Source organism: Papaver somniferum, chromosome 1, assembly GCF_003573695.1.
Source record: "Papaver somniferum cultivar HN1 chromosome 1, ASM357369v1, whole genome shotgun sequence".
In the NCBI taxonomy this organism is placed as follows: domain Eukaryota; kingdom Viridiplantae; phylum Streptophyta; class Magnoliopsida; order Ranunculales; family Papaveraceae; genus Papaver; species Papaver somniferum.
Window position 1 is genome coordinate 112,019,681 of NC_039358.1, and position 72,089 is coordinate 112,091,769.

Genomic DNA, 72,089 nt, shown 5'->3' on the forward strand with positions numbered 1-72,089 from the left:
GTTCTTTTGAACTTGCGCTTAATTTCCATATCTTTGTGGGGAGTGCGGTTGTGGAATTATTTAGGGGTTATCTTGTATCTTTATAAACTCCTTGATGAATGCATTTAGCCTCGGCTTTATGATTGCATCTAAACAAGTTGATATGCACTTTTCTTTGGTCTTGAAGCGTCTTCGTGGAAATTTCATTAGGATCCCGTTTCCGTACCTTTGCCAATTTTATTGACAAAAATGGGGAGAATTAATGTGTAGTTCACACTACAAATACACATGATTTACGTGCTTTACGGATCATTATGTAAGGGGGAGTGGTTTTCATGTTGAGACGAAAGTATTGACTAAGGGGGAGCGATACATATCACCATAGTATTGTTGTCGAAGTTGTGATATGAGAACTTTGATGCTGTGTAATAATACTATGACACTGTATAACAATGATCGAGAGCTTTTGTTTTCTCATTGTTATGGCTACGGAACTTCAACAACTATGATGCTGAATTGAACATCTATGGAATCATGGGAGTACTTGGAAAAGACGAAGTTTTCAAGTAACGTTGAAGTACCAAGGAGATCAAGCATGTGGACGAGAATCTACAAAGTTTTATTTATTTTGTAATCCATATGTATTGATAGTTTTGTCATTAAAATTGACAAAGGGGGAGATTGTTAGAGCATTGCTCGGTCGAACTCGCATGCGTTGCTATCTCAAGCATGTTTGACAATATTAGTGATCAAAACTATATGTCTTGATTTCTAGTATACTTATGACTAAGTCTCGGTCTAGGATAGTTAGGAATAGTTGAGCTCCATACTCCATGGCGATTATCTTGCAAAGACGAAGAACTACTCAAGGAACCAGTGGAACTTCATCCGACCAAAAGGTATGTGGATACTTGAACTCATCTTGTCACTCAAAAGTCTATCTACTCTATCTCCTACTGTTGAGACAAAAGTCGTATAAGTATGATAGTTTTCATACATACACATTTGATATTTCGAGCCGAGTTTACTCGCCTATCTTTTTCTCGAAATATGTGTTGGTAAGCTGTTGCTTTAACCATCTTCATCTTTACCCGTGAAGAAAGTCATGATGACGTTTCAATCATGAAAATAGATTTGATGACGATAGTCGATTCTTTATGCCTAACGACTGTTATAACATTATAGAAGAATGTTTCAACGATTGAAACGTAGAGTTGAGAATATGTAACCACCTATGGATGTAAGCATATAGTGTGTTCGCACATTAGTGTATAAATCCATGTGTCGGAAACCAAGTGCGTGCATATGTGTGCATGTGGTATTGATGAAGGAGACAGGTTGGGTACGCGTACGGGCGGAAATTCACGTCCGTGAAATTCTGCTGAGTTTTTACGAACTTAAAAACCAATCACCTTAGGTACGTGTACCCGTACGCGTACTGGCAGAACTTTTTCACCCGAAAAAGTCTGCTGAGTTTGGAAATTAAAACCAACTCAAAATCCGGTAGCTAAGATACGCATACCCGTACGCGTACCCAAGCTAGTTATTTCTCAAATCGGTAGTTCATGGACTTAAAATAATAAATTATAAGGAATCCAATCTTTGCAAACCGTGAATATATTGTTCATGAATTGATTCAAATGAATCGAACCGATTTTGTTTCAATTGTGTCTATGTATAGAGACCTAAGAAATTGAACAACTCTTGAACTAGTTCTTATGAGTCATTTGAACTAGTTATGAGAAAGATGAATACGGTTAATATGAAAGCACTCATATGGCTAACCATTGGTCAACCATTTGTGAATCAACCAATGTACACGTTTAGGTACGGTTACTCAAACCTAAATGAATACATTTCATTTATGTGTGACAAGCTAAGTTTCGATCTAACGGTTGAAAGATATTATCTTGGATAAATCAGGTTTTTCATCTAACGGTGATTATTGAATGTTTTGTTACCAAGGTAACTTAGATTGCAAACCCTGATTTGAAAACTATACAAGGAGACGTCTAGCAACTGTGGAAAACTAATCCCCACACCTCTTGTGTGATACTAGTTGGTTTGATAGATTTGATTCTCCTTTAATCGTAGGTTTCTTCTCGAGACCCTGTCGATTAAAGACTGAAAGACTTCATTGGGATTGTGAAGCCAGACGAAACTACTTCTCTTGTAGTTGAGCGATCTGATCTTGCCATTTTCTATCGTACGAGTTCAATTGAATAATTCACTTAAGATTATATCTCCGATAGGGCAAGATAAAAATAAATCACAAACATCTTCGTATCGTCGTTTGTGATTCCACAATATCTAGTTTCGCTACCATACAATTTAGATTATTGTGAGGTGATTGATAATACTAGGTTGTTCTTCGGGAATATAAGTCCGGTTTATCATTGGTTCTTGTTCACCTTGATTTTTATCAAAAGACAGAACAAAAAATTTATGTCTATCTGTGAGAGACAGATTTATCTATCCTTGTATATTTTTCTGTGTGGTACAGATTTTTTTACTAAAGTCTTCGACTTTGTGTCGTAGCAACTCTTGGTTGTGGGTGAGATCAGCTAAGGGAATCAAGTGTGTAGTATCCTGTTGGGATCAGAGACGTAAGGAGCGCAACTGTATCTTGAATCAATGTGAGTGATTAGGGTTCAACTACAGTCCAGACCGAAGTTAGTTTGTAGTAGGCTAGTATCTGTAGCGGCTTAATACAGTGTGGTGTTCGATCTCGACTAGGTCCCGGGGTTTTTCTGCATTTGCGGTTTCCTCGTTAACAAAATTTCTGGTGTCTTTGTTATTTCTATTCCGCATTACATTTTGTTATATAATTGAAATATCACAGTTTGTGCATTTGTATCGATCAATTGTGAAATCCAACCTTTGGTTGTTGATTGGAAATTGACTGATCCTTGGATATTGTCTTTGGTACCATCCAAGTTTATTATCCTTGTATTTGATAAAGACTCACAGATTTCTATTTGCTTGAGTAAAATCAAATCAAGAGAGAGATATTAACTCCTCGATATACTTTTCTCTAGATTGAGTCTGACAGTCTAGTTGATTCTCTATAAAGTATATTGGAGTTAGTCCATACAGATTGCTAATCGAAATATTGGGTGAGGTTGTTAGACCCCCGCATTTTCATAATGGTCAGCCATTGTTTGGATAATAGATACCCTTTCCGTCCTGCTAGTCTCTGGTCATTTTTCTAGGAGAAATGAATTCTACCCACTTATTGAATGAAGTAGATATACGCTTAGATAAAGTTGTGTTGATCTTTAACGATATGAACTCCTCAAGTGTAGTGAAGCCATGAAGCATTTGTGTAGTCAGAGAGACACATGTTGAATGAGGTTCATGACATTCATGGATGAATGATGTTGCATCTTCTTTAGAAGTCTGGTTCAAGGCTCTTAGGGCTCCGTACTCCCCTAGGAATTGCACAACAAACCAGTCCCCAACCTCTATTTTCCCAAAAGAAATAAGACTTTATTACGGAGAATGTGAAGACTATAGTACGTTCCAACTAACAGACATTTATATTTTGCTTGAGATTTTTTTGTTTGTTTTCTAGATATATTCTACACGTCCACCTAAAAAATAAAAATAAATCTAACTTACAATTTTTCTTAAGCAAACAACCAGCTTAGGTAAAGAAAGGCAAAACAGAAAATGGAAAAACCTAATTTCTCCTAGAAAATTTGACTTATCGCACTTAAATCAAACTTATTACGTCCCAGGCAAAAATTATTAAATTATTAGATAGTAGGATCATAATATTTTTTCAATCCAGTCATGTATGTCCCCAATATATTAGGTATAAAATCGTATATGAACCAAATACCTTCGAGTCAGATATACATAATGAGTCAGATCTCGAGTCATATCTCAACAAAATGGAAAATAAATGACCTAACAATTTACTTGGTCGAGTCAGATTTAAACCCCAAATGAAAATTCAAACTAACAAGGTATTAGAATCAGTTTTCTACTTTACTTACATACATATCAATATAATACTAGTAATTAGATGTTAGAATGTTGCAACAACAAACAACAACATTAAATATATCAAAGTAATATATAAAGAACTGAATCAAACCAACTCTACCACAAACAACTTGACGAGTGCAGAATAACAGGTTCAACAAGTTGTCCTTAACACATTCGTTCATGGGTATACTCAAGAATGAGCAATGCTAAACCCCTAACGTGCGAAGATGTGTCCAGGACAAGACTGCCCAATATATAGCTCGTGCTAGCATAATGCGAGCTACCCATTCTTGAACTTAACAACGGGGATTGGAAGTAAATAAACACGCAGTGTGCAAAACAAAGCAAGAAGATGTGAAAAGAAGACGGGATAGTATCCGCTTCTAGATGCAAGTTTTCTGCAAAACTCGAGTTCTTATTTATATGAGAGAAGTAAATCTAGGTTTCAAATTTCTTGTAAAACAAGTTTTAGGTTTCTTGTAAACAAATAAACATAAATGCGGAAATGAATTTTCTAATAATTAAACACTTAAAGAAAATATTTTTGGAATTTCCTAAAGAGAAACTTGAAAAATAATTTCGAGTAGACACAAAACTTGGTTCATGGTATACACGCATATATGTGAGTTGATAGAACCGATCTTAACTCAGGTTATGTATCTTAGTATAACTGATCACAATGCCTAGACTCATGATTTCGTATGACCGGTCTTGGTAATTGGTGTAACCGATCCTAAGTAATCACCATGAGATGGTATGATCGATCCTTGTAATTAGTGTGACCGATCCTAGTAATTGGTGTGACGACCATAAGAGTTGTGTGACCGTTCCTAGTAATTGGTGTAACCAGTCCTGGTAACTGGTGTGACCGATCACAAGTAGATACCATGTGTAGATGAAACCGATCCTTGTAATTGGTGTAACCGATCCTAGTGACTGGTGTTAGAGCACTGCTCGGTCGAACTCGTAAGCGTTGCTATCTCAAGCTTGTTTGTCAAGTTTAGTTGTCAAAACTATAAGTCTTGATTTCTAGTCTACTTATAGCTATGTCTCGGATTAGGATAAAATGTGTAGTTGAGCTTTAGACTTCACGGCGTTCATCGATTGAAGACGACGAACTACTAAGGGGAGCTCGTGGAACTTCATCAATAAAAGGTATGTGAAGACTTGAACTCATCTATCACTCAGAAGTCTATTCTATTCTATCTCCTATTGAGACAAAAGTCGTATAGCTATATAGACATTACATTATACACATTTGATATTTCGAGCTGAGTTTAAATCGCTTACATATTTCTCGAAATATGTGTTGGTAAGCTTTCGCTTTAACCAAGTTCATCTTTTATTCTTGAAGGAAGTCAAAATATGATCATGTGAAAATCGCCTTGTAACATATTACATGATTTGTGTGAGGCGGTCATTTGATGTAGACTCAGAATGTTTCGTATTGATCATTTGAACAATGAAAATTTCTTTGAAGCTAATAGTTTGTTTGAGACAGCTATTCTCATCTTCTAAGAATTTTTCCATGATTAAAATTGGAGTTTAAAACAATTAACCTTTGATTGCATATAGCACAGTATGCGTACTTGTATGCTAACTGTTGCAAGTGTATTCAAGTCCGGGAATTTAGTATGCATACCCGTATGCGTACTGATTCAACAGTTGAAGTCCGGGAACTATAATATGCATACCCGTATGCATACTATTTCAACCGAGTTTGGTCATGAACGACAGTATGCGTACCCGTTTGCATACTGGCGAACAAGACCAAGTCCGGGAACTTAGGTATGTGTACCCGTTTGCATACATGAGTGGGTTAAGTTCTAAAATCGGTTATGTATGTTTACATACTCATGAACAAATACATTTATACAATAAGGAACGCAATCTTTGCAAACCGTGGCTATAATGTTCATGAATTGATTCGAGTGAATCAAAACCGATTTTGCTTCAATTGTGTCTTGTATACTTCTATGAGAATATAAACAATTGAACAACTCTATAGCTAGTTTCATTTGAGTCATTTGAACTAATTGTGATTAAGATGAACAAGGTTGATATGAGAGTGTTCATACGGATAACTTTGGTTAACTATTGTTGAGCCAACTACGTGTACACGTTTAGGTACGGTTACCCATATCTAAATGAAGGTACATTTCATTTGTGTGTAACAAGCTAAGACAATCTAACGGTTCAAAAATATTAGCTTGATTCCAATCAGGTTTTCATATAATAGTGAATATTGAGTGCTTTGTTACCAAGGTAGCATTGATTGCAAACCCTGATTTGAAGACTATATAAGGGAGAACTCTAGAAACTGGGAAACCTAATCCCCACACCTCATGTGTGATACTAGTTGTGAATAGAGACGATTCTCCTTTAACCTAGGTTTTTCTAAAACCATATAGGTTAACGACTTAAAGACTTTATTGGGATTATGAAGCCAGACTCAACTATTTTCTCCGTAGTTGTGTGTTCTGATCTTACTTTGTTCTATCGTATTGAGTATTATCTTCTCTAAGATTTGCTCTTGGTTAACTATTGTTGAGCCAACTATGTGTACACGTTTAGGTACGGTTACCCATATCTAAATGAAGGTATATTGCATTTGTGTGTAACAAGCTAAGAGAATCTAACGGTTCAAAGATATTAGCTTGACTCCAATCAGGTTTTCATCTAATAGTGAATATTGAATGCTTTGTTACCAAGGTAGCATTGATTGCAAACCCTGATTTGAAGACTATATAAGGGAGAAATCTAGAAACCTAATCCCCACACCTCATGTGTGATACTAGTTGTGAATAGAGTCGATTCTCCTTTAACCTAGGTTTTTCTAAAACCATTATAGGTTAACGACTAAAGACTTTATTGGGATTATGAAGCCATACCCAACTATTTTCTCTGTAGTTGTGTGTTCTGATCTTACTCTATTCTATCGTATTGAGTATTATCTTCTCTAAGATTTGCTCGAGATTTAATCTCTGATATGTAAGATAAAAAAAATAATCACAAAGCTTTTCGTCTCATTCTTTTTGATTCCACAATATCTTGTTCCGCTACCATACAATTAAGATTATTGTGAGGTGATTTATATTACTAGGTTGTTCTTCGGTAATATAAGTCCGGCGTATCAATTGGTTCTTGTTCACCTTGATTTATCAAAAGACGGAACAAAAACTCGTAGGTATTTCTGTGGGAGACAGATTTATCTATTCAATAGACTTTTCTGTGTGAGACAGATTTGTTTATCAAGTCTTCGACTTTGGGTCGTTGCAACTCTTAGTTGTGGGTGAGATCGACTAAGGGAATCAAGTGCATAGAGTCTGCTGGGATTCAGAGGCGTAAGGAACGCGAATATACCTTAATCAGTGTGATATTGGTTAGGTCTCAACTACATTCCAGTCCGAAGTTAACTTGTAGTAGGCTAGAGTCTCTAGCGACTTAATACAGTGTGGTGTTCAAATCTAGACTAGGTCCCGGAGGTTTTCTGCATTTGCGGTTTCCTCGTTAACAAAATTTCTGGTGTTTGTGTTATTTCTTTTCCACATTATATTTTATATGTAATTGAAATATCACAGGTTGTGCGTAGTTCAATCAATTGGTGAATCCAACCTTCGGTTGTTGATTGAAATTGATTGACGCTTGGATATTGGTCTTTGGTACCATCCAAGTTATTTCTCATATTAATTCGGCTCACAGATTTCTATCTGTTTGATTGCAGATTGATTTGAGAAATTGAGATATAACTCTTGGATGTATTTTCCTTGATCGAGTTTGACTGTCTAGTTGATTCTCTTGGAATTATATTGGAGTTAGTCCATACAGATTGCCTAAACGAAACATTGGGTGTGGTTGTTAGACCCCCGCTTTTTTAACTGGTGTGATTGATCACATGTAGGTACCATATTTAGGTATAACTGATCCTAGTGATTGGTATAACTAATCCGAACCCATGTGTGTGATTTGGAAGGACCAATCACAACTAAACATTGTGTCACATAGTAGTCTTGGAATACTGGAAAACCAATTCTAAACTTGTTTGGAAGTGTGGTGTAACCGATTCCAAGAAAGTAAATCCATGTACATATGAAATAAGGATTTGCAGTGAAAAGATGTCAACATACTTTGAACACGAGCCATAACTCTTATCATTTATTGTTCAAAGATATTCCGTGGTACTCAAGGTGATCCTGTGCCGAAATAAATTAATAATCTTTAAATTAAGGTTTTTGATTTTATGTGCTTTAATTACCAGCAATTGATGCATACCTTTAGAGAATAAAAATCAGTAATGTGTATTTACTAATTGGAAATTTTCTATTGTGATATTTCATAAATATTGGACCATTATTTATTGGAATTATGAAAACCGAATTTTTCCATTCATTGCATATCTCGAGAATATTTTTCGATACTGGAAATTCCTTGGTGTCCAAACATCCTTGGTCTATAAATACCTAAGTTTGCATTTCTAGCAAACTATTCATGTTTATTGTTTCTGGTGGAGCCATCTATTCGGAGAGAAAAGTATCCTAATTAGGTGAAATCTCTTACGACCGCTCGTTTAAAGACTTCTATGGGATCAAGAAGCTCTACGAGTACCGTTGGTGGGAAACTATATAATTGCAGTGTTATTAGTTTTCGATTTGATTTGATTGACTAACGGTTGTAGAAACTTTGATTGCACCTAGTTTGTTTATGCTTGATATAAGATTCACTCAAACTAGATCGAAGTATCGACGGGATCTTTAGAACTATTGTTATATCTAAATACATCTTGTGATAATCAATTGTTAACAGACTCCGTCTGTACGTGATTGATCACAAGAGATTCAAGTGGTGTTGTGCAGGTTTTGAAGATAAAAGAAGATTTGAAGAAGAAAAAGATTTCTTATTAGTTTCGTATCTTGTGAATTGTGTGCACAAACCTTGATCAGTTGGGATCCAACTAGAATCAGTTTATCTGATTTATTAGTTGCGTGAGATCGACATTCTCTGTATTTCTCTTTGAGATCTATATCTATTGAGTGCGAATCTAAACTTGACTACTTTAGTAGTTATTGGATAGATTGACCTAACCAGACAAAGGAGTTTATTAGATTAAACGAAAGAGCCTTTGTCAACAACTCATCTATATCTTGTAGCAATATTGATTAGAGTGGTTACCAAACAGATTCTTCCTTTGTTGTTTGGAATACGATCCAAATGACTTGTTATTCACGTGCGTGACTCTAGAAGTCGAAGGTGCAGGGATACTGAGGGAACTAAGTAGCTAGAGGTAGTCTGCTTGGTCTCAACTATACGAAGTTGGTATTAGATTTTGTATAGCGGCTTAATTTTGAGAGTATTCAAAACTGGACTAGGTCCGGGGGGTTTTCTGCAATTATAATTGTTTTTATTATAATTAAAAGTAAATTACACTTGTACGTTAAATCTGCAATACTTGATAGTGATCCTATAGAGTTTGGTGATTTTCGAACCTATTATCAGGTATAGTCAATCACACAAGTTATCTTGTTGTCGTATTGTCTCGATCTCGTATCCATAAAAGATCACACGAAGTGTGAACCGAATTGTCGTATTGTCTCGACTTTGTCCATAGACGATCACATTCGGTTGAGGACTTATAGGTTGAAACAAAAAGATTATGGTGTATTTGGTGAAAAAGCGGGGGTCTAACAACCACACCCAATATTTCACTTAGCAATCTGTATGGACTAACTCCAATATACTTTCAAGAGAATCAACTAGACAGTCAGACTCAATCTTAAGAAAAATATATCAAAGAGTTATATCTCAATTTCTCAATTCAATCCTCAATCAAACAAATAGGAATTTGCGAGCCTGATTGAATATAAGAAATAACTTGGACGGTATCAAAAACCAATATCCAAGTGTCAATCCATTTAATCAACAACCAAAGGTTGGATTCACAATTGATTGAACTTAACGAACAACCTGTGATACTTAAATTATATAAACAATGAGGAAAAGAAATAACACAAACACCAGAAATTTTGTTAACGAGGAAACCGCAAATGAAAAAAAAAAACGGGACCTAGTCCAGATTTGAACACCACGCTGTATTAAGCTGCTACAGACACTATCCTACTACCAGTTAACTTCAGACTGGAATGTAGTTGATCTCTAACCAATCTCACACTAATCACGGTACAGTCACGTTCCTTACGCCTCTTGAACCACGCCGGATTCTGCGCACTTGATTCCCTTAGCTGATCTCATCCACAACTAAGAGTTGCTACGACCCAAAGTCGAAGACTTGATAAACAAATCTGTATCACACAGAAAAGTCTTTTGAACAGATAAATCTGTCTCCCACAGATATACCTACGAGTTTTGTTCCGTCTTTTGATAAATCAAGGTGAACAGGAACCAATTGATAAACCAGACTTATATTCCCGAAGAACAGCCTAGTATTATCAAACACCTAACAATAATCTTAATCGATTAATGAAACAAGATATTGTGGAATCACAGACGATGAGACGAAGATGTTTGTGACTACTTTTCAATCTTGCCTATCGGAGAATAAATCTCGAGCAAATCTTAAAGAAGATAATATTCAATCACAATAGAAAACAGCAAGATCAGAACACGCAACTACAGAGAAAATAGTTGGGTCTAGCCTCACAATCCCAATGAAGTCTTCAAGTCGTTAACCTACAGGGTTTCGTGAAAAACCTAAGGTTAAAGGAGAATCGACTCTAGTCGCAACTAGTATCACACAGGAGGTGTGGGGATTAGGTTTACCAGTTGCTAGAGTTCTCCTTTATATAGTCTCCAAATCAGGGTTTGCAATAAATGTTACCTTGGTAACAAAGCATTCAATACTCATCGTTAGATGAAAATCTGATTAAATTCAAGGTAATATCATTCAACCGTTAGATCGAACTTAGCTTGTTATACACAAATGAAATGTACCATCATTTAGATAAAGGTGACCGTACCTAAACGTGTACACTTAGTTGGTTCAACATTATATCCAAGGTTTTCAAAAGATTGCATTCCTTATTATATAAATGTATTAGTTCATGAACAAACTGATTTTAGAACATAACCTACGTAATCATGCAAACGGGTACGCATACCTAAGTAGCCGGACTGAGTTTGGTTACGCCAATACACTTCCAAACTCCAGCAGAAATTCACGGAATTTGAACTTCCGCCAGTATGCGTACGGGTACGCATACTTAGTTCTCGGACTTCCAACAACCAACCAGTACGCGTACGGGTACGCATACCATGGTTCCCGGTTTTGGGCTTTACACAAATGTGAATATACACTATGTTTATATCCAATCATGGTTACATGTTCTAAACCCTCATTTCAATCATTGAAACATTCTTGGAAGACGACAATAGCTGTCTAACACAAACTATTAGCTTCAAAGCAATTTTCAAGTGATCGAATGATCAATACGAAACATTCCGAGTCTACATCAAATGACTATCTCACACAAATCATGTAAGATGTTACAAGGCGATTTTCACATGATCATCTTTTGACTTTCGTCAAGAATGAAAGATGAACTTGATTAAAGAGAAAGCTTACCAACACATATTTCGAGAAATAGATAAGCGAGATAAACTCGGCTCGAAATATCAAATGTGTATAATTGAAGTTTATATAGCAATACGACTTTTGTCTCAAATAGGAGATAAAGTATATAGACTTTTGAGTGATAGATGAGTTCAAGTCTCCATATACCTTTTGTTGATGAAGTTCCACAAGTTCCCTTGAGTAGTTCTTCGTCTTCATTCGATGAACGCCGTGAAGTCTAAAGCTCAACTACACTTTCTATCCTAATCCGTGACTTAGCTATAAGTAGAATAGAAATCAAGACTTATAGTTTTGGAAACTAAACTTGACAAACAAGCTTGAGATAGCAATGCTTGCGAGTTCGACCGAGCAGTGCTCTAACAATCTCCCCCTTTGTCAATTTTAGTGACAAACCTATCAATACATATGGATTACAAAATAAATAAACTTTGTAGCTTCTCATCCATATGCTTTATCTCCTTGGTTCTTCAACATTACTTGAAATCTTTGTCACTTCCAAGTACTCCAATGATTCTAAATGTGTTCAACTCAGCATCATAGTTGTTGAAGATCCGTAGCTATAACAATGAGAAAACAATAGCTCTCAGTCATTGTTATACAGTGTCATAGTATTATTACACAACATCAAAGTTCAATTGTATCACAAATTTCACAACAATACTATGATGATATGTATCACTCCCCCTTAGTCAATACTTCATTTCCATGAAAACTACTCCTCCTTACATAATGATCTGTAAACCATATGTATTTGTAGTATGAACTACACATTGATTCTCCCCCTTTTTGTCAATATAAATTGGCAAAGGTACGAAAACTAGTGGGATCCTAATGAAATTTCCATAGAGATATTTCATGACCAAAAGAGAACCACATATCAACTTTGTTTAGATGCAATCATATAGCCGAAACTAAATGCATTCATCAAGGAGTTTATAAAGATACAAGATAACCCCTATAATATTCCACAGCCACACTCCCCACAAAGATTTGACAATTAAGCACAAGTTCAATTAAGAACTCTACACCATAAAATGTCATCCCCAAAGGAACAACAAGAGCGATCTTACTTTTACAAGAAAAGAAGGATTTCTTTGGACATTAACAAATCACATGAAACATGAATTTGTATCCAACATTCTCAATTAAATTAACCACAAGAGAACCCGTGATTAATTTAATTGTAAATGCTCCATAAGAAAACTTACGGAGCCACACAGTATTTACACAAAGATGTGGATCATGACAACCAATACTGCGGAATATTCAAAGATTCATTCTATTTTTTATCAATATTTGCATAGAGACGTATAATAGACTTAATCTTTGTAAACAAAAGTTCATCCTATCTTCCATTAATATTTGCATAATAACATAATAGGCTTAACTTTTGTTTGTCAAAAGTTCATTCAATCTTTTATCAATATTTGCATATGAAAGACTTAACTTTTGACCACGTATGGGATAATCATAGTTCACGGACGCAAACATACATATCCCATAACAAGTTGCAATATATAGAACCATAAAGATTAATACTACAAAATCATCTTATTTTGCAATATAATCATTGGGAAAAGCAAAGAGGCAAGGAAGAGAAGGATTTCTATTGATTAGAGATCTTAGGTTACATGGATATATTACATGTATATACATGGAGATGGGAAAACTAAAAGACATCTGTTTTGGGCCGCACACCTATGGGATCTAAGCCCTACAACACTCCCTCTTGTGCGGTCCAATAAAACTCGGTATACAGTGCTTCATATAAAGTGCTTCGAATATAATTCTTCAAATATTTTCCTCTCCTTGATGACTTGTGCTGAAATAAATCGCCTCATTAAGACTTTGACAAGGAAAAAAACCAGTGGGATAAAACCTTGGTAAAACTCTTCACATATAGTACTTCACATGTTATCTCGTACTTTACATGTAGTTCATCACATGCAATACGATTTTCAAAGACCGACAAGTCTAAGTTAATGGCCTCATTAAAACTTCGTCAGGAAAAACCCAGAGGGACATAACCTGAACTAAAGAAAAAGAGTACAATATTAAGTAAACTTATAACATAGTTGGATGTGTATACGTTGCCTCATTAAAACCTTGACAAGGAAAACCCAGTGGGACAAAACCTTTGACGAAAGGAAAAGAATGCAACGTGACAGATGCAAGTAAAGGTGATCTGTTGCAGATGATAATTTTGCTCCGTTGAAGTTGACTAGTTGCTTCACAACTCCCAAGGCAGAAAATCCTCGTGGGAAAGATAATAGCCTTAGCTGGGAAATTACATTCCCGGTGTTTGTTGTTATCTCATTAAAAACGTTGTCGAGTAACAAAACCCTGAAGGAAAAAGCAACCTCGGTGAAGGAAAATAGTTCAACACACTATTAGATGCTCCCCCTGATGTCAGACAATTTTCATTAGTCTAATGCAGTGAGAAGAAGTTTATCACACTTTACTTTGGTGACTCGAATGTTTAGACCTTGTTGTTGATTCTGGAAGTTACGTTGCTTAACAGACTATCGCGTTTCATTTATTTGATTCAGATATTTTAGTAATATCAACGTGATCTTTATGTCTTCAACGTTCAACATACTTGATGCTTTTAGTGTTGTCTCGCTAACAACCTTGTCGAGTAACAAAACCCTTTGGGAAAAACTATTCTCGATCGAAGGGAAAAAGAGTACAACACAAATTTCGAAGTGAAATATGTCAACATCATATCCTTGGATCCTCCCCCTGATGTCGGCATCTCCCCTTGATTACTTTCAGAGTTTTTCCAGACAATTCCTTTAGTCATGTACTTTTCGAAACTGAATATCAGTAATGACTTACAAAATAGTATACCGTATCTCCCCCTGATTACTTTCGTTGGAGAAGAGATTATTGTTCCTTCATAATCAACAATTTTTGGATTGGACTTTCGTTAGCGTTCCTTTTTTATGTATTTGCATGGATAAAACAAAATTATGTCAATGGTTACTTTTAAGCATTTCAATGACGTTGCGTTGGCGCTGAGCTATATCTAGCTAACAAGTTCATTGAGGATGTAACATTTGGTCGAGTACATTATGCTAAGTATAATAATGCGTATATTATACTTAGATAAAGAAATTTCATCTCCTGACCCAACTTCGTCATCTTCCTTTAGACGAATTGGTTATTTACGTACATTTGAAACTCGACTAATCATGGGAGTGCTAGAAGCATTCACGTCCTTGTTAAATTTCCTGAAAATGGACATATGCAAACTGGTGGAATAATATACCACAATCTCGGTCTTCTAGTTTGAAACATAGATAAGATCGAGATTTCCCAGGATTTTCATCAAAATTCATATTTTAAATAGCTTGTAAGATCTCTTATTCCATTAAGAGTACTTATCATGTCTATACCGTCGACATAGATAGCTATAATTATGAATCAGGAACTTATTTAATATGCATGGCACGAAACCTTACTTGTTTATCCCTTCCCAATCAAATAGTCACTTAGACGGGTATACCAGATCCGCCTGATTGCTTCAATCTATAAGTGAACGTTCCATCTAATTGTAAACGCACTCTGTGGTTTAGAGTTACTTGATTCGGGAAACAAAAGTCTAACAAGTACTTTTGTAAATATCTTCTATCTCTTGATTCTTTCAGAGATACGAAACAACCACATACATATGCTGCATTTCAAGTCCTTTTGAAATTACCAAGCTAATTAAGTAGCGAAACTCTATAACGTTCATTACAAGTGAACAATTCCAGGGCTTTGTGAGAAACCTCGCACCACAAGGCAAGTCTTTGTACTTGACTACTTTCTTCTCATTATGCTTTATGACAAATTAATTATGTATGTCCAATAGGATTTACACTTGGTTGGTTAGCACTACCACACTAAGTACTGTATATTTGCCAAAGAACTAAGTTCTACCTGGATTGTGTAGGACAAATATGTTATTTATTTGAAATTAATCAAAATAAAGCATCGTTCGATCTCATTGTGCTCTACTTCTGGAGCAACTATTTATGGATTATATCATCATTGTGCACGCATGATCCTTCCATTGACTCATGTGCATTCTCATAATCTGTCGGGATTTCATTGTTCTCTAGAATCATTTAAAACTTCGGAGCATCCTCCAGTTTGATTCATGGATATATTCAGAGACAATCAAATGAGATGATTTCATTAATGATACAAACTAGGTTGTGCCTTACTCATATACTTCCATTCTAGGTGAGCATTGATCGAACCTGATGGTCTCTTCATCTTCCTTTATGGAGCCATGGCCTCAACCACACTTCCACTATGTGTAGTTGCAACACCTTAGTCTATGGTGTATATCCCTTATTGGAGATTCGTAACCTTGCAGGTAGGTTTGCAACTGGTATGTGTGATCTCATCAGTTTATCGACATAAGTGTATATTTTGAAATTTGATTATTCTTTGTCACTTCACATTTACATTTGTGGAGTACAAGAATCAATATGAGACACAGTGGGAACACACCACGACAATTCTTGTCGTTCCCTAAGAAAATACTTTTTCTTATCTCCCCCTAACGACGGGAAGACTGTCTCATTAAAATGACAACCGACAAATCTAGTGGTAAGAGATCTCCTGCCAAAGGTTTTAAAATGCGGATAATTGTTGGAAATTCTTGTCCAACATAATCACTTAATCATTTTGATGACCCATCATAGTACGATGTGGAGTCGTAAGGGCACATATATAGTGCAACCAAAAACACAAAATGTCAGGCTTATATCCAGTTACTAACTGGTACGCATAAAAGGTTGACTAATATTGGGTTCTAAAATGAATTAAGTAAAGAAGCGTTAATATTGCATATTCCCCAAGCAATTAAAGGTAGGTTTGTTCGCATAACCATGCCTTAGGCACCATCCGTAACCTTTGATGATAGCCTTTGAGAGACCATGGGGTATAAAATGCTCTGCATTGATCCTATTAAACATGCAATAACCATCAAATCCTTTTGATGTACATTCACTCGCATTTACAAGGGGTGGTGAGCCCTTACATGTAAAATATGTGCTAGTAGTTTTCCAAACGCGAATTTCTTGGGAACTGTAACTAGTCCAAAATGTCAAAACATTCACCAGAGCCATAAGTCACTTTTATGGTCTGCATTTTGCATGAATATTTTTCTAAATTTCACCTTGTTTTCTTTGTAATATGAAATTTTTACCATTTGCATCTTAGGATAGTCTCGATCCTGTTTTACTGAAGACTTTGTAAAAATGAGTGATATGCTTTCTTACCTAAAATCATAATGGGAAGGGGGGTTGTGCATCTAGTAATTTAGAAAACACTTATTGAGAGATATGTCGTCACTTTGCATTCTGTCAATCTTTTTCCCATTTTCGTTCACTCAAATAAAGTGAAATTTGTATGAGTTCTTTCAAAACAATCATCATGTCACAACCAAAGTTTCTTTATGGTTATACCCAAAGCCTGTATGAGTCAGTTTCCAACATTTCATCGTCGGAGTCAATATGGATTCAATAATCCAAATATTATAGTGAATTATATTGCACTAGATTGACTCATTCATTTCTCTAAAATATATTTCCTTCCAAATATATTAGAGACTATAAAAGATGCAATCAATTACATTCTCAACATGTTGATGTTCCACATGATATCAATTTTCACGGATTACTTGGAAATTAAACAAGGTGTGATTATCTCTTGGTACATCTAGAGATTTTGTGACGTCTTTGTTCTATCTTGAAAAAAATGAGCAGTGCTGCGCTCGATAAGATAGTCAATTGGCCAGGCAAAATTCTTGTTGCCATTAAAGTTGATGTGAAAATTGGTTGCTACTATGATACATGTACATATTACATTGTATATACCAACAGCTATGACCAGGTGCATTTCCAACTCTTTTATTTATGATGGGAGCTAGCATTACATTTTAGTTGATCCCATATTTAATTGATACCTATACTTTGGTGTCATTACTGCTGGAAAAAAAAATACATTTTTGTCTCATGATATATAAGTCCCTTTTCACACGCTTTATATGAGTCATTACGTCTAACCCTTATTACTTCGGGGTACTTTTCATTTTCAATTTTGCTACATTTAGCTTTATTTGAGAAATTTCTTTATCTCAATAGGCCAAGAGAATCTCACTACAAATGTCAACCGCTTACTTTAGGTTGAATATATTACTAAAAATAATTAATTCTATTGTTGTCATACTTCAACATATACCGGTTTGTTAGTATTATAGATGAAGTAGATAATTGAATTTTTTTTGACTCGTATCATCTTTTGTGAGTTCTTCCACAAAATTTGGAATACATTTGATTTTATTTGCAACGTATCTTTTGAAAATAGCGACTCTTAATAGTCGAGCCAGTGGATTGTATCCCACATAATATTTCAAATTTGGGAAGAAAATATCAAGTACCCAATAATGGTGCTCAAGTACTTTTAAACCCCAAATAAATACATTGGAATTGGGTTGGTACAACCAATTAAACAAAATACACCATTCAACATAGCAAATATCATATTCAAGAGAACAGATACCATTAAGACCAAAATTCTTAATGATTGAGATCAATAAAAATAATTTAAATTGACCGTTTATATGTTGTTGACTTATTTTAAGACAAAAATAAACAAAACTACGCATATTCTAGAAACAAATAAATAAGCCTAGCATATAAAAACTCGCGCTATAGTTACATACCTCAAAATTTTGGTTCCCACCGTATATAGACAAGACCGGAACAATCTTATTAGTCACGCACATCCCAGAAAAACCAGAACTGAACAAACAGGACAGGACAGACCGGGTTGACTGGCTGGAGGACCGGGTTGACTGGCTGGATTGAACCGGACTAGGTTGAGCTGGACCGAGTTGGACTTCACTTCCAAGTATCAGATCAGAACACGATCAGTTTTTCCTTCTCCTCGGATTCTCAGAAGGATTCAAAGCCGCGGATTAATATCGCCCAATTCGACCACAATACAAACATACACATAATCAATAATAAATTCATTAAAAAATGAATACACTGAATTGATTGGTTATAAAATATAGGTTTTTAATGATTATTAAAGATTGAACAGTAAAAGGACATTAATGATTTAAAAAAACGTATGACAAAAAAAAACGGACATTCTATTTTAATAGGACGGAGACCTATTGGGAACATAGAAAATTAATGACAATCACAATCACCTCACTTACCAAAAGAAAATTTTTGATTAAATATTGAAAGAAAACAAATAATCGCGTGATAGTAAGAACCACTACAGACATTGTGAGAATAATTATCAATGCTAATGGAAGACAAGCACATATTTGATACTGGTAGCGACAGTGATAGGTGATGGACAATTCATGTATGTGCAATCCCCTAAATATAATCATGCATAAGCATTATAAAGTCTGGTATACATCCTATTAGTGGTTAATCAATTATATACAAAGAAACCTAGAACAACTACCAAAACAGACAAAATCAAGAGCCACATGGATACAAAACTCATAGGATAAAGATGGCATACGAAGGGCATCACGTCTACATCGAAGATTTAATAAAAAATTTAAACATGGCAGACAAAATAAAAAGCAACATACCGTAGTTTGATCAATATCATACTCAATCGAATACGGTGGAGATCTAACCTTGAGATACCGTAAAAAAAGTGAAGAATGAGGCGGAACCCGGCACAATCAAAACTCCCATCATGTTGCACTTCTGATGTATTGATTGGTGTTTTTGATTCGCAAGGGATTGCAAAAACAAATCAAATCCAATTTTTAGCTTTGTGGTACAACATCGTGCTGATAACGTTTTGCAGTATAATCATTGGGAAAAGCAAAGAGGCAAGGAAGAGAAGGATTTCTATTGATTAGAGATCTTAGGTTACATGGATATATTACATGTATACACATGGAGATGGAAAAACCAAAAGACATATGTTTTGGGCCGCACACCTATGGGCTCTAAGCCCTACAACATCTTCCAAATGAACTTTATAATTTAAATAAATCTAAAAACATTGCAAGATGAAAATCGTTGGAATTAGCTATGTATACTCAAAATAATGGCTATTCCAAACCCTAGTTGTTCTTCTTAAAACACAAAAATAAATTCTCATAAGAAGTTTCCTAGACAAATAAAAATTAGATTTCTTTGATAACTTCATACCTTTGAAAAGGTCCATCATAGAAGGTATCACTGATATCCTTGATTCTTTTGACAGTAGAAACTCCATGTTCATGAGTTAGAACATTGACTTTTTGATCAACAACGAGCAAGATGTCTAGTTTTGACACAGTCCATGGTGAGTTTCTCCTGATTCTGAATCAAGATATTTTGATTTTCAAGGATTTTGGTCTGACCATCAATGAGATGATTTATTTGCAGTTGAAGATTCGCAAATTCAACCTTTGAGTCATTATGAAAAAGAACTAACTCCTTAACAGATTCACCAATCCAGGAGTTGTACTCCTTCCTTTCAATCATCTTTTTCAAGACACGTTCTTGAACAAAATCGCATCCTTTAACGTCTTCTTCCATCTCAAGATTTACCACTTCCTGAGGTCTTAAAGAGTTCTCCACCCCACCCCCCTTTTATACATATAGGGAAGGAACAACAATATATATATATATATATATATATATGTTCACAAACCGGAGTGGACAACCCTTGTTATGGAAACCCTGAAACCTCCCAAGCAAGGACAAGGGCGTTCGTGGACCGGTCAAGGAAGGTTAATGGATCAAAGGGATCCAATAAAAAGGAAACATACTTTTTGGCATCTCTTTCCTTTTTGCGCCCCCATGTCGCCTGCTTACATAGCTCAATAATCAAAAGAATCAATTAGAGCACAAAAAGGAGATACATTAAAAACCGGGAGTCAAGAATTGGCTCTTCACAAAAAAGACAGATCAAACGCGAGACTAATAATAATTTACAGTATACTTGAGCAACTCTCATAAATCATCCTTGCAACTCTCAAGTTAGATACAAGGATGAAGTTACCTAGAGTTAAATAACATAGTGAGATGTAATTCCACCAATGAGAGATGAATTGTAAATACCCATCAGAAGGTTTGATCCTTGTATTCCTTACCTTCCTTCTGTTATTTCTTATTCCAAAAGAATTCGAAATAACATATTCAGAAAATTTATTAGAAGGAATTTTCTGAGGATTAAGTCTAGGACCTCTAGAAACTAGTTCCAGAGGATTAGAGAAGAGAGGTCTCCACTTTCTAGACTTAGATCTACCAGACTTATTCTCATAAACACTATGAATGCGTATTTTTGTGGTGTAAGAGTTGGCACCATGAGGGTAACCACGATCCCTGTAGAGATTTCGAAATGAGTGACCATTGAAGTCTCTTTTATGATAGTTGTGGCTTTCTATAGGTATGAAATCCATTATAGATGTCGTCAGACAATTTACTCTGTCGACAGTAAAAAGAAGTAGACTTTGAAGATCAGAAATATGTTTCTTTCTAGCAAAACAATGTAGAATATAGTGATTCTTTTTCCCACATAAAGAACAGGTTCGTGGAAGATAAACATTGGACGGAACCTGCTTTAAATTCATAGCACTAATAGAAGACTGCAAATTATGTAAACACTTCTTGGCAGGAACTTCCTTTGGAGAACTTTTCTTCATGTACTGTAATTTTGTCTGAGAATCAGTGAATATCACAGAATAATTTCTCATTAAAACAAAGTTTTCCTCTTTCAAGGATTTGCACTGTTTTTGGGTTAGAAGAAGGGACGCAACCAGTTTCTCTTTTTCAAAACGAAGGTTGTGTCAGATCAGATGAATGCGTCTCGATCAAACGTTTTTCTATAATTGAATCTTCTTTAACAATATCCTCAAGGACACTAATCCTTTCACGTTGTAGGGTAGTTTCTTGAAAAAGTTTTTCGATATTGTTAGAGAAGGACTCAATGATACTATAGAGTTCCGGTTCTCGACTAAGAGACTTTTCAAGTTCATCAATGAGTTGAGCATGATTTTGAAAATCAATAGTCTCACTGTATTTTTTTGAAATCCTGGTGAGTTCCATTTCAGCTTCTGACATGGTGTCAATTGTCTTATTTGAGGGAATGTTATCAAAATTTGATATCACAAACTTTCTACTTCGGGATTCGGAAGAATCAGCTAAGGAGTTATCCTTTGAGGTAAGCCCAAGACATTTGGCATAATTAAAAGCTTTGGAAGACATTTTAGTATGCGTAGAAACAAGAGATATAATTTTGTCCATAGATTCAGATTGTTACAAACACAGACTTTTAAGGTCTTAAGCGTGTTTTCCTGCTCTGATACCAATTGAAAAAGCGGGGGTCTAACAACCAAACCCAATATTTCGCTTAGGAATTTGTATGGACTAACTCCAATATACTTTCAAGAGAATCAACTAGACAGTCAGACTCAATCTTAAGAAAAGTATATCAAAGAGTTATATCTCAATTTCTTAATTCAATCTGCAATCAAACAAATAAAAATTTGCGAGTCTAATTGAATATAAGAAATACCTTGGACGGTATCAAAAACCAACATCCAAGTATCAATCAATTTAATCAACAACCAAAGGTTGGATTCACAATTGATTGAACTTAACGCACAACCTGTGATATTTCAATTATATAAACAAATACAATGCGGAAAAAAAATAACACAAACACCAGAAATTTTGTTGACGAGGAAACCGCAAATACAGAAAACCCCCGGGACCTAGTCCAGATTTGAACACCACATTGTATTAAGCCGCTACAGACACTAGCCTACTACCAGTTAACTTCGAAATGGAATGTAGTTGAGCCCTAACCAATCTCACACTGATCAAGGTACAGTCGCGTTCCTGACGCCTCTTGAACCGCGCCAGATTTTGCGCACTTGATTCCCTTAGGTGATCTCACCCACAACTAAGAGTTTCTACGACCCAAAGTCGAAGACTTGATAAACAAATCTGTATCACAGAGAAAAGTCTACTGAATAGATAAATCTGTCTCCCACATAAATACCTACGAGTTTTGTTCCGTCTTTTGATAAATCAAGGTGAACATGAACCAATTGATAAACCGGACTTATATTCCCGAAGAACAGCCTAGTATTATCAATCACCTCATAATAATCTTAATCGATTAACGAAACAAGATATTGTGGAATCACAAACGATGAGACGAAGATGTTTGTGACCACTTTTCAATCTTGCCTATTGGAGAATAAATCTCGAGCAAATCTTAAAGAAGATAGTACTAAATCACAATAGAAAACAACAAGATCAGAATAATTGGGTTTGGCTTCACAATTCCAATGAATTCTTCAAGTCGTTAACCTACAGGGTTTCGTGAAAAATCTAAGGTTAAATGAGAATCGACTCTAGTTGCAACTAGTATCACACAGGAGGTGTGGGGATTGGGTTTCTCAGTTGCTAGAGTTCTCCTTTATATAGTCTCCAAATCAGGATTTGCAATCAATGTTACCTTGGTAACAAAGCATTAAATATTCATCGTTAGATGAAAACCTGATTAGATTCAAGCTAATATCTTTCAACCGTTAGATCGAACTTAGCTTGTTATACACAAATGAAATGTACCATCATTTAGATAAAGGCGACCGTACCTAAACGTGTACACTTAGTTGGTTCAACAATAGTTAACCAATGGTTAGCCATATGAGCACTTTCATATCAACCTTATTCATCTTCATCACAACTAGTTCAAATGACTCAAATGAAACTAGTTAGAGAGTTGTTTAATTGTTTGTATTCTCATAGAAGTATACAAGACGCAATTGAAGCAAAATCAATTTTGATTCATTCGAATCATTTCATGAACATTATAGCCATGGTTTACAAAAGATTGCATTCCTTATTATATAAATGTTTAGTTCATGAAAAAACCGGTTTTAGAACATAACCTACTTAAGTGTGCAAACGGGTACGCATAACTAAGTAGCCGAACTGAGTTTGGTTACGCTAGTACGCGTACAGATACACATACCATACTATACTTCCAAACTCCAGCAGAAATTCACGGAACTTGAACTTCCGCCAGTATGTGTACGGGTACGCATACTTAGTTCCCGAACTTCCAACAACCAACCAGTACGCTTACGGGTACGCATACCATGGTTTCCGGTTTTGGACTTTACACAAATGTGAATACACACTATGTTTATATCCAATCATGGTTACATGTTCTAAACCCTCATTTTAATCATTGAAATATTCTTGGAAGACGACAATAACTGTCTCACACAAACTATTAGCTTCAAAGCAATTTTCAAGTGATCGAATGATCAATACGAAACACTCTGAGTCTACATCAAATGACTGTCTCACACAAATCATGTAAGATGTTACGAGGCGATTTTCACATGATCATCTTTTGACTTTCGTCAAGAATAAAAGATGAACTTGGTTAAAACGAAAGCTCACCAACACATATTTCGAGAAATAGATAAGCGAGATAAACTCGGCTCGAAATATCAAATGTGTATAATTGAAGGCTATATAGCAATATGACTTTTGTCTCAAATAGGAGATAAAATAGATAGACTTTTGAGTGATACATGAGTTCAAGTCTCCATGTACCTTTTGTTGATGAAGTTCCACAAGTTCCCTTGAGTACTTCTTCGTCTTCATTCGATGAACGCCGTGAAGTCTAAATTTCAACTACACTTACTATCCTAATCCGAGACTTAGCTATAAGTAGACTAGAAGTCAAGACTTATAGTTTTGGAAACTAAACTTGACAAACAAGCTTGAGATAGCAATGCTTGCGAGTTCGACCGAGCAGTGCTCTAACAAGACAAGTACTAGGTTAGTTAACTAGCATTTCTTGTTAAGGCATTCGATTAGACTTGAATAACCGAAACTTCCACTTTGATAAGTCTAATTAAGAACAAAATTAACTTAGTTTCTCTTATCCGGAATCGAATTGGACTAAACAATTCATCCCAAAAACCTTTTCTTTTGTTAAGCCATAAACAATTCATACAAACTGAATAAATCAACTTGCATAATTATTTACCTCAACCGGAAGCAATTGAAACAACATAGACATTAAAGCACCGCAATTGCACCGAAATTTTGTAAGCTTAAACGATTGATACCAAACAATAAAGCAAGATAACAATAGTTTTTCTTAACCGGAAATAATTGAATCACACACACATCCATACACAAATATTGGAATAAAACATCAATTGTACCGAAATTTTGTTAAGCAAAAGCAATATATATACGCAATAAAATCAGGTTTTTCTTAAACAGGAAAACGATTAACTAACAAAGTCGTTACCTCAAATTTCGCATCCTCTTCTCCAATAATGTTCACATCTTCTTTCCAGAGAGAATTGATACCGAAATATCATTATGTTGTCATCCTTATGCAAGACAAAAAGAATAACAACAACCAACCTTTACCAGAGAAAAGATGAAAACCGATTTTTAACTATTGCAAGCAAAAGTTGAAAACCCTGAAACACATATGCTTATATGCTAAACCAAACGATTCAACATATTGTGACTTTTTCACATATTGTTTCAATCAGAACCCCTCATGATCCTTTGATAAAGCCTACCAACATGGGCTAGAACTTAATCCTGCTAAACCAAAAAGTCACCCAAACCATAAGGGTTCACAACATATGAGATCGAATAATAAGGTTATGAAAACTGAAATCAAACATCCCATACAGATACATAGCAATAAGATAAAGCATTCAAACACATGCTATGTACTCACATCGTTCCACTTACGGCTATACAGAATGGCAAGCGCGAGCTTACTTCCCTGTAATTCTGTTGTTGCCTGGTGGCATAATGCCTTGAGCAGCCAGTTCATTTAGACAATGCGAGGACAAACAAGCTATACTAACGATAAAGTTAGATTCAATTGCAGCCGTGGGATCGAATTAATACACATCTCTATAACTTCGAAGGTTAAAAAATAAAAAAGTAAAAAAAATAAAAGTAACAGCAACAAAATCTCTGGCAAAACTCCCATCATTTTTCATCTCAATTTCTAAGCTAATTTAATTTTGCCATCATCATTATTAAAAATCAGTTCCATTCTTTTTTCCCCACTCGACTTTACCCAATTTCTTGTATAGTATCATCTTCAGATCTCTCATCGGTTCCTCACTTTCATGCCCTAATTACACAGGTGAAGATGATTTCCTTATTAAAATCGTTGTTCGATCTTTCAATCTCTCTCTATACATCTCGTTTTGATCTGATTTAGGGTTTTATAATACCAATTGTGGATTGCAGATTTGTAGGGCAAGTTCTCAAAGGGGGAGTAGTAATGGAGTGGGGAACGGTACAGCATTTAGATCTTCGTCATGTTGATCGTGGACTCACACCTTTACAACCTCATGCTGCTGCATTTCATCCTACTCAAGCACTTATTGCTGCTGCCATTGGAAAATATTTAATTGGTTAGTAATTCACCCTACGAACTTCAAAAGAATTAAGTGAAGTTTGATTTCTGAAAACTAGATTCGTCACTGGATCATAAACTTCAGATCTCCTCAATGTTTAGGTTACGCATATAAATTGTTTCCACAATTAAGTTTGACGATATGAGGATCTTCAATTCAGATTAAATTGAACTGTATTGTATTCATTCTAGTAAAGTTAGTGTAGTTCTATTGTTGGAGGTTCAGAATGATTTAAATATAGAAGATGAAGTTTGAAGATTTGTACTATGTCATGTTAGCTTGTTACTATGCAAGTAACAAGTTGCACTTGCTGGAGTAATTTTCTGATGTAACCTTTGCTTTTCTCAGAATTTGATGCACTTACTGGAAGTAAGATTTCCACAATTGACATTGGTGCGCCTGTTGTACGTATGCTATATAGTCCTACAACTGGGCATTCTGTAATTGCTATACTCGAGGTTGGCTAACTTTCTCTCTTTTTTACATAAGCAACTCCGACTTAGACATCACATTACATTTTTGCAAGGCAAGAATTTGATATTAGTTGGGCAATCAGGATATAGGTCTGCCCATCTTGACCTCAAAATGTAGGTTCCAGCTCCCATTTGCCCTGCAATTTGGTGGGCTGTCCTATCCAGAGTCCCAACATCAGATAACGACAAGGGATGCTGAGCAATCTCTTGATATATAGTTTTTGCTTTTGAACTGTGCATTTCTCAGATAGTCTATGTTTCTTTTTTTGGTTCTAGGACTGTACAATTCGGTCATGTGACTTTGACACTGAGCAGACTTGTGTTTTACATTCACCTGAAAAGAAATCAGAACGCATTTCTTCTGATACAGAAGTCCATCTTGCCTTAACACCTCTCCAACCCGTTGTATTCTTTGGTTTCCACAAAAGGATGAGTGTAACAGGTTCTTCTTCTGTAATATCCTTTTCCTTTTATTCTTATTTCTATTTCTATTATAAGATTAGTAGTGGATGTTTCTAAATGTTTTATTGCTTCTTTTGCATGAAGTTGTTGGAACTGTTGAAGGAGGAAGACCACCAACCAAAATTAAGACAGACTTAAAAAAACCAGTTGTCAATCTTGCTTGTCATCCCCGACTTCCGGTTCTGGTAATATGCACCATATCACTTGAGTTAGTGCAGTCTACTCTTCAGTGAATCAGTACAGCCGAGTTCTTCTATTTGTGAAAAACATTTAACAGGCGTTTTGCTTTTTGCTTCCAGTACGTCGCTTATGCAGATGGTTTGATACGAGCTTACAACATACATACATATGCTGTTCATTACACCCTGCAACGTAAGATGTTTAACATTTATTTAGTGGTTGATGACACGTCAGTTGAAAGACTCTACCCCGTTTCTTTCTCTCTTTTTTCTTCCTTGCAAGTGATCTCGTAATTGTAATATTTCCATTTGCTCCCTAAACAGTTGATAATACTATTAAGCTTATCGGTGCTGGCGCATTTGCTTTTCACCCAACCTTGGAGTGGATTTTTGTTGGTGATAGACGTGGTACCCTTTTGGCATGGGATGTTTCAACAGAGAGACCAAATATGATAGGAATGTAAGTTTCTTGCGGTTAAGTTGGTAATTGATAGTTTTGTTGATAGTAAGAGTGCATGCAGTTGGTGCTACTGTTTGTATAATTTTTGTGATTGCTTTGACATTTCACTGCACTGACAATTGCTACTTCAGTACACAGGTGGGTTCACAGCCAATCTCATCAGTTGCATGGCTTCCTATGTGCCGGCTGTTAGTCACACTTTCCAAGGATGGAACACTTCAAGTTTGGAAAACACGAGTTATAATTAATCCGAATAGGCCACCTGTGCAAGCAGGCTTTTTCGAGCCTGCTGGTTAGTCACTTCTTTCCACCAAATTACTCCTCACTGTAACATTGTCCTGAAACTTGATATCTTGTGCTGACTGAGGTTGGTCAAGCTAGTTATTATGTGTCTGCATCATCATGGAAATGTTTATCTGATTTCAAGTCTTTTAGTAGGCAGAAGTCTCTTGAGTACATGCTGAAGTAATGAATATTATTTTTTTGCTTTGCGTTATTTCTGTTGCATATAGTTACTGGTGTATGTATGGAAGTGTAAGATGATATTTCTTTTCTATTTTGCAGTCATTGAGTCGATTGACATCACTAAGATACTGTCTCAGCATGGGGGAGAAGCTGTATATCCATTACCACGAATCAGAAATATAGTAGTTCATCCCAAATTGAATTTAGCAGCATTACTGTTTGCAGTTAAGTCCATAACGATATTTCATATACTCATTATCAAGATTAATAAAATAACATGACCAGTTGATATTTAAGGAATGGCTTTTGCTTTCTTTTTTCTTTACAGCATGTAGGTTCAGACACGCCAAAAAATAGGGCAGCATACACTAGAGAAGGCCGTAAGCAGCTTTTCGCAGTTCTTCAGAACGCGAGGGGATCATCAGGTGCTTGTTTGGATATTATTGCATTATTTCTACAATGAATCCAGCCAACTACAAATCTATTTGAGATGTGAAATATCTGCTTATTGCTAGATGTTCTGTGCAGCTTCTGCTTTGAAGGAAAAGCTTTCATTATTAGGTTCTTCTGGAGTTTTAGCTGACCATCAGCTTCAGGTTCAGCTTCAGGAGCATCATTCAAAAGGGTGCGCTGATATTTGACAAGGATCATTTTATCGCATCTTATTGTTTTCTTTAAAAGAAGGTGACCTTGGATTACCTTCCTGCAAAATATGTATTGCATATGGTAACAGCGAGTTCTTTTTTCTGCCAGCCAAAGTCAGCTTACCATATCAGATATTGCACGGAAGGCGTTTCTTCACAGTGTATGTTTCCTTCTTTTACATACCATTGTTTTTGTTCGATAACTTAATTGCAGTTGTTGTGACGTGGATATGGACCATATTGACATGGGTTCTAAATCCGTTATAAAACTAAACAGGGTATTCAAAATGAAAATTTCTAGGTTCCTGCATGAATACATCCAAATGAACAACCGCAGAGGAGAACTTTAATGACTTTGATATTCCTAGTCAGTAAGCTGTGCAAGTACTATTACATATTGGTAGTGGCTAGTGCTCTATTTAGTACAACATACTGGAAATAGACAAATTATTACACTTGAATTTGTACTTAGGTCAGAGATTTTCGTGGCAGCACAATCATAGATACTCTCACTCTTGGCAGTGGATCATACCCATTCCTTGTCTGGATTCAAGCAACTTTTTTCCATTGTTTGTTCTTTTCACTAAAATAGTTCTCTTGTGTTTTGTGTTCTTTCCTTATATAGCATTTCATGGAAGGTCACTCCAAAAGTGCTCCAATATCTCGGTTGCCTCTCATCACAGTAGTGGATGCTAACCATCATCTCAAGAACATCCCTGTCTGTCAGGTACTTTTTGTAGTAGGTTTATAACCTAATTGTTGTGTAGGTTGCTTTCGTATCTTAACTCATTCCACCAAATCATGCAGCCATTTCAGTTGGAGCTCAATTTTTTTAATAAAGAGAACAGGGTTCTTCACTACCCAGTAAGGGCGTTTTATGTAGATGGAGTCAACCTTATGGCACATAACCTTTCCACTGGAGCTGATAACATATACAAGAAGCTCTACCCCTCGGTACTGGTGACACTTTATTTCCCTTATAGAACTCAATGTCATATCTATCATCATTAGTAACAATACTCAATTGCCTTTTGGTTTCAGATTCCAGGGCATATAGAGTGCTACTCAAAGTCCATTCACTACAGTATCAAACAGCATCTATTTCTTGTTGTCTTTGAGTTCAGTGGTGGTACTAAGGATGTCGTAGTTTATTGGGAAAAGACTAATTTCCATTCAGCTACTAGTAAAGAAAGCACCATTAAAGGTTTGTTACCCCAGTGAACTTTCTTATTTTTTATCTTTTGGTTTAAGTTTTTGCCTTAATCTTTTCTGTTTGTAATGTAGGTCGAGATGCAGCATTTATTGGCCCTAATGAAAACCAGTTTGCCATCCTGGACGATGAGAAAACTGGTCTGAATTTGTATATCCTGCCAGGGGCTCAAAAGGAAGCTGTTGGCAAAAATGAAGTTCCTAATGTTGATGCTTCTGCGGATGTTAACGCTTCTGCTGATGTTGATGGTGGTTCAATCCGGGGACCGGTTCAATTTACCTTTGAAACCGAAGTTGATCGCATCTTTTCAGCACCAATAGGTTTTCTATGGAAAAAAACCCACGCATTTTACAGTCTATTTATTGACAAACATTATATAATGCTATAATTATTTCTTATTGTAGAATCAACTATCATTTATGCAATTCATGGGAATCATATTGGTTTGGCAAAGCTTATCCAGGGATATCTTTTGTCAACTAATGATGGCCAACAAGGACCAGCAAAAGCGGAAGGGAAAAACTTAATCAAATTGAAAGTGGATGAGATTGTATTGAAGGTAATTGGCGCTGCTCTACCCCAATATACGGTTATATGAATCCCGAGGCTCTATTTATCATATTTAGGAGGTCGCACATACTTAAAGCTTAATTTAATTGTTAATCTTGCACATAAGCTGGATCTCTCCGACAAGTGATATATATGGTCCTTCTGCATTTTACAGATTCAATGGCAAGAAACTCTTAGAGGTTATGTTGCAGGACTATTGACTAGCCACAGGGTGCTGATTGTTTCGGCAGATCTGCAAATACTGGCAACCACTTCTGCGAAATTCGACAAGGGAATGCCTCCAATATCCTTCAAAAATAGGTTTTACTGTGAATGACACTAAACAATGAAAACAAAATTTTGAATTGTAGGATCAACATATTATATATTTGTTTAAACCTTAATTCCATTTTACTTTAGATCCCTTTTATGGGTTGGTCCATCACTTCTCTTTTCAACTTCAACTGCCATTAGTGTGCTTGGCTGGGACAGCAAAGTCAGGACGATTCTCTCTATCAGTATGCCATACTCAGGTAATCTTCTTGTGAAGTGTCCTGTCTCAACGTATTTTGTGGACTGGTTTGCCCCAAAACACTTTCTTTCTCTGACCCATCAGCATTACCTTTTTCCATGCAGTGTTAGTTGGTGCTTTGAACGATCGTATACTGCTTGCTAACCCAACAGATATAAATCCCAGACAAAAGAAAGGGATCGAGATAAGGAGCTGTCTTGTTGGGCTTCTTGAACCTCTTCTTATTGGGTTTTCCACAATGCAACAATATTTTGAGCAAAAGCTTGATTTATCTGAAATCCTTTACCAGATAACATCTAGGTTCTTGTTCACCTTTTCAGTCTCGTGTTTCCCTTATCCGGCTATTTACTGAATGTGATTCTGGTTACTACATGGTTTTCTCAAGTTATAGCTGAGGGTTGTTTTTATTTAAAAACAAAACAAAATGATCCTAATAATAACGTTTGAATGTTTCTCGGCCTTGTTGTAATGTAGGTTCGACAGTTTGCGTATTACTCCAAGGTCCCTTGATATTCTTACCGGAGGTTCTCCTGTTTGTGGAGATCTTGCAGTGTCACTATCCCAATCAGGACCTCAGTTTACTCAGGTGTCATACAACATATTTCTTACGCACATTTTTTTTTTATATATAGTTCTATGCATTTTTTGTCCATTTTGTTTATGAAAATAAATCTTGCAGAAAGTTTTAATTTCAGATGTGGTTAATATTATGCATGCATTCTTAGTTTTTTTACGCTCAACCCTCATTTTAACCCACTTGAGCGTGTTTTCGTTGTAGGTTTTGCGGTGCATCTATGCAATCAAAGCTCTCCGTTTTTCTACTGCTTTGTCAGTATTGAAAGATGAGTTCTTGCGATCAAGAGATTATCCGCAATGCCCTCCAACTTCCCATTTGTTCCACCGCTTTCGCCAGTTGGGATATGCCTGTATCAAGTATGGATGTTTAATCTAACATTGTTAAAACCCTGGTGTTAAACATCTTTGATGAATGCTGTTTGAACCTATGTTTAACACCAACTTTATCGAATTCCTTCGTTTAATAACTGCATTTCTTTGAGTTATAACCTGCTAGATGAAATTGCAGATATGGTCAGTTCGACAGTGCGAAAGAAACATTTGAAGTTATTGCGGACTTTGAAAGTATGCTTGACTTATTTATATGCCACCTGAATCCTAGCGCCATGAGGCGTCTTGCTCAGAAGTTGGAAGATGCCGGAACTGATTCAGAACTAAGGCGATACTGTGAAAGGATTTTGAGAGTTCGTTCAACAGGATGGACGCAAGGTATTTTTGCCAATTTTGCTGCTGAAAGTATGGTTCCCAAAGGCCCTGAGTGGGGAGGGGGAAACTGGGAAATCAAGACACCTACAGAAACAAAGGGCATACCGCAGTGGGAATTGGCAGCAGAGGTGATGCCATATATGAAGACTGATGATGGTCCCATACCAGCCGTCGTCGTGGACCACATTGGTGTGTACTTGGGTGTAATTAAAGGAAGGGGAAATGTGGTAGAAGTAAGGGAGGATAGTTTAGTTAAAGCTTTTACTGCGGCAGGAGCTGACATAAAGACAAATGGTATTCACGCATCTGCAGCTAATCTTATATCGGATAAGCCGAACGGAGTTGGTGGTAGTAACGCTATGAACTTAGCAGGTCTCGAAACACTGGGTAAAGCAGGTTCAACTGCTGCTGATGAACAGGCAAGAGCAGAAGAGGAATTTAAAAGATCGCTTTATGGTGCTGCTGGGGGTGATAGCAGCAGCGATGAAGATGGAGTATCAAAGACCAAAAAGATACGCATAAGAATACGAGATAAACCGGCTGCAGCTACGGCGGTGGATGTTAATAAGATCAAAGAAGCAACGAGGCAATTTAAACTTGGTGAGGGGTTAGGCCCACCAATGAGTAGGACAAAGTCGTTATCTGGAGGATCTCCAGATCTGTCACAGATGATGTCCCAACCAGGTCTTCCAGCCACAACAAACATGACAACACCTGGATTTTCTGCTCCTCCTGGTGATATGTTTGGAACCAACACTTTGGCACTACCTGCACCACCAGGGGCAACTGCGCCTGGCCCTGGAACACCAGCGCCTATCCCTGAGGATTTTTTCCAAAATACCATATCGTCCTTCCAGGTTGCAGCTTCTTTACCTCCTCCTGGAAGGTATACCTCAATGGATCAGAGTTCTCAAGGGGTTAATAGTAACCAGACAGCTTTGAACCAGGCAAATGTGGCATCTGATATCGGTCTTCCAGGAGGTGGTGTTCCGCCTCAACAACCTCAACAACCGACTATCCCCATGGAGTCCATTGGACTTCCTGATGGTGGTGTCCCTCCCCAACAACCTATGGGTCCTGTTGGTGCGCCTACGCTGCCACAGGCTCAGTTGTCTCAGGCAACGTCACAACCCATCGATCTGACCTCACTTGAAGGTCCTGGTGCTGTTAACACTGGAAAGCCTCCAGCACCTGCTTCACCGCCATCAACTGTGCGCCCTGGACAGGTATCCCAATTAGTCTATTATCTCATCCGTACGATTGCGAAATAAGTTCGTAAAGTCTCTAATACTGTGATAGTAATCTGGTGACTAATATCCTTTTTCATTTTTTTGTAGGTTCCCCGTGGAGCAGGTGCTGCAATATGTTACAAAACTGGACTTGTTCATTTGGAGCAGAATCAACTTTCAGATGCATTATCCTGTTTCGATGAAGCTTTCCTGGCTCTGGCAAAAGACCAGTCTCGTGGAGCTGACATCAAAGCTCAAGCCACAATCTGTGCTCAGTACAAGATTGCAGTTGCATTACTTCAGGTATCGTTGGCCTATCAAAAACACAAACATAGCGTCTTGTCCTCAAATCTACAGAACAAGACATAAGAGGCTTACATGTCCTGATCCAGCAGTAGAAATGAAAGTCAAAACACCTTTTACTCCTGGGTAACACGATTATTTTGGTGTCATGACAGGAAATTGGACGGCTGCAAAAGGTTCAAGGCACCAGTGCAGCAATTAGTGCTAAAGATGAGATGGGAAGGCTTTCCCGTCATCTGGGTTCTTTGCCTCTCCAAGCAAAACATCGAATAAGCTGCATCAGGACCGCCATCAAACGGAACATGGAGGTGCAGAACTATTCTTACGCCAAGCAGATGCTCGATCTTCTCCTTTCTAAAGCACCTCCTAGCAAACAAGATGAATTGAGAAGCTTGATCGACATGTGTGTCCAAAGGGGATTGACTAACAAGTCTATCGATCCACTAGAAGATCCTTCACAGTTCTGTGCTGCCACACTCAGCCGCCTTTCCACCATTGGGTATGATGTTTGTGATCTCTGTGGAGCAAAATTCTCTGCCCTAACGGCTCCTGGATGCATCATATGTGGTATGGGAAGCATTAAAAGATCAGATGCAGTTGTTGGGCCTATTGCTGCTACTCCATTTGGATGAGTCGAAGTTGTATTATATGTTGATTTTGTGTTCATAAAGGAGGTTTTCATTTTCTTTCTTCTTTGTAGGTCTCTTTATCTATGTATTTCTCTCATATTTTTTCTTCTTTTGCTGGCAAGTTACTTAGATTAGCTAATGTTGAGGCGTTACATAGATATATATTCTGTCTGTGTGTAATTTTCTGTAGTTCCTTCCTCGAAGGGATTATAAACACTTGTACCAAAAAGTAATTGATTTTAATGAATAGAGCTAGGTGTGAGAAATGGTTTATGTATTTTCAGTCATGTCAAAACCCTTATGATACGACTCCCATATCTCCATACACTGTTAGTTTATATCTTTCAGTGCTATTTTATTCATGCAAACTTAATGTTCATGTGCTTTGCCATCATATGATTATTGGTTTCAAATGATGATAATGTTTTATTCCTGGAAGAAGATAATCTGACCAAACGTAGATAATGGGTATATCAAGTGTGCATGAGGAGGACTGCTGCGGTGTGTTCAGATTTTCATCCTTCATAACTACTCTCTGACTCCAAGCTTGGGACTAACTCTGTAACATCTCTCTTCTTCCCAACTTTGTAAAAAGAGAGAGTGCTTTGTTCCTTGCTTCAACCTTATATTAATGGTATAAGCAAGGACCACCACCCGACCTGTTTTGTCCTACCAATTACGCATTCACTATGCTCTCTCTTCCCAGAATATATTTTACTTTCCGACATTGAGACAAAGTTAGATTCGAAGTTTGATCGATAGTTACACAGTTTGTTGTCAGTTCAACAGATATTCAAGAAAACAATACCCTTCTTATTTTGTTCGTCTTTTGGCCTGAGAGATTCTTTTTAGTTCTCGACTTTGTTTGGCAAAGGATGCAAGTTGTTTCAAATCATACAATATATAATACAAATCCCTGAATTCAGCCAAAGAACTCATCGACACAAAGTTCGTTAACGCAAGTGCCTCCAAAAAAAAGAATAATCAATCATCTAGCGAAAAAGAAAATATAATGAATTGAAGCTCAATCCAAAAAAAGCCCTTGTGGTAAGACAACAACATTTCTATTACAATTACAGATGGATAGATAACATTATATAGACATATTTATTTTTATTCTTTTGTAATATGTTTGCTATAAGCTGTGTAGACTCTTTGATATGAAATCCCTGCCATGCATGCGCGCAGCATTCTAGGCCAATGATAAGAGGATTAAAGGAGAGAAGCGAGATTTTTATTGATGTAAAAGGTACCGGAAATTAAATTCATATGGTGTAACTTGTACCATTTGCGAAAGAGGTTCATTTCTTCCCCTCTCTAAGCATTTAACGGCTTTAGTCCTCAGCTCATTGGGTAACTGAAGGGCGACCCAATCCAGCAAGGATTTCATATCCTTCGCGAAGTCTAACAGATACCAGTCTAGCAACTTTGGAATCACTAACTTGTTGGAGCTCGTAATACTGACTGCGGCTTGTAAATAATCTCTCTTTGCAGTTTCGAGCTCATTTTCGACTTCAGACGCTGAATAAACTCTTACCTTCAATATAGCAACATGTGCTGATTAGATTTCAAATACTTACACCTTAAAGTGTAATAGAAAAATGAGGCTCATAAGCAGATGCTTAGGCTTAACATAAGCTTAAAGGAACAGTAAACTTACTGCAGGCGAAGACCAGCTTCCACATGAGAGTGCAAATGTGACCAATGGTTCAGACCACTCAAGTCCAAAGGCAGTCCTCGATATAAGCTCATTACATTTAGCATCTTTTGAGTAGGTCTGATGGACATCAAATGACAAAACGTTTTGTGAACATGTCAGCAATTTGAATGAGAAGAAGATTGGTGAGATGAAACTTTGATAGTTTTGAAGATAGAGCCAACATACGTGTTTTGAGTGATAAGGTAGTCTCAAGATGAAATGCTCAATTATCATTGCGTTAAGTGACTGCCCGCCTACATTTATCTTCGCCTGGAAGACAGAAACTGATATGCATGAGCAATGCATCCTCGGGTTATAAGAATTGAACAACAAATGGCGATGGATCATACCTTCTGCATCATTGCAATGACCATCTGAGGACTTTCTGGTATTCCATGCTCTATAAATGCCTAAAGCAAAAGAGCACAAAATCAGAAAGGAATCTTTTTGCCTAAATCATTGAGCTTGGATACCTCCAATAGAAAGAGTAAACAGGAAATAGTAAATTCAACTGAGAGCTATTATAAGGTGGTAGAAGGGTCTCAGTCATACATTCATCATGCATGAATTATAGACATTGATCCAGAATGCAAGCTTCTGTTGATGACTGAGGCCACGCAAGTCAGCCGACCTAAGTTTCCCTAGAAGGAGCCTACAAAATTGAGAAACTTCATGAGTAAACAATTAGCATTGTCATGGCATTGCTTAAATGAGGGAGGCAATGTAATTGTAAGGCTCAAGTAACTTACTTCAGTCTCTGTGTCAGAATAGAAGAGTCTGGCGTTGGATTGGGATCGACTGAGCTAGCTTCGATTGCCCGTAAGTGCTTATATGGGCCTACGTCCCATTTCTCAAATTCTTTACAGATACCATAAGGATCTCTAAACTCAGCTTCGAAGGAATCAGATCCCTTAACCTTCTGTGTCCTCATCCTCAAGAGAATGGCGGAGAGACATTTCACAATATCCTCGGATATCTTGTTTGGACACCTATTTTTTTCTCCTAAATTCTTTTGGTCCGGAAGAACCGAACAGCTTTCTTTTGCACTATCTCGGTCTATTGTTCTGCATTCTAGCTGGATTTTCACGAAATCCATTTTAGATGACCCACAAAGAAGTAACCTGAAAGGAACCAAATGGTTACAGTAAGCTGTCAATTCACTGAACATACCTGTAACTTGAGAGGAACCAAATGTTTCTCCTGTGACGTACTCTCCACTGGTGCACTTCTTCCAGTGGTTCTGATTCTTTGAATTGGTTGACTTGGGAGACTTTTGTTGTTCTTCGAAGAATTGATGGAGGAGTGATTCTCTTTGCCCCGCTCTTCTTCTGCAACTGATAATACAGCTGGTGCAAACCTTCGCGAGGGTTGTTTCACTAGTGCAGGCTGATTATGAGAATGCCCGGATTTAACATTTGACGCCAAGTGCGTTGAACTCGACGCCTTGCTTCCGCTTTGTGTGTACAATGTTGGCGAATTGCCATCTCCTCCTTGAGAGATTGTTTTTGGCTGCTCCTTTTTGTATTTTCTACTTGAATTGCATAACTCTGCTGGAGCATCCACGTTTCTCTTGGAGGATGCAACGTAAACAGCTTCTTCATACAAGCCTTGTCTGAAATTCACAACTTGTTCCTCGAGTCGGACAACCTCCTCCTCCAAAACAGCTACTTCAGCTAATAGCTCCAATGTCTTCAATGAAATCAAACCAAAATTCAATATGGTAGCTAATTCTAATTGGACACCTTTCACAATGTTTCCTTCTCATTTGGACTATTCATCATTTAGAAACAGCTGCAGAGACTAAGAAAATAAGAAATTGGAATCGAAAGCACGAATCAGAACTCACATTTTGAGGGAGATAAGGAGGCAAACGAGGTAAAGCTCCCAAGGGTCTAGTGAAAGCTCTTTCCAAAGCTCTATGCACATTTTCTTCATGTCTCAACTTCTTTTTAAGCTTATCAACCTGTAAAAATTGGTACAACGCTACAGTAATTCAATTGATCGAAAAACAATTCAAAATTTAAAATCACAATTCGAATGAAATTGATGGATATAAAATTTGTTAAAGTTTTACATCTTGTTGTAAGGCAATTTTTCTCTCTTTGCGAGAGAGTCGTCGATTCAAGGTTGGTTTTTCGGCCTCCATTAGTCTTTTCCCCTGTTTTTCCTTCATACCAAAAGAAGAAAAGAAAATGAATTAGACTGAAATAATGACATTTCTTTTCCAAAGAAATCAACAACCCATTTCAGAACATGATCTGTACACATAATCAAAGTTTTTTTTTTTTTTTTTTTTTTTCCAAATCCACTTTCTTGAATTAATGGGAACCCCATTAATGAAAATTCAATTGTAATTGGAGCCATTTCCTAAATTCTCTTAAAACAATAAAAAACCCAGATTGAATTTGATAAGAAGAATCCTACATTTTCAATTTTGACAAAAGGTTTGGTGATCTTTACTGTAGTTCTAGCTCTTGAGTTGATCATCTTTTCTAATCACTTGATATTAATTCCCTGGCAAACCCATGAAGAAATAGAATAGAATCAGAGGATAAAAATTCAAAACAGAATGTTTTTGTTATTATTCAAAATGAAGACTGGAACACTAGTACTGACTTAAAATCAGTACCTTGATTGAAATTTCTAACTTCATATTCCTTTGACAGAGTGGGAATCTTGAATGAATGTTACCTCAAAAAGAAAAAAGAATACTTGTACAGGAATGGGTAGGTATACTGTGAATTAAGAATAACGGTGAAAGAAAATTCTCGATCAGCGTGAATACAAAAGAGTAAGAAAAACTAAGAAGCAACAAAATCCCAGAGAAGAAGACGACGATATTTCGAGCTAATTAAACATTATTGAACAGTGTGAGCAAGTGCCTGTGGGTATGTCATGAGTGAGCGAGCGAGGAAAAAAAAAAAGAAAAGAAAGAAACTAGGAGGCTATATCCAAATTCCAAACTCCTAATTCTTTTCAATTTTTTAATCAGAGTGAGAGAGAAAGTGAATAAATAAAGAAATTACTAGCTAGTGAGAGACAGATAGACTAGTATTACGACTCTCTCTTTTAATCATCTTCATCATCACTCTCCGTCCTGATCATCATCGCTCAGCTCTCTACTAGTAATTCTCAAAATCACTGTTTCCATCTTCTTCAGCTCCTTCCAATTCCATATATATATATATATATATATATATAGTGGAGCGTGACAGTCATACTTATTCATGATCAGCTAATAAAACATGCGCTCCCTCCTACTCTGTTTTTTTTTTTACTTGCATTTACTATAACATTATTACCAGATTCTCTTCTTTTCAAATAATGGGTCTGGGTAATTTCTTCTGGGTAAAATCATCATCCATAATGTAGACAGAAAGAGAGAAAAGGATGGCGATGGGGGATGATTCGGTTATATATCCATCTTCCTCAGTTATCACTCATTCTCTCACGCTAGTCATGTTTCCTCCATGGGTGAGAAAAAGAGATGACTAAAGCTGCCCAAATTCACATGCTCTCTCTCTATCCATCTAAAAATTGATAATTCCCTTTCCTTTTTCTCTTTTGGCAAAATAATTCACCTAACATAATAATTTATTAGTGTGTAATTCTAGCTTCTTGTACTTCCAGATACTTTGATGACACACAAAAATAAAATTTTATTTATTTATTTAAAAAGTTGTTCTTCGCCATGAGATGAGATGAGATGAGATCAGATTAGATCCTGTATTAGCAAAACTAGACTTTACACCGGATGGTCAATCAACAGTTTGATATTGATCCTTCACCTACATGTCGTATAAGCAAAATTCAAACCCGGACTGTGGTGTAAGGATTGCAACACATATTACTAACCTGTCATGCAGATTGCAACACATTCTACTTACCTGTCATTGATGGAGGTGTCGTAGAATTATTTGCGAAGAAAAATACAAGTAGTTTGATTAATATAAGCACCACTGGGTGTAAACACTAGCAGTGAGCGTGCAATTCACGTGGACAGGATGATCCCAAACCAACTGTCGTCTCTAATCTCACTTTATCTTATCTTTAAATATAACTTAGATCTAATCTAATCTACACATGCAAATATTATATATACTCTATTATGCTACTAATCAACAATATTTACATCGAGTTCTTGACACATCATAATGTTGCCAAGCTAGCTTAATTCGCGGATGGGCTATTTAATCTTCCTTAATCATTTCATCCTAATTCCAAAACCTTTTGCATTATTCCAATCAAAGCCAAACAAAATGATTAAAAAAGCAGTCGTAAACTGGAAATTTGAATAGAAATAGAGAATTTACATCCTTACACTTAGTTCTTGTTTGAATATGGTTCTTCGAAGATTCCCATTTTACTTTTAACAAAACACTGGAAGAACTCGTATTAACACCAAAAGATTTACCACTGTACATGGACGTCTTCTTCTTCTTTCCGCCCATAGTTGAAAACTTGAAATGATAGTTATGTTAAACATGTATCCAACAATAATAATAAGTCTCCTTAATTAACAGTGGTAATGAGTCTACTCATGAATGCTCGCTTAATGAGAGACCTCTAGGTGGATGATGGCTGTCTCCCCATATGGCCCTGTCCTTGTAGTTGGATAAACATGACGGAAGCTAGGCTTTTAGGTAAACAATGACGTTGTATTATTGCATGTGATTTAAAGACTATACTTCAAAATTAATCATCTTAAGTTAAATAATCTTATCTTAACCTCTCCTTTTCCTTTAGTTAATCATTTTTCACTGTAAGTTTAATCTCCTGATGCACACACAAAAGAGAAAACAAATAGGACCCAGCATAAAGGCTATCCCTGTATTTTATTCTATTTCCCGCAATCAAAATCTTCAGCTGTGGGGACTTTCCTTTTTCTACCTTTACTGGTTAGTAACAAGATCGACCAGCTCGTGGATTTCTTTTTTTTGAGAAATTTTTTTGATGGGGGCAAATATTGATGAGGGCATTGGGGACGAATAGAAATTCGACATTTGTCCCTCTTTTTCTTATCATTTTCAGCTAATTAATATTTTTACTTTGTAAAGCGGAACTGCCCTTCGCAAAATCTGATCGAATCTGATTAGTTACTTATAAATGTTAACCAACCTTAAGTAGAGTTTAATCCTAATAAATGCTAAAATATTCTTGTTACTCTGATTCATCAACCTATTTACCCGATTCAAAATTCCAGATGTCGTTATTATTAACGAAGATTTTTTTGATGAAAATTATAAATCAAAGATTTTGAAGAAATAAAGCCCTAACTTTTCATTTATTTATGATGAATATATCATTGTGTCCATTAAGCTTCGTTCATCAACAATCGTTAGATTGCACAATCACTGCTACATTGTTTCAACTTTTAAAGTTCAAAAAGTCTGATTTGCATTTCAAACTCTCTCTGCAGAAAAAAAAAAACTGTGAATTTTAAGATTATACATACATCAATTGTCCATTGATCAAGTGCTAGAGTAGTAGAGCTAGCTATTACATCTCTCGATAGATTTATGTTTTGATCCTTAACTGCACGTTGATAATCTCAATAATAACTAATCAACCATGAAGCCATCTGTTGCAAACTTCTTCTTTCTTCCCTCCTTCTCTTCTTCTTCAATCTGATTGTCATATTAACGTCCCCGACATATAAAGCTATGGTTCATTATTTTGATAATAATCATCACTTTGAAAACCTTGATAATCATACAACAAAACCATTTCAAAGCAGGAGGGGGCGGAGGTTCCAGTGATGGTGGTGGTCATGGAGGCGGTGGAAGTTCCATATTTAGTTCGGTTTATAGATATAGCACATAACATTAAAAGATTTGCAGAAGGGTAAATCCGGTGTAAAATATGAAGACTCTAATTAGCTAAAAATGATAAGAAAAATAAAGACAAATATAGAAATCCTATTCGTCCCCCATGCCCCCATCGGTATTTGCCCCCATCAAAAATTTACTCCTTTTTTTATGGGTAGAGAAGCTATTGTTGGAATCAGATCACTTGTATCATCGCCTAATGTTTTTATCACTATATTATAGTATCATCGGTGATCGTGGATACTATTAATGCACGTTATTTAACATTTTTACTCTCATTCATTTTTCCAATATTAGGGCAGTTCCGGTAGAATGGAGAATGAGCAGATTTCTCCATTTCCATCCCACAGTAAGATTAGCGCCAAACCAAGAAAATAGATGGGAAAAGGCTCAAATATAAGAATTTGCCCATCCCATCTCAAACTGAACCGACAGTCTCAACAAAAGACGGTCGGTTTAATCATGGACGATCGTCCCAGACAAGTTCGTGCCTCGGTTAATGTGGAGACGAGCCATGTCTCAAAGTGAGATATTCGGTCTTATTTAAGTCGATAACGTATATTTTCATCCAACAACCATAATTTTATTCCCTGTAAATTCTATCAATTTCAACTTCAAAATCACACCGTATTCACCCAAAATCTTCTACAATTTCTCTTTCGTTTCTAGCTAATCTCACTCTAATCAATACCAATTCCTCCCAGAGTTTGTGGCCGTTAGTATATTCAAAAAAAGGATTTAGTTCTTTGTAGAGCTTATGATTTTAGAACAAGAGAAAGTGGTTATGGTCATCAAAATATGTCGATTGTTAGTATTTAGTAGAATATTTAGGCGACGTTCTTTGAAGAAATGGGAAACCTGATGGGGCGTGATGTTCATGGGTTATCCATCGCTTAGGAGTAATAAATCACGATGTCAATCAATTCTTAGGAATCGTATAGTGCAACTTAACCTCAATAGACAGAATGGTGAAACTGAAATTGATCAGATACAAAGAACTCTAGGGACATGGCAGTCAACTAACGGAAAACCTTTCGCTTACGAAGCTTGTTTCAACATCCTTAGACAGCTTCATAAGTACAACCCCTTTTGCTGCCTGGATGCTCCACAACCAAACCAGAAAATGAGGATGTTAATGAACGAATTTTATAATTTAGTTTTAATTGAATGATAGATTAGTTTAATTCAATGTAATTTTTTTAATCCAATGTAGTTTGCTCTAATCAAATGTAGTTTGCTTTAAAATAAGAAAGTTCTAATTAATTACATAACACCGAACTAAAAAATAAAGAACCTCGGATACCAAATGAAAATACAGGGGTACCAAGTACACCACCAATTTTTTTGTTTTGATAGGAGTATGAATTTGTATAGTATCAATCAAAAGATGCGGAAAATTAAAAGCGCGCACATACAAGAATTTTGTTAACAAGGAAACCGCAATAACAGAAAAAACCTCGGGACCTCGTCCAGATTTGAACACCAAACTGTATTAAGACGCTACAGACACTAGCCTACTCTTAGACTTCAGACCGAAATGTAGTTGAGAGCGATTCCACCCCCCAAGTTATTCAGTTACAGTCGTACTCATAACGTATCTTGAACCTCACAAAGCTCTACACAATTGATTCCCTAGATGACGTCCTTTACAGCCCAAGAGTTTCTTAGCCGAAGTGAAGACTTTTTTATAGCAGTCTGCCTCTAACATATACGCCTATTCGATTTCCATTTAGATCAAAGATCAAGTTGAAGATATCTGTTTGCAATATATAAAGCTAGCAAACCTCAAAAATCCGGAACTTACGGCTCCCAAAGAGCAGTCTAAATTCTTAACCACCTCTCAAGAACAATTTTCAAAAGATCAATTAAGATTAGTTTTCAGATATCTATATTGAGGAATCACAAAGTCTGAGACGGAGAGAACTGTGTGATTACTATCTATCTTGCCTGAAAGAGATCACGAAAACCTCAATAACAGATAAGCAAGATCAGGATTCACGAACTATCAAGGTAAAGATAGTCGGACTTGGCTTCACGAATCCCCAAAGCGAAGTCTTTTAGTCGTAGACCTAATTATGTTTCTTAGAGGGAATCTTGGTCTATAGCTAGAGGACGACCCTAGAATCAATTAGGACACAAAGTGTGAGGGATTGATTTTTCCAGTTGAAAAAACATCTTTATTTACAGTTTTCAAAGACCAGGGATTACTTAAGATTCAAGCTATAATAACTTGAGAATCAAGCAAACACTCTTAGGTCTTGAAAATACAATAGAAGAATATACACTAGGAACCGGTTATGGAACCGTGTATAATGATTGTTCGGTTTGGCAAGTATGCCAAAGAACTAAATAAAATTGATGTTCATTTAAACACCTAAGAATTTAATCATGCACACACATAAGTGTGTGAGTGATCAATGAAGTCTTAGAAGTGTTTGAGAGAGTTCTAGCAATACTAAACATATTTAAAAAATAAGTCTTTGAGCATCTGCTAAAATCTTAAACTAGGACAGTCGGTACAACGGTTCGTGAACCGCTAGGCTTGTTCATCAGTCAGGGTACAATGGTTGAACCGGGTTCGCCAACCCTACAGGACTACCGAACTCAGTTGACCATATGGTTTTTGAACCGAGTTCGTCAGCTGCTAGCCTATAATACCAACCTTAATAAATCAGTTCACAACGGTTTGGGAACTGGTTCGCTAACCTTCCTGTATTTATGAAACTCAGATATCTATGGTTTGTGAACTGGTTCGCCAACCTACCCTGAGCAGGAATATCATATAGTTCAATATTTCTCTCTTATGATGTATGAAATATTCTCAAGTGATAAAATCATTTACAGGGGCAATTTTTAATTGATCCACAAATTAATTCACACAATAAGTTGTTTAGAACTAATGTTGTTAAGGATCGTTGAACATCTTTGTTAGGATGATATTTCGATATTTTAACAAGACAAACTTGACTCAAAATTTCTTCTTTGTAAATCTACCAAAAGTCACACGACATCGTCTTAAGAAGATATAATAGTAAGATAGTGAGTAACATAGAATGTTTTCGTCTTCACGTACGTGATACAGAAGTTCTCCAAATGTCTTCTTCGATCTTCAGTCTTCAAGGGTGTTAGAGCACTGCTCGGTTGAACCAACAAAGCGTTGGTATGTCAATATTGGTTGTCATATTTAGTTCCAAAACTCGAGTCGCTCAATATGTAAACTACAGTCAACTTCGATAGGATATACTAGAAATGATAGAAGTATTGTGCTCCAGTTAATCACAAAGATCTGAAGATGGATTGAAGACAACAAAGACATCATCCTTCATCTTGAGGTTAGTAACTATGACTTGACTTGTTCCATATCTATCTTGTGTCTTTCAAGTCGTGTATATTGAAGACAAAACTGCGAAGCATGATTACACTCTAGTTAGACATATTATTAAGGAATACAATACGAGGTTTATTGCTTAACCATTAAACTTTGTAGATAAGACATTGCCATAATCATTTGAATGCTATTGTGATTATGTATGGGTATGAGGTGAGGATTTCATCCTAGGGAACAATGTTTTACATGTGTTCTAAGGAAGTAAGTTCATAAACTTGTTTGTGAACCGAAAAGGAAATTGCCAGGTGTTATTGGTTTTGTTATTCGTTACATATCTTATGAACAACCAATATGTATGATTGAGTATAACCGCTCACAACTTGTTTGTGTTCTTGGTAGAATTATTCATAAAAGCCTGACTTATGTATTGGTATGACTTTTATTAGTGAATCCGATCTTAAATAATCACCTGAGATGGTATGATCGGGTTTGTGATTTTATGTATGACCAAATATGAGAAAGGGGAACCGATCCTAGTAAGAGGTGCAGTACATCACAAAGGGGAACCGATCCTTGTATGGGGTTTAGCAAGGTTTATAACAGAAAGGGGAACCGATCCTATGAACATGCGCAACACGTTTTTAGGCAAAGGGGAACCGATCCTATGGACATGTGAAACACATATAAGTTAGATACCATATATATCTGGGGAACCAACCCTAGTACCTAGTCAACCTAATTTTGGAAAGCTAGTGTGACTATGCACAGTACTCACATGGAAGGTAGAACTGAAACTTGTTTTGGTAGAACCGTTAAATCCATGATTGTGATTGAATGTTTGTGTGATCAATCGCATAGTTCTTGAAAGTCATATGAACCAATTTTAAACTTGTTTGTAAGTGTGGAAAATCGTTTTCAAGGTTGTAAGTGTGAAAGAGAACTTACAAAGTAAGGATGTCAACATACTTTGAACACGTGCTATGAATGTTTATTTCTTTAATTGTTCAAAGTTATTCCTTAATAGCTAAGGGAAGGGAATCCCAGGATCGAAACATAAGCAAGTTAAGAATCTTTTAATTAAGGTTATTAATTTCATTTTGTAGGGAAATATAAGAATTAGTAATGTGCATTTACTAATTATATTTTCCGAGAGATTTCGGTCATTATTTTTTGGACAGAGCATTTCCAGGAATTATGGAAACCGAATTTGTTATTTAATGAATATATTGAGAATATTTTCGGTTTTGGAAATTCCTTGGTGTCCAAACTTCCTTGTCTATAAATACTTGAAGTTTGCTTTTCTATCAAACTAATCCTTCGTAGCAACAGACTTCCTCTTTGTTGTTGTTACTGGTGTAGCCACCTATTCGGAGAGGAGAGTAACCTAATTAGGAGAAATCTCTTACGATCGCTCAGTTTAAAGTCTTCTTTGGGATTGAGAAGCTCTAGCGTGTACCGTTGGTGGGAAACTAAATAATTGCGGTTTATCTTTTGTCTTCTTTGATTTGATTGACTAACGGTTGTTGAATCTTTGATTGCACCTAGTTTGTTTATTCTTGAGAACCTTCTCTTCTAATATAAGGCTCACTCAAACTAGATCAAAGATTTAACGTTTCTATGGATCTAAGTTTTTCTGGATCCGTAAGATAGATTCATTGATTTGCCATTGTTAACAGACTCCGTTCTGTGCGACAAATCAATAAGGAATCAAGTTTGTTTTTGCAGATTGTTACTTTGAAGATTAAATCGAAGATTGAAGATTTTAAAGATTTGAAGAAGAAGTTGTTGTGAACCATTAAGAAGATATAATAGATCTAGTCCTAAAGAGAACGTCTGTTCTGCTAGGATATTGGGTATTAAATATCTATTGAGAACTTCGGTTCTGCTAGATATTATGAAATCAAGAATACTGCTGAAGCTGCGTAGGATTTTAGTTTACTTAGTATTGTCTACACGAAGTTGCAGGTTTACTTTTTGTAGCGTCTTAATTCAATTGAGTATTCAAAACTGGACTAGGTCCCGGGGTTTTTCTGCATTTGCGGTTTCCTCGTTAACAAAATTCTGGTGTGTGTGCTTTACTTTATTTCCGCATTATAATTGTTTTTATATTATAATTAAAGTAAATATACATTAACTAGGCACTTGATATTTATCTTATAAGGTTTTACTATTATCAAGTGAACACTTTGTTGTAGTATTGTCTCGATTTCATATCTATAGACGATCACATAAAGTGTATTGGATTTCTCCACTTGACTTTGATATTCTCACATTGTTAGGCCAGTCCGGACTAACCCTATTTCAAGTGGACACTGTGTTGAAATATTCCTTGAGTGATTGTATCTCCAAGAGGTTTATACACAATGGGTCTTGTATAGGTTGTGATCAAAATAAAAGATTGTGGTGTATTTGGGTACCCTCGTCTTTTCAGAGGGTGATGTCTGATACTCAAATACCAATTCTAACCTAGTTTGAAACTTGACTTAGTATACTAGAAATAAAAAATATAATTTTGATCATATAACATTGTCAACAAGCTTGAGATAGCAAAGCTTGTGGGTTCAACCGAGCATTGCTCTAACACCAAACTTAAACATAAAACTAAAACGAGTCTCGCCTTACATTGAGACGAGCGACCTAGTCTGAGGCGATAACAGGTAGTCCCATCCAACGACTTTAATTCCACTCCCTATAAATTCAATCAATTTCAACTTCAAAACCAATCTTAATCTTTGATTATCAAAAAAATATCTGCCAGAGTTCGTGGTCATATATATACTCAAGAAGAAGATTATATTTAACTATTTGTAAAGCGTATTTTTTTCATACTCGAGGAAATATTAGTGGCCAAGCCACGTCGTGTACGTCTTTTTGGCAGAACATTTTCACAATGTTCGTTTCAGAAAAGGGGAACCCCAGAAACCGAGGGCGAGATGCTCATGGATTGTCTGTTCATTTTCAAGCAATTAAATTCACGCATTCATGCAATTTCTAGCTCCTGTATAGGAAATTAATCAAGATGCTTTTAACGGTGCAACTGAAGATGAAGTGACCCAAATATCTCCGGATGTATGGGAGGAAACTAACGACAATCCTTTTCTTTACAAAGCTTGTTTCAACATCCTTTATGATCATTCAGTTTAGTTGCTTTAATCCAGCGTAATTTGATGTTATTGCCATCGTTTTCAAATTAAGTTACTTTATATATGGAAGTCTAAACTGGTCTAAATATTTTTATTAATTAATATAACGACCTTTTCTTTTAAAAGATATAAACCAAGACAATAATAATCTGGTACAAGAACTTAAATAAAAATCTAGTACAATTTCTGGCTTACTGGTTATCTTCATTTGACATATTTTCCATTCAACGCGCCCATAAACTGTTTTTCATTTGTTTTTGTACTTTCGGTTGTAACTATCAAAATTTGAGCTCCTCTTTGCTTTTTAGCAAGACATTTTCCTGAAGTAGTTTCCAATTGCACCATTGTTCCCCTTTTACTATTTTTATTTTCTTCTAAAATTAGCAGATATCTTATTAACACCAGCTTCAAGTTTTGCTTCACAGAAACGTGTAATAACTTTGTGAGACATTTTAATTAAACAAATCTAAAATGGTAGAATGAAAATTTAACGTATTTTTAGTGGAAAAAAATTCAAGAGAAGATTGAATTTGGTGTAAGTCTTTGTGTTTGAATACGTGTGTTATTGTTAGAAAAAAAATCCTGCAAAATAGTCGTTATCGTTCCATTTAGGTACGATCGACTCAATGTGAACCGAGCCCCGGCTCAAGTCCCGAAGAGTAGTGTCACAGTTTGAGACGACCGTCCTTATCTGATACAGTCAGTTTATTTTTGCCCAGTGCCCAAACTGAGTTTTCCTATCTAGGTGGATGCTCAAATCTACTCACTTGCTCACTTCCACTGGATTTTCCCTTACCATGTATATGAGCAGTTTTATCGCTCTACTCTCTCGTTCATTCCAACTTCCAGTTGCACGCCAACATCTACTATGGTCATTCATGCATCCGATTAAAATTACTCCCCATTATCTTAATCGCTGGTTGAAGGAAGGGTCCATTAGATTCCCTACTCTGATTGTATATTGAATTATGCATATAATTTTGATCCCATGAATGAGTTCGGCTTTAACTGAGGAGATCTAGTTATATATGGTATCATACTTTTGTCTGCATATTTGTCTTAGTAGTATGAATTATCGAAATCTATCCTAGGAGTGTAAATTATTGATATGTTTTTTATGGCCGCCTCAATTGTCCTAGTAGTATAATTTATCGACATTCAGGATAAGAAGAAAAATAATCATGGCGGTTTTGTTTGCTAATTGGCAGTAAATAGTCATGGCTTGTTGGAAATCAAGTCTAACCAAGACTATGATTAGAAGTCCTACACTATTACTTGACAGTCAAGTTTTTGAGTATCTGGAAGTTGTTTTGTTTAGGAATATCTTGAGATTGAAGTGTTTTAGAAGATTTCTTTATTTAGGAGTTTGAGTTTGTTTAGGTATGTTTTTAGTCCTTCTTGTTTTAGAACTCTCGGTGTCATGGAACAATATAAATAGGCTATAAAGCCATGAAACGATGTACACCAGAATTATTAATTAAACTGAGTTTAAGAATTCTCTCTTGGTATGATCCTTTCATAAGTTTTTGTATATCAGATTTCTACATATGGTATCAGAGCAATCTGATCTTAGGTTTGTGGTTTAATCAAAGAAAAACAAGATGACGACAAACTTAAGTTAAATCAAGGTTCCAGTTTTTGAAGGCAAGAATTTTGAGCATTGGAGAATACAGATGGAGAATATATTTTCGTATCAAGAAGTATGGGACGTTGTTAATACATGGTATGCAGAACCAACAGTAGGAGCTGAACTTATTGCAGCTAGCTGAGTAAACTGTTTTGACAGAAAACAGAAAAAAGAATTCTAAAGTTACATATATTCTTCATCAAGGAATTCATGAGTGTATCATGGATAGAGTTTTGTACATCAAAGAGGTTTTGACAAAGTAAATAAGGTGAGATTACAAACCCTAAAAAAAAGATATGAGCTGTTACAGATGGACTCAACTGAGCTGATAACAGATTTCTTCTCAAATACATTAAGTCTTGTTAATGAGATGAAATCCAATGGAGACACAATTGAAGATACTGCTATTATAGAAAAAATATACGTAGTTTACCAGAAAAGTTTGAGTCAAAGGTGACTGCGATTGAAGAGTGTAACACAATTTCTGATTTGAGTATTGATGATGTGTTGGGTTCTTTACAAGCTTATGAGAAAAGAATATTAGATAAGACAGATGTGAAACCAGTTGAAGAAGCTTTACAAAGTCATATAAACTGGAACAATGAAGTTATCTCAAGAAGATTTCAAGATAATAGAGGAAGAAAAATTGTTGATAGATCTAAAATCCGCTGCTTTAACTGTCAACAGTTTGGTCACTTTAAAGTTGAATGTCTTGAACCAATACAGAAGGATGTTTATTACAACAACAATGCTGGAGGCTATAATAATAAAGCTGGAGGCTACAACAACAATGCTGGAGGCCACAATAATAAAGCTGGAGGTTACAACAACAAAACTGGAGGTTATAACAATAAAGCTGGAAATTATGACACTAAAGCAAACATGTAGAAGAACAAGAAGAAGATCAAGAAACTCTTTTGTTGGCTTGTTATTTAGCAGAACAACAACCACATGAACAATGGTATTTGGACACAGGTTGTAGTAACCATATGTGTGGAAAGAAATACTTATTTGTAAGTCTTGATGAATCTGTAAGATCAATTGTGAAGTTTGGAAATAACTCCACAGTTCCAGTTATGGGAAAAGGAAGGATAGGAATCAGACTCAAGAATGGTACACAATCATACATAGTGGATGTGTTTTATGTACCTGATTGAGGGTGAAAACAGTTTCTGCTGATTTTGGTAACTTCGAGTGTGTGGGTGAGAAAACGAGTCTAAACCCTAAACAATGTACTGCAAGGGAGTACTTTGATTCGAGAGATCAATCTGTACAAATACGGCCTAAACCAAGAAATGGTCGTTCCAGACTTTCTTCGGTCACAAAGTGGAGGAGAAGGGTTGGTCTAGGGAGGGAAGCGAAGAGAGTGTTGAGACCAGAATATTTGATTCGGGAAGAGTAGTTGTTTGACGACTTGTATCAGAAAGTGGAAAGCTAACAGATGGGAAAGCTAACAAGTGATTTCTGAGTGTTGTATTCTCGTGACCAAAACTTGTCCTTTGGTGGAAATAGGTGAGACCTATTTATACAAGTCGCAACAAAAACGTACCCTGATCTCGTAAGAAGTGGAAATGATTGAGTAAATGGAAGAAAGTGGTAACGGGTAACGCCTGGAATTGATGTTTCCATAATAAAGGAAACATTTCACCATTACTTCATGTATTTACTAACCGCCTCACTCTTATGACACTTTCTTGTAACGGGCATAGTGTACGCTGCACCTTGTAAACGCCAGACCAATACCCTGATGAGATCCCCCAGTTTGTGACATGTTTTGATGTCTCGAGTGTTTTCGTGGAAAACGTGTAGCATGTTGCTATTGTTTGGAAAGTTAAGATTGAGAGGCTTGCCGGTTTTGTGGTGACTTTCGACGGCCGAGATTTCACATCTTAAGAGGAAGGTTAGCCGTTGATTGTGGTTACCTTCCGTTGGTAGGTTTAAGAAGGTTTCGTTAGGATGTCACCTGAGAAAATCCCTGCCGCGGCTTTGAAAAATATTGGCAGCTCTAAGCCAAACATGGATGATGAATTTTTCACAATGTCCGTCACAGCTAGGAGAAATCATCCTAAGTTTGTGCCCTTCCTTCTGACCGGTTCAGAGGGTGAAGGAGACACCCAGTCGGTTCGACCAGGTTGTATAATACGATTTTTTCTTCAGAGGCAAGAGTATCCTGCTTCTTCCATTGACTTCAGAATCTGTCAGAGTCCGTTGCGTTCTTTCGACAAGTGGATGCAATTCATGATAAGTCAGAACTGCGTAAAAGCAAATTTGATCAAAGCGCAAATCATTGGCGCCGTCACAGCTTCTATGGAGCTTTAAATCAGGAAAGATATCCCGAGCTTAGTTGCTTTCATCTCTCGATGGTGTCCAGACACTCACACAAACATATGCAGGTGGGGTGAAATGACTGTCTCTTTGGAAAGTGTGGCTGTCTTGCTGAACCTTCCCATAACAGGCAATCTTGATATCACCTTGTCTGAAGATGAAGAACAAATGCGCGCTGCTCTCGTTCCGAAGTCAAAAGGTTTTGTTCGGAAGGAAAACGAGACGAGGTGTTTCTACAGCTGGTGAGTGTCTCAATGGTTCCCAGATGAATCGGAGCCAAATCAAAAGAATAGTACGCTTCATGTCGCGACATTCTTGGTTCTTTGGTTATCCAGGGATATTTTTGACGACGGCTCTGGTAAGAAGGAAATAAGACAGGGTCTCATTAAGTTTGCCATCAGATTAGCGAAAGGTGTTGTTCTCCCCATTGCCGGCTTGTTTCTCGGTTCTCCGTACACACATTTGGATCATCTGGTTGCGGACATGCGTGCTTCAAACGGCTACATGAAAGTGGACTCGTACGTCTATGTTGTTTTTCTTCAAGCGTGGTTGTGGGAGCATTTCGATAAGTGCGCTCCCAAACCGCTGGCTTTACTTCCCGAATCTTGGGGTGGTTCTAGGATACTTCGCTGGGTGAACATGCACCCAAGATCTGGCTCGAAACTGGTTGACTTCCTTGACAACTCCTACATAATCAACTTTCGTCCATGGGCTCCGGTGCATGGCTCCATAGTTCAAATAGACACTTTTGCCTCTGTTCCGAATACATTTTTGCTTTCTGAAAAGAATACGAGCATTTGGGAGGTTGTGTTCATGCAAAGTTGCACGCCTAGTTATGTACCGTCTTTCTTTCGAGGATCTTGTCAGGCAGTCTCTTATAACGTTGACAGGGCGGCTCGACATATGGGATTTGACCAAGGGGTCCCGCTCTCTCGTCAGTCAGTCGTTCTAGAAAACCTGTTTCCAGCTGCTCTTGATGCTAGTGCTCTTGCGCCGGGTATAACTCTTCCCTTCTTTCTCTCGACACGAAATCCGATGACAACTTCTAAGTACAACATATTCTGGAAGGACGAGTTCCTTTCCATTCATGGATTTGTGAATGACGTAGTGAAGAATACATGTGGTAAGCCTTTTGCTGCAACTTTAGCAATACATCCATTGTTAAGGGATCATTCCTCGCCCAAAAGGAAATCTCCTAACACAGACAGTCCCCAAAAGAAAGAGCGAAGGTCGAAAGATCGCGCTGGTGGTTTTCGATCAGATTCAACGGCCCTTGTGACTTTCAGTTCTTCCAACGTTCGGGTATGTATTCTTTTTCTTGCCCACTCAGTCGGATTGCACAGTTCTTTCGTTATTGAAAATCTTTCCTTATTTCTTAACCAGGGCGTAAACGCCTTTGCCCATCTTGCACGTAGTCAGAAAATGGAGGCTCTCGCAGTAGAGGGTGGCAATGCTCAGCCTCAGAGAACGGCGGCTCTCGCGGCAGAGGGTGACAATACTGAGCCTTCTTGCGGTGAAGAAGAGTTCGAAAAGGAGGAAAGCTCGGAATCTAGTGATGATGAAAATAGCTCTTCCAACAGCAGCGCTGAGTCTTCTTCTAGTCAGTCTGAAAGTGAATCGGTGAGTTTTCCACGCATTCTTCTTCTTCCTTTCTCTCTCCCTTTTTTTTTTGAAAAAAGTCTAAACCACGATATCGCAGGGAGAACCCTCTCCTGAAGATGGCCCTGAGGCGGAAAACCGTGGAGATACAGCTTCTCCAACCATGGCAGCTGCCCTTGGCGACCCGAAAATGGAGGTCGATCAAGATGAAGATGTTGTTGCGGCTCAAGTAGCGGAGAGTGCTCCAGCGACCACTGGCGCCATTGTAGTTAGGGAATCCCTTACCAGTTGCCAGTTCGGTTGTGGGCGCCGTTTTCTCTCCTCCATACTTAGTTCCTTATCCAGATCATGTGTTGATCGGTGGCTTCAGCGTGCCAGCCAAATATGAGACGTTATATACCAAGATATGGGACAGGTATGGACACATCGCCACAACCAAAAAGGTTACTAGTCGGTTTGCACTGGTCAAGCTGTAGAGGAAGCTTTATCTTCGATTGACGACATGTGCAAAGTGATTGGCCATACCGTTTCTGAGGACATGGTCTTAAGTTGGAAGTTCCATCGTGATGTGTGCGTAGAACACGGGTTCAACGTTCCCTGGTTTGTTGAAGGTTTCTCTGAGATCAAAAAGTTGCAGACCACGGCGGCTGAAGGACCTTCCGCGGATGAGGTCACACAACAGGAGGCGGGAATCGAAAGGTTTTCCACGGAGCTGAAGCTGAAACGGGCGGCTCTCGAAAGCACGAAGGAGGCTTTCTCCAAGAAGATCAAGCCATTACTAGATGGTTTTCCTTGAATGTACTCCTGTCTTCCAAACTTCTTTATTTAGGCTCTTTTTTTTGAAAGGCGAACAGAGCGCCTATTTTATGGTTTAGTTTTTCTGGATTTTTGGGTTGATAGATAATTGTTACTTATGAGGGTTTTGGATTATTCTTTTGGAATGTTTTTTTTTTTAGAATAATGTCGTTTTTGGTTATGACTATATGTGGCATAAATACCCCAGGAGAGTCATGGAGTTGTGAACGTTGCGTTGTCAGTGGAAAGTATGGGATGAAACATGGGGATAGCATGGCTGTCGGTTTATACTATCTATGTGAAAATCCTAGGTATTAGAACATGCAACTCGTCTGACGAGACTTACTTGCTTTTTAGAGTCTCCCAACAAAATGGATCTCCCTGATGTAAATCTGAGTTTTTGTGGGTGGAGGCGTCGTGACTGTGAAAAGTCCCCAATCATTTCTAAGTCCCCAGTCGTTCCAGATTCGTCTGATAACCGAGGCGGCGGCTAGTATGCTTCCATCATCTCGGTATCTCAGTATTTGAGGGTTAAAACAGTTTTTGTTGATTTTGGTAACTTCGAGTGTGTGGGTGAGAAAACGAGTCTAAACCCTAAACAATGTACTGCAAGGGAGTACTTTGATTCGAGAGATCAATCTGTACAAATCCGGCCTAAACCAAGAAATGGTCGTTCCAGACTTGCTTCGGTCAAAAAGTGGAGGAGAAGGGTCGGTCTAGGGAGGGAAGCGAAGAGAGTTTTGAGACCAGAATAGTTGATTCGGGAAGAGTAGTTGTTTGACGACTTGTATCAGAAAGTGGAAAGCTAACAGATGGGAAATCTAACAAGTGATTTCTGAGTGTTGTATTCTCCTGACCAAAACTTGTCCTTTGGTGGAAATAGGTGAGACCTATTTATACAAGTCGCAACAAAAACGTACCCTGGTCTCGTAAGAAGTGGAAACGGTTGAGTAAATGGAAGAAAGTAGTAATGGGTAACGCCTGGAATTGATGTTTCCATAATGAAGGAAACATTTCACCATTACTTCATGTATTTACTAACCGCCTCACTCTTATGACACTTTCTTGTAACAGGAGTAGTGTACGCTGCACCTTGTAAACGCCAGACCAATACCCTGATGAGATCCCCCAGTTTGTGACATGTTTTGATGTCTCGAGTGTTTTCGTGGAAAACGTGTAGCATGTTGCCATTGTTTGGAAAGTTAAGATTGATAGGCTTGCCGGTTTGGTGGTGACTTTCGACGGCCGAGATTTCGCATCTTGGGAGGAAGGTTAGCCGTTGATTGTGGTTACCTTTCGTTGGTAGCCAGTGGTGTGGCCACGGTGCTGGCATGGCTTGCGCATGCTCTTGGCGTGGCTAATTAGGGTTTGGTGACGTGACCAAAGAATTGGCATAGCTAAGTATGTGTCGTGGCCAAAGAGTTGGCAGCGTAGCCAAAGGTTTCCACAAGTCGTTTGGCGGCAAGTTTGTACGGCTAAGATCTGCATCTTAGGAGGAAGGATAGCCGTTGATTGTTGCAACCTTCCGTTTGGCAGCCAGTGGCACGAAGGCATGGCCGGCATGGCTTTGGCGTGGCCAAATTAGGGATTTGGCATCGTGGCCAAAAGTTGGCACCGTAGCCAAGAGATTGCCACAAGTCGTTTGGTGGCAAGTTTGTACGGCTGAGATCTGCATCTCAGGAGGAAGGACAGTCGTTGATTGCCACCTTCCGTTTGGCAGCCAGCGGTGTCCAAATTAGGGCTTTGGCACCGTAGCCAAGATATTGCCACAAGTCGTTTGGTGGAAAATTTGTACGGCTGAGATCTGCATCTCAGGAGGAAGGACAACCGTTGATTGTTTCAACCTTCCTTTGGCAGCCAGCGGCATGGCCGACATGGCTTTGGCATGGTTTAGGCGCGGCCAAGCTAGGATTTTTGCATAGTTTTAGACGCGGCCAAAATTAGGGTTTTGGCATTGGGGCAAAAGTTGCCACGCGTTTAGTGGCGAACTTGAACGGCTGAGAATTGTATGTCAGAGGGAAGGGTGGTCGTTGATTGTTGCAACCCTTCGTTTGGCAGCCAGCGGCATGGGGGCATGACCGGCATGGCATTAGCATGGTTTAGGCGCGGCCAAGATAGGATTTTGGCAAAGTTTTAGGCGCGGCCGAAATTAGGGTTTTGGCATAATTTAGGCGCGGCCAAAATTAGGGCTTGGCATTGAGCCAAAAGTTGCCACGCGTTTGGTGGCGAACTTGGACGGCTGAGATTTGCATCTCAGAGGGAAGGGTGGCCGTTGATTGTTGCAAACCTTCGTTTGGCAACCCGCGGCATGGGGGCATGGCATTAGCATGGTTTAGGCGCGGCCAAGCTAGGATTTTGGAATAGTTTTAGGTTCGACCAAAATTAGGGCTTGGCATTAGGCCAAAAGTTGCCACGCGTTTGGTGGCGAACTTGGACGGATGAAATTTGTATCTCAGAGGGAAGGGTGGTCGTTGATTGGTGCAACATTCGTTTGGAAGCCAGAGGCATGGAGGCATGGCCGACATGGCTTTGGTGCGGAGGTGTGGCTGGCATGGCATGCCATTGGCACGATGGTGTGGCTGGCATGTTCGGCATGCCTTTGGCGCGGATATGTGGCTGGCATGGCATGTCATTGGCACGATGGTGCGGCTGGCATGGTTGGCATGCCTTTGGCGCGGAGATGTGGCTGGCATGGCATGTCATTGGCACAGTGGTGAGGCTGGCATGGTCGGCATGCCATTGGCACGATGGTGCGGCTGGCATGCATTTGGCAAGGAGATGTGGCTGTCGTGGCATGTCATTGGCACGGTGGTGCGGCTTACATGGTCGGCATGACTTTGGCGCGGACATGTGTCTGGCATAGCATGCCATTGGCACTGTGGTGCGGTTGGCATGCCTTTGGCGCGGAGATGTGGCTGGCATGGCATGCCATTGGCACGGTGGTGCGGCTGGCATGGTTGGCATGCCTTTGGCGCGGAGATGTGGCTGGCATGGCATGCCATTGGCACGGGGATGCGGCTGGCATGGTCGGCATGCCATTGGCGTGGAGATGTGGCTGGCATGGCATGCCATTGGCACGGTGGTGCGGCTGGCATAGTCGGCATGCCTTTGGCACGGAGATGTGGCTGGCATGGCATGCCATTGGCACGGTGGTGCGGATGGCATGGTTGGCATGCCTTTGGCGCGGAGATGTGGCTGGCATGGCATGCCATTGGCACGGTGAGCTAGCATGCGTGGCTGACATGTGTAGAGATGATGTCAGTCAGTACCGAAAGCTCTGCCGTGGACCATGGCATATACATAAAAAAAGGTACCCCGGTAATTTTACGCAGACATGTTGAATGGTTCAAGAAATGTGCTAGTGGCGACATTATTACTCAAGTGTGACATCATTGTTTGACTAAGGTTTTACGATTTTAACCCTAAGCTAAAAACCACCATCAACAGTATCAAATCTGCATCAAAATCTATTAAGTATGGGTCAGCTTTCAGAAAGAGTGTTCTCTATGAATATTTACGATGGAGTTTGCACAATCTAAGATAGAAGAAGGAGATTGATTGTTATAGTTCAAATGACTAAGAATAGACTGTTTCCTTTACAGATTCAGCATCAAATAGAGAGATGTTACAATTCTTCTATTGATGAAAATCCTTGGTTATGGCATAGAAGAATGGGACATGTAACTATTGAATCTCCTGAATTACCAACTATTGAATCTCCTGAATCAAGGTGTGAAGACTGTATTTTTGTAGAGATCCATTTCCCAGATGCAAAGAAAGAAGAGCAGAGCAATTGTTGCAGTTGGTTCATAGTGATTTGTGTGGACCAACTGAAGTAGAATCTCGTGGTGGAAACAGAAATTTTATTACCTTTATTGATTATTTTAGTAGAAAGGGATGGGTTTATTTATTGAAACAAAAGAATGATGTTTTTCTGGCATTTAAAAGCTTAAAGGCATATGTTGAAAGACAAAGTTGTAACAGTATCAAAACATTACGTACAGATAGAGGTACTGAATATACCGTGGTTGATTCATTTATGAAAGAACATGGTATGCAACATCAAAAGACTGCAAGATATACACCACAACAAAATGGTCTAGCAGAAAGAAAAAAATCGTATTATTATGGAGATGGTGTGTATAATGAGGAAGGCAAAGAATTTACCTAAGAACTATTGGTAAGAAGTTGTTGATTGTGCTGTGTATGTGTTGAATAGATGTCCAACAAGAAGTGTGATTGATATGACACCTGAGGAAGTATGGAGTGGAAGAAAACCTAGTGTGAGACATCTTAAGGTATTTGGATGCATAGCATATGCACATATACCTAAAGAAATACGTAAGAAACTTGATGACAAGAATGAAAAGTGCATTTTCATTAGTTACAACAATGCAGGTTATAAATTATTGAATCCAGAAACAGGAAAGTTGGTAATAAGTAGAGATGTGATTTTTGAAGAAGAAGCTAACTGGGAATGGAACTCAGGAGTATCAAGAAAAGTTGTTAGTGAAACACCATTAATTGAAGAAGAAAGACCAGTTGGAGTGATAGAATATGAAGCAATAGTTGATACAACTTTGCAGCAAGAAGCAAGACCAGTACGAAATCGTACTATGCCAGCTCGTTTGACTGATTATGTTAGTAGCATAGATGATTAAGAAGATGAAGAACTAGTAAATTTTTCTATATTTGGAGATTGTGATCCAGTTGAGTTTGAAGAATCCTCAGAGAATCCAGGGTGGAGACAAGCTATGGATGTTGAAATACAAGCAATTGAAAAAAATAACACATGGAAACTTACTTCTCTTCCAGAAGGAAAGAAAGCTATTGGTGTTAAGTGGGTCTATAAGACAAAATATAGACCAGATGGAGAGATAGAGCTTCTTAGAGCAATACTTGTAGTAAAAGGCTATAAGAAAAAACTAGATATTGATTGTTTTGAAGTTTTTTCACCTGTTGCAAGATTAGATACTGTTAGAATGATCATAACCCTAGCAGCACAGAATAAGTGGAAAATATTCCAGATGGATGTGAAGTCATCCTTCTTAAATGGAGTGTTGAAAGAGTAAGTCTATGTTGATCAACCATCTGGTTGTATCAAGGAAGGAAAAGAAAATCAAGCCTATAAGTTAAACAAGGCATTGTATGGCTTGAAGCAAGCACCACGTGCTTGGTATACAAGAATTGATACATATTTTCTTGAAAAAGATTTTGATAAATGTCCATATGAACATACTTTGTATGTAAATGCAGATATTCAAGGGAATCAGATTATAGTTTGCCTGTATGTAGATGATCTTATCTTCACAGGAAATAATGCTGAGATGATCAATGAATTCAGGGAGGCCATGATTAGAGAATTTGAGATGACAGATTTGGGTTTCATGTCATATTTTATTGGTCTTGAAGTTTTACAGTCTGATTAAGGCATTTTTGTGTCACAACAAAGGGATGCAAAGACTATTTTGGATCATTTCAAGATGAGTAACTGTAAAGCAATTAGAACTCCAGTAGAAGAAAGTCTGAAATTAGAAAAAGAAGGAAATGGAGAATGTGTTAATTCTACACATTTCAAACAACTTGTAGGAAGTCTAATATATTTAACTTCTAAAAGACCTGACATTGTGTATGGAGTTGGTCTAGTTAGTAGGTTCATGGAAACACCATATCAATCTCATCTGCAAGCAGCAAACCATATCTTAAAGTATGTAAAAGGTACAATTAAGGAATTTTCTATGGTGCTTCAAAGAATGCTGAATTGATAGGTTATAGTGATAGTGATCGGGCTGGTGATACTGAAGAAAGGAAAAACACTTCAGGGTTTGATTTTCATACGAAGAAGCAACAAGTGGTTGCATTGTCAACAACAGAAGCAGAATATATAGCTACAGCTTCTTGTGCCACTCAAGCTGTGTGGTTAACAAGAATGTTGAGTTCATTAAATCATGAGCAGGTGAATCCAACTAGGATTGTATGTGACAACAACTCAGCTATTGCACTTACAAGGAATCCAGTCTTTCATGGAAGAAGCAAGCATATTGATATAAAATATCATTACATTCGTGAGCTAGTCAAAAATTGTGAAGTGATTGTGAATTTTTGTCCCAGTTTTGAGCGAATTGCAGATATTTTTACAAAGCCCTTGAGAGCTAATGCATTTGAAAATTTACGTGAAAGACTTAGAACGATAAGTCTATATAGTCTTGGTTTGAGGGAGGCTGTTGGAAATCAAGTCTAACCAAGACTATGATTAGAAGTCGTATACTATTACTTGACAGTCAAGTTTTTGAGTCTCTGGAAGTTGTTTTGTTTAGGAATGTCTTGAGATTGAAGTTAAGAGTGTTTTAGAAGATTTCTTTATTTAGGAGTTTGAGTTTGTTTAGATATGTTTTTGGTCCTTCTTGTTTTAGAATTCTCGGTGTCATGGAACAATATAAATAGGCTATGAAGCCATGAAACAATGTACACCAGAATTATTAATTAAACTGAGTTTAAGAATTCTCTTTCGGTATGATCATTTCATAAGCCTGTGTATATCAGATTTCTAAATGACTGCTGATTAAAATAGCTTCTTGGTTTATTGAGGGTATGGAGAAAAATATCACCACTCCACTGGTCTGATTGATGCCTTGATGAATGAATAGATTTTTGATCGAAAATGCTTTGTATCTACCGGTTTCCTACACCAAAAGAATACCCCGCCTATGTGGCACCCCCTATAGGTCCCTGGAAAGCGCCCCCAGACCCACCATTTCCCATCTATGGCTCACATCCATGACACATAGAGGTGTATAATGATGGTGTAAAAAACCAGTAGATGGGTAGCAAGTTCGATTTTTGATTAGCAAATGAATAGATTTTTGATTAGCAAATAAGTGTATGTCAGCATATAACCCGCTGCACACGTCTATTTCAGTTGCTGTGGAATTACCAATAAATGTGCTCACGAAATTGACATTTGTTATAAAAAGAAAAAAAACTTAAACTTTCAGCATTGGTTAATTCCATCTGATGAAGATTGTTCATAGGCATAGCTGTACGCCTGGCTGTAGATGTAAAACCCAAATCCAATATTGAACGTATTAAACCAGCAATGCTGATACTGTAATTGCTGTCCTTCAGAGTGATTGTTTACACGCGCACAAAAGGCCCAGTCACCGCCCCCACCACCACCATATATTTGTAATGCCAAAAAAGTTGTTTGTACTCGTGGGGCGGTTAGTAGTGCATCTGCATGGTGAAGTGTGTATTTTGTTTCTTGCATACAAGATTCCCCAATCCCCGTACGTAAATCCATATAAGCCAGGCCGAGTATTCGGATCAACGTACACTCACTGCTGGTCTTGTTTATCTACATAATTAAGGTCTTGTGTATTTTAAATAAGCTGGCCAGTACTCTCTGTAAAGTATATATCACGCCTGGCCATAAACCAACAACAGCACCAGATACTCGGATCACTGATCAGTCTCATGTAGGGCTGCACAAAACCGAACCAGAACTGGAAACCGAAATCGAAATCGAAGATTTTAAACCGAACCGAACCGAAACTATATTGTTATGGTTTATTAATGGTTGCCAGTTCCAGATAAACGTAAGTATTGATTTCGGTTTAGGTTTTACTTCAAAACCGAACCAAAAACCAATTGGTTAACCGATTAATAGTGACCATAGCAGAATGAATCTTTTCACACTGATGAATTGTAGTTAATGAATGGTTATGACACTTAGGAGGATTATTCGAGTTAAATCCTTTTGCTGTCATTTTAGTTGCTCGTCATTTATGCCTCTGATATGTTGCCAGCAAATTTTTCTGCCGCTTGTAGTATTTGGTGTACTGTTTGTGTAAACTATAAAGCACTGGCACATTATTGTTTATAAATCATTCGGTTAACCAAAAACCGTATGGTTTTTAACAAAACCGAGTAGAAACCGAAACCAATGAAACCGAATAGGCTATATGGTTTCATTGGTTTTCATTATTGAAAAACCGAGTACTTTGGTTTCGGTTTAGGTTTTGCCAAAAACTGATAAAAACCGAACCATGTGCAGCCCTAGTCCCATGGATATGCATCCTGCATTAGTGTTGCACGACCATGAAGTACTGGAGGCAATTAGTGAGAGGGAAAATATGGGCGTGGTGTGAATTGTGGTCACTGACTGTGGTCCAGTGTCAAAGAAGGGTTACCATCCTTCATTTTTTTAATACGAATTGCTGTATGTGAATGATATTAGACGTGGTGGTCCAATAACAGCTTTATCAACAACACCACCAAACACAAACAGCTAGCTTATACCAGAAATTTGATTGAGCTGACCCTGTCTCCGCACTACATATATATATAGGTTTGGTAGCTACTAGCCCTTATTCAATATGAGTCTTATTCCTTTCTTCTTCAACCCAACCAAGATACTACAATCTTTTGATTGCCCTAAATGCTTGGAGTGCAGGAGCACTACTAGTTGATAAGCCAAAGAAAATCAAGCCAGCAAGAGATCCAGAGAGAAAATCTGATACGAATCTCCACTAGAATGGTGCTTTTAATGACAAGTCAACTTTGTAGAAGGTACATTACCATACTCATACACATTGATATGGAGGGTCCTTGAACAAAGCCAGGTTCAGCTTTTCATCAGCAACCATTTTTCTACCTCTTATGAATTTCATGTTTTTCACTTTTCGTTCTCTTTTTTTTTTTGCCCAACTACTGTTCATCTTTTTCCTCACCAGTGTCTTACTTTAACTTTTTTTCACATTTTCCCTCGACCCTATATGTTTCAGCATTCTGAAATATGATTGCTATCTTGCTTCTTTACATTAAGCAACCGAGTGAGGACCACCGATAATGCTAAAAGCTACAGACAAGCTTAAATGCAACAATCAACTTCAGAGGATTACCCATACATCAATCTGGCAACACTGTTCTTTTCCATATCGAGTTTTAGATAGAAAACTTATTCACCCAAGTAAATTTATACACATGGGGGAGTTTTAATTACAAGAAGCTGCTAAAAATAATATTTACATTACCAGTCATATTTAGTCTTATGTGGTTTAAAACTTGAAATGAACTACGAAATCGAAGAAGAACAGTTTTCCTTTTTCAAGTGAGAACCCACGAAAACCAAAAGATAAATTTTGCGAATCACAAGAACCATTTGGTGAAAAAAATGCTGAAAACAAGTCAAAAAAACGGCGGAAAACAAACGACTTGTGTATTTGAAAGCTAACAAAAAACTAAGAGAAGCATGAAAGTTGATCCTAGGGAAGAATGATGCTTGTGATTTGTGAATTTGGGTAGTTAACTTGTACCATTATCATATGCAAAAATGGGATGATTGAGAGAGAATCAGAAGAGATAAGGAACCTAAGTATTGGTTTATAATTTAACCATTTTGGAGAAGAGGACAAGTTACAGACGACTGACCCAACTTATGAACAGGAGATACTGATCTTACTTGAGACTTCTGCATAAGGATATGTGGACCCCTTGCGAAGAAGCTCTGTGAGTCTCCTGACAACCAAGCATTTGTTATTATTGAAGATACTTCATTATTACCCCCAAGATGAAATCCACCAAAATGATCACCCCAAATGTCGTATGCGAACTTGTCAATCTCCTTTGGCTTTTCCTCTGTTTTTGCACTTGGACCTCGGCATCGATTGGACCCCGGAGCTCGATCGCGCAAGTTAATGGAAGAAGTTGAAGTATGAAGCGGTGAAGCATTAACCAAACCAGGTAAACGACGACCCATGCTCGGAAATGTAGCAGAAGGTAGTAGAGCTGGTCTGCTAGCTGATTTTCTTGGAACAGGGGTATCTGGTGGATCTTGAAGTAAAGAACTACTTCTTTTGTACTTGGCAGAAACTTTCGAGTCCAACACTTTTGGTATCTCAGCAGCTAAGAGGGGTTTTCCTTTCTTATTCCTCTTATCTGCTGCATCAACAAAACTAATGCCAGTGACGACACGCTCAACTTCAGGAGATGGCATGGTCTGTTTGGGTGTGAAAGATGTCGGAGGAGACAAGGGCGAAGACGGTGTAGAATTTCCACTCTGACTGCTTGAAACTTCAAGTAGTCCTGCACCACCTGCAGACCTTTTTTTCTTCTTTCGCCTTCTACTTTCTTTTCCAGTCCTTACTGTGAGATTCCCAGATTCTTGAGGTTCCGGCTGGCCCTTCTTATTATCATCGAGACCCCCAGATTTTGCTTCTGAAGAGCATCTCAAAGGGGATGCACTCTTTTGATGTCCACAGATGCCAAAAACTTGAGAATCTTGAAAATCATGCACATTCTTCATATGCTTAGTTATTCGCTGTTCTTGGGCCCCAGTCGAGTAGTCAGAGTATCTACTAACAAAGCCGAGCTTTGAAGTTTCATCTTCCCTGACTGACTTAAACATGTTGTCCATGTAACAAGATATGGAAAACCTACATTTTCCATGGTTAGGGTGTATGCAGTATGGTCCTCTAACCCTGCTGATACAGGCATTCTCGGTCTTGAACAAGCAATCCGAGGGATCTGAAGTTATCACTTGAGGAAGAACAAAAAAGAATAGGAAAAACAATAAGGAGGCGACGATGAAGACCAACTGAGCGAATTTCTTCAGCAATATCCAAATGATTGATTTCCTGCAAATACTAAGCATGTAGACAGGAATGCTTGCCTTCATTGGTATGACAAAAATGCCTGTTGCAAGGGCAAGCTCAAGATCTCCGTGAACCACTCCAGCAAAAAAATCTGGTTGGTAAGAAATCAGAAGTTTCCTTAATTCCCCAGGCTCAAGAGAAAAAGAGTCACAAGTGTGTACCTTGAACCCATCCAACCCACAACCCGCACCTGACACTTTAATACTTCTTATCTCCAGAGGCAGGTCTCCTGAGTTCTTTGCAAATATCACTTTCGACAAAGGCTTAGAACAGGCAGGACTTTTAACCACACTGCGGTATAATTTTTCTGTATATGATGGATTGAATGGTTTCTCTATGCTAAGGTTGAACTCCAAACTATGAACAGCCTGAAAGCCCTCAAGCAGGACCAGGGAAAGTGACCCACCAAATCCTTTTAAAGACAACCATTCTACACCGGATAGATTATTACGTATCACCGCCGAACCTCTCCATGCACATCGTTCTGAGGGGTGAAAAACAACTGGGCCTAAAAAAGCTCTTCCATTAGGATGAACATATACCTCGGTTATCGCACTTGCTGCTGTTGAGAATCCATACCTGGCTGGTCTAGTAGAGTCGTCATGAACTACACTGCTTGACAAGCGTATTATATCTGCAGCTTTGCAAGCTTCTATAGTTTCTCTAGAATTCAAGATGAGCTGCATTATTACAGGTTGTGCACTGGGGTTTTTCACAGAGATCCACTTAGAATGGTGATTACCAATCTGAACCACAGGGAACAGCACCTCTTCATCTTCGAGAACAGACATGCCACTTGTAGTTCCTTGAAATTTCCAATTTCTTAGCACCAGTTGATCTGCCTCTGCACCCTCCAATGCCTTCAACTGTTCCACAATTAAACTTTGAATCAGTGCTAAACATATAAAAGTCATAGTTCCTTTCTTATACTTTTTTGGATAGAAAAGTTTTTAGCGTCTTAATGATAAGTAAACAGTAATCGATCAAAAGCAAGAAAAAAAAAAGCAAGCAGTCACAAAAAATGAACTTAAAAGGACTATATAAGAAGAAATCCGTGCCTAGCGGATGCGCTGTGAAGAGCACGATTCAGCTGGTTCTATGGTTCATGCCACATTTTCATGTTTTTCACGTTTAAAAACACAACATTGTTGTATCTAACAGATCCAGATTTACCCTTAACTCCAAAACAGAGTAAGCCAACTGGATCAAGAGGAAAGACACCACCCAATTGGCTATTGAGATGGTAAGTAACCAAAATACAGATCATTTACTTACTTTTATCTGTGATGGTAACTAAATGGAACTAGCTAATCCTCTTGTTTCATTCACAGATTTGCCATTCCTATTCTGATGTCGTTAATAGGTATTAACTATGTCTTGGCAGGGTATCTCAATCAGTATTTTAACAAAATCATTTGTCAATATATGCAGCCTACCATATCAGGAGGCTCAAATGGAATTCCTGAGAATAACCATATCTAGCAGCATATGTAACCACAACGGCGCAACTAACAGAACCAGGGGACAATAGCAACCCATCTATGTTTTTAATATCGATAATTCCATTGCCTTCCGCAACGTCACTTATATTGAGAACCTAGAGCAGATATGCAGCTCTGTTTCTTAGAGAGAGAACAATCAGTACTGATTTACTGCCATCTCGTTGCACAAGAGAGTCTAGAGACACTGAAACTGGTCCTCTAGAAAAACTATCATGTCAAGAACACTCCAACTGTAAATGGAAAGCACCAAATACACGTCAATGGGCACCAGCAATCTTCATGAAATTCGCAGTACTGTGAGGATTAATTTTCCAGTTACTATGTGGTCTTAATCCCATTAGCAGCACACCAAGTTTGTTACTCTTAGCGATTAATCTCTGATAACAGCCTTGATAAGAGTTAAATTTACAAGCTGCTTACACACTGTGAGACGTATATCCAAAAGGAACTAGTGTCCATGCATTTACCTCCTTCACATGCAGAGTATCACCAAAAGGATTGTACACAGACAATTACTTACTCCAGCTTAAACCAGAATATATCTACAGCCCTATGAATGATCCTATCTTGTACAGAGACTCACCCTGGGTTTGAAAGAGAAAACCCCCACGTTTGTTTGCAGGACCCGCTGAACTTACAGCAGATCCTTAATCCAGGGTAAGAAATAAAACAAATAGAAGCAACCTCGTCAAAGACTAAGTTCCACCTCACCAAAATCACATGGGTAAAACTGTTCATCTGAGCTAGGTAGTTCGTAAATATGTAATATGTTGTCATTGTAAGTGTTGACTACTGTTAAGGAAGCTGCAGAAGAAAAATACATAAAATTGAGTCCCCAATTGAAGATAGGAGGGCTTACTTTTATGTTTGGAGACGGGAGGGCATCGCGAAGATCTGATTTCATCACCTCGAAATTCTTATCTGGGATCACATATGGCATACTACATTTAGGCGAAGGTCCTTTAAGAGACCAAGCTTGTTGATCAGCTTTGGTACCCACGTCATGGAGCTCCGTCTCATCAGTCAAAGAACATGACACTACTGACATTCCTTTATACAATGAACACATCCAATCATCCGATGACCAGCATGGGTTACTTTGACCCTCTACAGATGCTGGTTTGGAGTTGTCTACTTCAGCTGAAAAATCCGGCAATGTTGAAGGAAAGCAAAATAGTTTCGAGTTTACACAGAATTTCTCAACGCTAGGGTAGGTTGCAGAGTTGATTTTATGATGTTCTGCACTTATATCACCACCAAGAAGATCGCGTGTAGATGTGTCAAAGCTATCTCCAACCTGGTCTACCATCTCTGCCACTATCTGGTTCTTTGCACCACATGGCCCCCATGTAGCCACCAAAAGAAGGATACATGACAGAACCAAAACAAAACGCAACCCTAGCGCTGACAAAAAAAGTTTCCTGAACGAAAGAGAAATTATAAACTGATATTAGTTGATTGTCACACGGTATACAAATAAAATTCAACCAAATACATTTCTTTGACAATAATACAAAAGCGCAAAAAAGACGACGACAAGACAAAATTAATGTAGAAGACCTAGTAATTCTATGTCAATGCATTTGGACTCTGAACAAACTACAGACTGAATCACCAGAAATTGATTCCTGTAACAACATCCAGTCCCCTCAACCAATGACCGTTAGTTCTAACCGTGATTCCATTCTTAAATTTTCTATGAGCACACATCTTGACAAAGAAAAGTTATAATGCCCACCAGGCGCCAACAACTCAATTTCGCTAGAAACAACTCAATTTCAATAGAAACGCAACACCACACCCAGAATCAAGATAGCCGTCATATCATATTGATGTTCACACTTGGTAATGTCATTCCATTTCCATTTTGCAAGAACTAATTACTAATTCCCCCCAAGCCCCCCCAAAAAACCTAGGTTGAACATGGACTGAAATTGGAAAAATAACGGCTGTACCTTTGCTTACATCATTTATAGATTTGAAATGATTACGGAAAATGTAGGTACTTATCAATTCATACATTATTTTTAATAAAACACCGAAAAAAACTTAATAAATAGTGCATAAAACAGCTAAAAGTAGGTATTTTACCCACCATTAAAACAGTTCTTACCAAGTTTGAACAAAAAGACGCTAAATTTTGAAAAACCCAAAACCCACAAACAAGGAAATGAAAATCTAACAAACCCACGTGTTGAAATCTCCATTAACAACAACTAATCAATGAATCTTATCAAAATCGTATCTAAAACAATCAAGCATACAATTTTGAAAATCTAATATAAACCCTTGAGTTTCGAAAATAAATTAAAGCCAATACAAAGATGATTAAACCATCAAGTTCAGAGCATAATTTGAAAATGAAAAAAAAAATGGACCCAAAAAAAAAAAAAGATTTATGGATATCTAAGATGTTTCACAGTTTGGAAAATGAATCAAGATTAAAAACAACAAGCTAAATATAGAATCTAAGAATGGTAAAAACAAATGGAGAAGAAAAAAAGGAGCTAAAAAAAGAAATAAAAATATATATAAAAAAAAGGAAGAGTAGTAAAAGAGGGGGTTTAAGTTTAACATACATGGCCAGGTGTTGTTGAGCTTCAGTTGTTGATAGGGTTTTTTGATGAGACTCCATTTTTCTTCAAACCAAACACAACCATCTGGTTTGGTTGGATTAGGGTTTTTTCTGAGATTTCGGAATACAAAACAAATAAAACACGAGTCACCTGAAAAAACGGAAAGCTATCGTAAAGAAGAGGAAGGAGAATGACAAAGACGAGAAGGAGAGAGAGAAGGAAAGAGAGGTACAGAAAGGAGAAGAGAAGAAAGAAAAAAGAATAAGAAAAAGAAAGAGAAATGAGTAGTGCTTGCTACTAATACTATATTCCTCTCTCAATGACTACATTACCCTTATAACTATTTACAAATGACTCATGTATCATGATATTTCTTGATTGATTTTTGATTTGTGAATGGGAACGTGACTCGTTTTTCATTTTTCTGAATCACGTACGTGAATCAATGGAAGATTTATGGTTGATTTACCTGTGCAAAGTTAAAATTTATGATACATTAATAATTAATCTAGTGTGATGTTAAGGAAACGCATTTATGATTTAAATGCAATGTATGTGAAGTATGTAGAATATAAATCAAAAATGAGATAATATGCACAATTGAATATGGAAATTTATTTAGCGTCTGAATTGAGTGATAAGGAAAAATCTAACCGGAGAGACCAAAATGTGGTGGGAGTTCACCTGATGTGTCGAAAAGGAAACTGACGTTGAACAAAAACTTTATTCTCGATGTGGACTGACTACTGAGACAAGTTTGCACCCCTAGAGGAGTTAGTGGGTTCAAAGTTCAAGACCTTTTTGTTCCACCAAAGAACTTCTTTATGGGTAATATTGTAATTTAAAGAACATTCGGTAGGGACGAGTAAGTTAGAGGTTGAAGATAAAGGTTTCAAGAATATTTATTCTTTTAATTTGATCTTTTTTCTGATGGAAATATTTTTTGTTTCTAATAACAATAGTTATTTAGTATTAAAAGCTTTGATTTACTTGCTAATTATTTCTATTAGTTCGTAAATGGGGCAGTTCTTAAGCATTAAGGAAAAGGTAGGGACCACAGTTTAATAAAAGTGGAAAGAATCTTGGAGGCTGCACTAGTTTAAAAGACCATTTAGCCCTTGTTTGTGATGAAATGTGTCATGCGGTTAGGGCACATTGGTAAGGTTTCGGCTGCAGGACCTAAGTTTGACTCCATGTGTATGGGATATATCTCTCTATTTTGTGACCATATTTCAAGATACGTTGCCAAGGTATTATTAGTTGGTTTTGGTTTTATAAAAACAAATTAGAATTCAAACCGTTTGCTTTTTCTGCGAAAGAGTTAGAAGGAAAGATTGTGTAGGGCATTTTTATTCATCGCAAGTAAGCTGATAAAAGTTTTGGGGTAGGGGTAGTGAAGGAATGAAAACTTTACCCAGTTAGATTCCAGTCTTATGATTTAATTAACAGCTTGGAACCAGAATTATTTGGATAAAATATAGCTTAATTACATAAAAATTATATGTAGTTGATTCGGTGAATCTTAATTTTGAAGTTAGTGATATATTTGGAGGGTCTAAAAATTCTTCAGTGTTCAGTCTGTTTCGATACAAGTTGCTATCACCAACAAGTTTTGATTCCAAAACTTCTCGTATATCCAATGGTTCGAAGAGGGTACGGAACCTGCTCTCATTGGTCGTAAACTTTGATTCTCAAGGCTTCCCATTTTTTTTACCAACTCGGCTGACTATAACACCGGATGTCTAATCTCCCGTTCCTATATTTATGTTGCTTCTCCGAGGTGTTATTATGCATAAATGTGGACTTTTAGTTGCGTGACTGCGGGTTTGACGTACTGGATTACCTGTGGGGCTGTTCAGGTTGCCTGAAATTAGTGGAAATTAAGTGTTTGGCCCTCCCTCCCCTCACTCTTTCTTACTCAAACGGTCTTTGATTTAATTTTTTTTTTTTAAATTAACACGGTTGTTGAAATGATCCTTAAAAAAGAAGGAGATCATTTGGATAAAGATGTTTAATAATGATGTTATCAAATAAACTATATCCTTTAAGGGTATAATCGACATGCCAACTTAAACATAACATGTCTCACGAATCATACGTAAGAATTCGTCAAATTTTATATATTTAGAAAGTTTTTTGAAAGACCTACACAACGAGGGTAAATACAACTATCAAATTTTCATTTCATATAATATTTTTATTCTTTAAATAATTTTTTAAATTTTCTTCATATTTTATAGTGTGCAGACAATATGCACACTGATTTTATGTGTAGGAAATATGCACACTGATTTCTGTATGTCATTTTTTTTTTAATTTTCTTCATATTTTATAGTGTGCAGGAAATATGCACACTGATTTTTGTGAACATTTTTTTAATTTTTCTTCATATTTTATACTGTGCAGGCAATATGCACACTGATTTTATGTGCATGCAATATGCACACCGGTTATTTTGTTAATCCTATTTCCTATAATATTCCAGGACCACTGGAATAATTTGCAAATTTTATTAAATAACCCTGGGGCCAAGAGCGTAAACCCATAATTTCTAGGGTCATAAGAACAAATTACTTCTGAA

The 72,089-nt window shown here is 37.4% G+C and overlaps 3 protein-coding genes across 4 annotated transcripts; 1 reads left to right on the forward strand and 2 right to left on the reverse strand.

Annotated features, from left to right (window-relative positions):
- Positions 1-25,584: 25,584 nt before the first annotated feature.
- LOC113296720 lies at positions 25,585-34,742 on the forward strand. Its single transcript, XM_026545048.1, has 25 exons — positions 25,585-25,741; positions 25,849-26,015; positions 26,367-26,476; positions 26,768-26,933; positions 27,038-27,138; positions 27,253-27,325; positions 27,457-27,592; positions 27,724-27,884; positions 28,157-28,281; positions 28,386-28,482; positions 28,586-28,682; positions 28,811-28,862; positions 29,327-29,428; positions 29,509-29,655; positions 29,743-29,905; positions 29,986-30,231; positions 30,316-30,470; positions 30,636-30,764; positions 30,876-30,993; positions 31,097-31,292; positions 31,467-31,578; positions 31,771-31,925; positions 32,077-33,499; positions 33,611-33,805; positions 33,961-34,742. The coding sequence occupies exons 2-25, from the start codon at positions 25,883-25,885 to the stop codon at positions 34,435-34,437; spliced, it is 4,869 nt and encodes a 1,622-aa protein (XP_026400833.1). The 5' UTR covers positions 25,585-25,741; positions 25,849-25,882; the 3' UTR covers positions 34,438-34,742.
- A 685-nt stretch (positions 34,743-35,427) lies between these two features.
- LOC113296724 lies at positions 35,428-39,300 on the reverse strand. 2 transcript variants are annotated; one of them, XM_026545053.1, is made up of 11 exons: positions 38,763-39,300; positions 38,558-38,647; positions 38,208-38,300; positions 37,980-38,096; positions 37,304-37,822; positions 36,883-37,208; positions 36,686-36,785; positions 36,484-36,543; positions 36,320-36,403; positions 36,095-36,211; positions 35,428-35,971 (listed from the first exon to the last, which is right to left on the reverse strand). In XM_026545053.1, exons 2-11 carry the CDS (start codon positions 38,618-38,620, stop codon positions 35,669-35,671), a joined length of 1,782 nt encoding a protein of 593 aa, XP_026400838.1. In that variant the 5' UTR covers positions 38,621-38,647; positions 38,763-39,300; the 3' UTR covers positions 35,428-35,668. The 2 variants fall into 2 exon arrangements, with proteins under 2 accessions (XP_026400838.1, XP_026400844.1); XM_026545059.1 differs by lacking the exon at positions 38,558-38,647.
- A 24,832-nt stretch (positions 39,301-64,132) lies between these two features.
- LOC113296740 lies at positions 64,133-69,754 on the reverse strand. Its single transcript, XM_026545069.1, has 3 exons — positions 69,512-69,754; positions 67,792-68,353; positions 64,133-66,296 (listed from the first exon to the last, which is right to left on the reverse strand). Exons 1-3 carry the CDS (start codon positions 69,565-69,567, stop codon positions 64,167-64,169), a joined length of 2,748 nt encoding a protein of 915 aa, XP_026400854.1. The 5' UTR covers positions 69,568-69,754; the 3' UTR covers positions 64,133-64,166.
- Positions 69,755-72,089: the final 2,335 nt, after the last annotated feature.

Excerpts from the sequence above, each read along its gene's own strand:
- LOC113296720 (XM_026545048.1), top strand. The coding sequence starts at position 25,883 with ATGGAGTGGGGAACGGTACAGCATTTAGATCTTCGTCATGTTGATCGT. Across the intron at positions 28,683-28,810 it reads CAGGAGCATCATTCAAAAGG|CCAAAGTCAGCTTACCATAT; the intron begins GTGCGCTGATAT and ends TTTTTCTGCCAG. Across the intron at positions 31,579-31,770 it reads CAGGACCTCAGTTTACTCAG|GTTTTGCGGTGCATCTATGC; the intron begins GTGTCATACAAC and ends TTTTCGTTGTAG.
- LOC113296724 (XM_026545053.1), bottom strand. The coding sequence starts at position 38,620 with ATGATCAACTCAAGAGCTAGAACTACAGTAAAGATCACCAAACCTTTT. Across the intron at positions 36,212-36,319 it reads TACCTTATCACTCAAAACAC|ACCTACTCAAAAGATGCTAA; the intron begins GTATGTTGGCTC and ends GATGTCCATCAG. Across the intron at positions 35,972-36,094 it reads GAAGCTGGTCTTCGCCTGCA|GTAAGAGTTTATTCAGCGTC; the intron begins GTAAGTTTACTG and ends GCTATATTGAAG.
- LOC113296740 (XM_026545069.1), bottom strand. The coding sequence starts at position 69,567 with ATGGAGTCTCATCAAAAAACCCTATCAACAACTGAAGCTCAACAACAC. Across the intron at positions 68,354-69,511 it reads GCTCAACAACACCTGGCCAT|GAAACTTTTTTTGTCAGCGC; the intron begins GTATGTTAAACT and ends TCTTTCGTTCAG. Across the intron at positions 66,297-67,791 it reads TCCCGTCTCCAAACATAAAA|TTGAAGGCATTGGAGGGTGC; the intron begins GTAAGCCCTCCT and ends ATTGTGGAACAG.